Consider the following 72,089-nt stretch of genomic DNA (forward strand, 5'->3'; position numbering starts at 1 on the left):
TGATCCATGAGCACTTGAAAAAAAGGTGTATCCTGCTGTTGTGGGATGTAATGTCCTATAGATGTCTGTTAAGTCAAGTTCATTTATAGTAATATTCAGGTTCTCTATTTCTTTATTGATCCTCTGTGTAGATGTTCTGTCCATTGATGAGAGTGGTGAATTGAAGTCTCCAACTATTATGGTATATGTGTCTATTTCCCTTTTCAATGTTTGCAGTGTATTCCTCACGTATTTTGGGGCATTCTGGTTCGGTGCGTAAATATTTATGATTGTTATGTCTTCTTGTTTAATTGTTCCTTTTATTAGTATATAGTGTCCTTCTTTGTCTCTTTTAACTGTTTTACATTTGAAGTCTAATTTGTTGGATATTAGTATAGCCACTCCTGCTCTTTTCTGGTTGTTGTTTGCATGAAATATCTTTTCCCAACCTTTCACTTTCAACCTATATTTATCTTTGGGTCTAAGATGTGTTTCCTGTAGACAGCATATAGAAGGATCCTGTTTTTTAATCCATTCTGCCAGTCTATGTCTTTTAATTGGGGAATTCAGTCCATTGACATTTAGAGTTATTACTGTTTGGATAATATTTTCCTCTACCATTTTGCCTTTTGTATTATATATATCATATCTGTCTTTCCTTCTTTCTACACTTTTCTCCATGTCTCTCTCTTCTGTCTTTTTGTATCTGACTCTAGTGCTTCCTTTAGTATTTCTTGCAAAGCTGGTCTCTTGGTCACAAATTCTCTTAGTGACTTTTTGTCTGAGAATGTTTTAAATTCTCCCTCATTTTTGAAGGACAATTTTGCTGGATATAGGAGTCTTGGCTGGCAGTTTTTCTCTTTTAGTAACTTAAATATATCATCCCACTGTCTTCTAGCTTCCATGGTTTCTGCTGAGAAATCTACACATAGTCTTATTGGGTTTCCCTTGTATGTGACGGATTGTTTTTCTCTCGCTGCCTTCAAGATCCTCTCTTTCTCTTTGACCTCTGACATTCTAACTAGTAAGTGTCTTCGGGAACACCTATTTGTGTCTAATCTCTTTGGGGTGCGCTGCACTTCTTGGATCTGTAATTTTAGGTCTTTCATAAGAGTTGGGAAATTTTCAGTGATAATTTCTTCCATTAGTTTTTCTCCTCCTTTTCCCTTCTCTTCTCCTTCTGGGATACCCACTACACGTATATTTGTACGGTTCACATTGTCCTTGAGTTCCCTGATACCTTGTTCAAATTTTTCCATTCTTTTCCGGATAGTTTCTGTTTCTTTTTGGAGTTCAGATGTTTCATCCTCCAAATCACTAATTCTATCTTCTGTTTCTTTAAATCTGTCTTTGTAGGTATCCATTGTTTTTTCCATCTTTTCTACTTTATCTTTCACTTCCATAAGTTCTGTGATTTGTTTTTTCAGTTTTTCTATTTCTTCTTTATGTTCAGCCCATGTCTTCTTCATGTCCTCCCTCAATTTATCGATTTCGTTTTTGAAGAGGTTTTCCATTTCTGTTCGTATATTCAGCATTAGTTGTTTCAGCTCCTGTATCTCATTTGAACTATTGGTTTCTTCGTTTGACTGGGCCATATGTTCAATTTTCTGAGCGTGATCCGTTATCTTCTGCTGGCGTCTGGGCATTTAGTCAGATTTCCCCGGGTGTTCGACCCCACAGGTTGAAAGATTTTTCTGCGCAGTCTCTGGGTTCTGTTCTTCCTATCCTGCCCAGTAGGTGGCGCACGTGGCACACGCCTGTCTGTGGGTTCCACCAGCGAAAGTTGCTGTGGGTCCCTCAACTCTGGAAAACTCTCGCCGTAGGGGAGGTTCGGCAACCGAAGCGTCTTGGAAGAATGCCAGCCGGCCCGGGGTTCCAAACGCGGGGAGGGTCGCCAGCTGTCGCAGCACAGGAGAGCGTCCGGCCAAATTAGCTAGTCGACCCGGGGCACCAAGCGTGGCGGGAGGGCGCCAGCTGTCGCAGCCCGGGAGAGTGCACTGCTCCCAGCCGACGGGGGAGTCACGTGTTTGGAAGGGATCCCCCGGTCACTGTTCTCCGCAGTCTGGGGATTTCCGACCCAACTATCTCAGTTGTTCCGGGGGGCCTCGTGTGGTGGGGGCACCAGCCGCCGCGGCCTAAGGGGACCGCCTGTCCAATTCTACCAGCTGGCCTGGGAAGGTGGAAGGGAGGGACTCCGGTCGCTTGCTGTCCCACCCAGGAAAGCCCGTGCCCCTTGGTGATCTCACCGGAGCTGGTTCTCCCAGATAGTCAGCCGTTCCAGGATGGGGTACGCTGTCCCTTTGATCTCCCTCGTGGCTCCGGGAGCTGCTCTGTATTATCTCCACTCCCCCAGTAGTTGTTCTGGAGGAGGAAAGGTGAGGGCGGCAAGGCTGTCGAGGCTGGTGGCGGAGGAGCACGGTGAAGGCGGGGAAAGAGGGCACCGTGTTGGTTGGAGAGCAGCCGGAGCAGGAGGGGGAGGAGGGGGAGAGAGGGGGGGGGAGAAAGAGAGGGGGTAGGGAGGTCGGGCGGCTCGGCTGCCGCGGGGCGCGTGCGCCGCGCGGCGGTCCGGGGGAGAAAGAGAGGGGGTAGGGAGGTCGGGCGGCTCGGCTGCCGCGGGGCGCGTGCGCCGCGCGGCGGTCCGGGGGAGAAAGAGAGGGGGTAGGGAGGTCGGGCGGCTCGGCTGCTGCGGGGCGCGTGCGCCGCGCGGCGGTCCGGGGGAGAAAGAGAGGGGGTAGGGAGGTCGGGCGGCTCGGCTGCCGCGGGGCGCGTGCGCCGCGCGGCGGTCCGGGGGAGAAAGAGAGGGGGTAGGGAGGTCGGGCGGCTCGGCTGCCGCGGGGCGCGTGCGCCGCGCGGCGGTCCGGGGGAGAAAGAGAGGGGGTAGGGAGGTCGGGCGGCTCGGCTGCCGCGGGGCGCGTGCCAAATCCTGATTTCTTGGTTACAGTATATACAGTTTGTAGTGGGTGCTGGGGATGGGGTAGGCATTGGGAGGGGCAAGCCAAGAACTGATTTTCAAGGTGGTTTAGGTGAGGTCAGAGATTTGTTCAGGGTAGAGGCAATGACGGAGCTGGTTCCTAAAGATAAGACACCATCTAGATAAGGGTTTCTCAACTTCTACACTATTGGCATGTTGGCCTGAGTTGTTGTGGTGGGCATGTCCTGAGCATTGTAGGATATTTAGTGACATTCTTGTCCTCTAGCTACTAGATTTCAGTAGCACTGCTTGACTGATGACAAATAAAATGGCTCCAGACCTTTCCAAATGGCTTTGAGGTGCAAAATTACCCCCAGTTGAGAACCAGTGCTTGCTGTCTGTGCTACTCAAATTGTAGTACAGGTCTAAGCAGCCTCGCCATCAGCCTGGGAGCCTGTTTTTAGTACATAATTTTGGGTCTCACCCCCGGAACTAGAGAATCAGAATCTACATTATAACAAGATTCTCTACTAATTTCAATTCACGTTGATTTGAGGAGCATTCCTTTAGACAGTTGAAGCATCCTGGAAATAAGAATAGCATACACATTTGTAAGAAGGCATGGCATAAATAACTTCAAAATGGTCAGAAGGGTAAAGCAAGTAGAGGACACAAGACTAAAGAATCACTCAAGAGCCAGAAGACAACTCACCTTGGTAAGATCAGAAAAACATCAAGATTTCATTCTATGACTAAAGGAAATCAGTGAAGGAATTAAATCAGAGAAAGAACCTGATCAGACTAGCTTTAAAAAAAAAAACACATAATTTTCTGTTTTGCAATTCTGTTGTCACTTTAATTGAATGCTTAAAATAAGGGATGGGTGATTTGTATTTGTGAATCTATTTTGTATCACACCAGAAATTAACTACTAAAAATATGGGTCTCCCTCAAATAAAAAAAGGCACAATACTGTACAAGGAATTGTCAGGGAAAATAGTAGAGTAACATTCAATATTTCTTTAAGAAGGAAGTCATGTGTAATAGCTGGAGAGGCATTAGGTTAAGAAGAAATCTTTATATCATATTTAGATGGGTTTCCTGCTGTCCTAGAAATTAATTTGAGTTAATCGTGATCTTTCTACTCTTGGTTATCCTTTGCTCTGTAGCCGAATTAGTCCGTAGCACAGCAGCTTTACAGACTGGGAGGCCTGGTTTTTTGAGTTTGGCCTGGGGATAGGAAGTCAAAAACTGGCAGAAGATGGATGCTCTGTAGAAATGACAAATTTAGTTTCCTGGAGAAAGTTGCTGACTGCGGTGTTCCAATTGGAGCAGCTTATCTGTTCCTCCAGATGTTGAAATAATGACAGATGCTTCAAGAACGCTTGGCAAGAGGAAGAAAAGAACCCACTGAAAAGTCAAACTATTTGTTTGCAGGGAAATAAAAGTGACACTTACTGAGATCTTTATTCTAAGGGGTGAGTATATAAACCTCTATAGCCGAAAATATGATGCAAATCTATTGTAGGAAATTAGAGGATTCTGTGCTGTGGGAGATATAGTCAGCACATAATTATGAATTTTTTCTTCACAGTATTAATAAATCATTATATCACTATATTAAATATGAAATGACCTCTAGATAACCGTATAACAAGACACTACTTATAATGACTGGTTGTGTGAAAGCTTTTGCCACAGCTGTGGCAGATGGATGAATTTCCTATTATGTATAAAATTTCTAGCCTTTCATATTAAAAATAGGTTTTAAACCATCATTAACTTATTACTGTATATCTGACAGAGGATACAATTTAGGAAATAAGTACAAGAGGATATCTTTGTTTAGCAACTTGAAATTACATGCAGTCACGTACAATCTTGGTGATAAAGAGTGACTAAAGTGTTAAGACACTGCAAGTTGCTTGATTTATTTAAATTGCACATGATGACTTAGTTAATGTTTGAAATATGGATGGTAACTATTCCTGATGTGGGTATGTATTTCCATGTGTGTAGGAAAAGAATGGATTGTAGTGCTTTGGATATGTGTATCTTTTTCTTTGTTCCCCTCTCTGATTTTCTTTAAAAGAGGTCACTCAACCTCCTGTGAGAGAAACTTGTTCTTAGAAGAAGAAAACTACCCAATTGTAAAATGTGATTTGCAAGATGAGAAAAACATTTCTCCAAACATTTCCCCTGTCCTAAGAGATTTTTTTTGCATTTTACTTGGACTGTTGAAAGAATATTTCCACAGTATCCTTTGCAGTAACTTCATTCATAGTTGAAAAGGACTTATTATGAAATTTGTTCTATATTGTATTGGAATCTAATTTTTGACTATGCACTTTGAACCACACTTTTCTAGAAAATCACCAGATGACTGCTCCTGGAAGTTGTATGCCAGCTAGATTAATGAGTATAGCAAAGAGGGACATAGGGATTCAGAAAGAGAGAAATGTAATAGAGTGCTAAGGGTATAGGCTTTATATAACCAGGCCTGGTTTCGAACTATTCTTCTAATAGTTTCCTAATGCTGCTTTGGAATGTGCTACTGCTAAGATTAGTCTAACATCTAAACAAGGCACAGAGGAGAAAGCATGTCTACATTACATTTAATGTTTGAATGATTAATCAAAACAAGCCAGAACCCCAGAACTTTTATGACAGTGTAGCTAGAGCTAATTGACACAATTATATTCTTTCACAAAACCTTAATTTGGCACTTAAGAAATATACTACGATCTGAATTGTCTTAAGACCCACATATAGTAAGTAATAGAAGTGGAAAAGTAATTCAGCCCTTCAGTGAGTCTTTTTTGTTGATTTTCTTCCTGAGGAATAAACCATATAATGTGCTCATTCATTCTCTTTGCTGTCCATAGAAATCAACTTTCGATTATCTGCATCATTGGAGAGAATATAAGATATGGGTATACAAACTGATGCAATTAAAAATCATTGCTCCCTCAGGAATACGTTTTTGAAAGCTCTATATTCCCAAATGCTTTGATCATTTAATAAATCACATTTCCAACCCATGATGTGTATAACATTGTATCTGTCTTAATATAATTAGATATACCTTGCCCTGTTTCATATTTTATACTTTATTAGTAAATGAATATTAAAATCCATTTAAACAATAATTGTGATTTAATTTTAACTTTATTTTATTGTTTATGAAGCTTGACAAATTTTATTCTTAGCTTTTATATGTTGCTTCAAAAACTATAAGCTAGTATCACTCGATTGTAATGGTGTGGCATGAGATTAAATGCAAATAATCCCTTTATTCCCATCACACCACTTCTACCTAATTCCATAGATACACATTTTCTTTCTCCCTCTTTCTTTTTTTTCCTGCTCACCTTTTCACATGTGCTCTTACAAGTCTTTCCTAATCAAATTTGTAATTGGAAATTTGACATTTCCACCTTTCATGGCATTGAAATTTATAAGACACATGGTGATGTTAATGAAAATATATAACAACTGTATTTAGGGAATATTATGACACTACCCAATTTCATTTTCAGCAATTAGAAACACCATGGAGCATAATGTAGGAGTTTTGAAGCCTCACATTGCATAATAAGACCAGATTCCTTATATATTTATCAAATTATTTGATCTAAAAACCTGGATAAACAGATGGAAAAGGAATATTTGTGCTTCATGAAGCAATAGCAAATCTGAGGCTAAAATTTTGGAACATTTCTTGCATAAAAATCAGGGACAGAAAGGTTGAAATGAGTACTCAAAAGTTCTAGGCTCTATAAAATTATCTAAAATAATAACAGAAAACAAATGCAAAGGCCTATCTCAATTCAATACTAGTTATAATGATGCGTTGACTCTCCATTTACTGGGTCAGTCACTATAAAAGGTGCTTCATTTACAATTTATCATTTAATTTGTACGGCAACCCAATATGATTGATACTATCCTTACTCTCATTTTGCAGATTAGGTGTTAAGAACTAATTAAACTTGCCCATGGCTACAAATTTGGCAGGAGGAAGTGCTCATATCTGAACAGGACATTCAAATTACAGTCTATATACTATGTAACTCCATAATGCCAACTCTTTCTTTGCTTACCTGCTTTAACAGGCTGGACATATTATTTCTTAGATCAATATACAAATAATAACTACTAGCTGTCAAAAATCTGGGGTTAAATATTTAAATAATCAATGTGTCCTTTGAATTTGATGATTTAAGTCTATCTAGAAAATATGTAATACCTAGGAGCAGGTAAAGACTTTGGGCTAGAAAAAAAAGGCTTGATTTTCATTAGAAATTGGTCGTGGGGATAATTTGTCTCCTTTCATAATGAAGTGAATGGCAAGCTTTGCCAAACTGTGTTTCATGAGACATAATTAAAATCAGTTGAGAGTGCAAGCATGCATCACCAAGGTGTTCTTAACAAAATGGAAATCAAATGGGACTAATTATTGAGAGTGATGGACTTTGTCAATTCCTTGGAGATTGCAAAATGCTGTGGTAAATTTTCCTGGATATTTAAGGAAAACAGAACTTGGAGTTCATTTTTAGTCACCAAAGTCTCTCAAACATAGGAGTAAAAAAAATCTGAATTCTTTACTTATCTCTGTTACCACATGTGGGACCTCAGAAGCGTTGCATTCTATGAATTTCTCTATTTACCAAAAGAAGGATTTGGGTGGAGATACGTTTTGTGCCAATAAGTTCCGTGCGACACTTGTGGCCCCAGACCTTAGATAGCCACCTCCTATCAAAGTGCTCATGAGCTAATTTGAGAAGAATGATAAATAATTAGGTAAATAATTATAGAATCATCACCCAAGAAAATGTGCATGCATTTCTAAATAAATTGATATTCTGTAACTGTGATTCTCAGTTGGTGACATTTTACAGTAGAGGCATGGAAGACAGCAAGGAACAACTTGGCTTAGCAAAATGACTATTGCCCTACAACTGGCATGAGAAGTCCCCAACTCTGATGCCTATGTGTTGCATATTGAGGTCTCTGTCCCCATACACAGAACCGCTAAGATAAGATCAGGATATTAATCATCCAGGGGTAGAATCTGATTTCAAATTCTGAGATGCCAAATTCAAGAGCCACAAAATTGCTGCAGGAATTTGAGCTAGCTGTGCTGCCTTTCTTTATCAGATTCCTCATCTTTAAATTCAAAGTGTTGATACAATGGAATGTCATTCATCAACAAAAGGGAACAGATTACTGCTGCATGCCACAGCATGAATGAACTTCAAAATCATTAAACCAAATAGCAGAAGTCAATCACAAAAGCTCACATACTATATAACTCCATTTACTTGAAATGTCCAGAACAGGCAAATCTATAGAGACAGACAGTAGATGAGACAGAGAGAGAGACAAAGACAGAGAGAAGAAGAAAAAAAGAAGGGAAGGAAGGAAGGAAGGGAGGGAGGGAGGGAGGGAGGGAGGGAGGAAGGAAGGAAGGAAGGAAGGAAGGAAGGAAGGAAGGAAGGAAGGAAGGAAGGAAGAAGGGAGAAAGAAAAAAATTAAATCACTGGAAAAGATAGATTGTCCCAGGTCTCAAATCTTCTGATTTTATGATTATCTGGGGCTGAGAGTCTGAACAACTTTTGTCAGCAGATCGGTATAAGGGGTCTCTGGCGTGACTGAATGGTTCTAAAAGTGGATTATGGTGATGGTTGCACAACTACTTAAATTTACTAATAGTCATTGAGTTGTACACTTAAAATGGGTGGATTTTATGTTATGTAAATTGAGGTTCAATAAAGCTTTTACAAAAAAAAGAATGAAGGAAGAGAGAGAAGGTGGGAGACACAGAGAGAGACAGAGAGAGAGGAAGAAAGAAAGAAGGAAAGAAAGAAGGAAGAAAGAAAGAAAGAGAAAGAAAGAAAGAAAGAAAGAAAGAAAGAAAGAAAGAAAGAAAGAAAAAGAAAGAAAGAAAGAAAGAAAGAAAGAAAGAAAGACAGAAAGAAAGAAAGAAAGACAGAAAGAAAGAAAGAAAGAAAGAAAGAAAGAAAGAAAGAAAGAAAGAAAGAAAGAAAGAAAGAAAGACAGAAAGAAAGAAAGAAAAAGAAAGAAAATCACTGGAAAAGATAGACTGTCCCAGGTCTCAGATCTTCTGATTTTACACTTCCAAATATAATTTTCTTTAAATTCATTTTATGTATTGATTTTTTTTTTAATTTTCTTAAATTACATTGAGGTATTTTTTAAGGATCTGGTCTTCATGATGTTTATATCGCTGCTTTGTTGCCTGATGTATCAACTCTATTTGTGGCAGTTTTTGTTGTTCCTATAGCCCGGCATAAGAAAACTCATTGTAATCATCTCATGATATGCTGCACACGTCACTCTATTTAGCCATGGAAACTTCCTCCTAATGAAATCATTAGAAGATGCACAGTCCAATCCTACTCAATCCACACCCATCCCTGAGTGACTTAATCCTTGAGATTTTTGTGAGGTATAAACTTTCTAAAATGGCCTGTGGGGGATCTGCATCTTTCAAGAAGACTATGATATTTAAGTATTATTATGTGAGCCAGATAAGTCTTAAAAAAAAAATAGACAGCGAGTAGATAGCTTTTGCAGTAATACACACCCCCCCCCCACACACAATCGCACTCACATACCCTCCTCAAATTGCCCCTTGTATGTTTCTTTTATTTATTCAGTAATACTTGAAATCCCATGCATCTATGATTCGATAAGACATAAGGATCAACATAACCTTAGGAGAGAAGATGGTGATTTTAAGTTTCTTCTTTGTTCGCTTTCTCCCTCCCTTTCCTCTTCCCTCACATCCATCCTGCTTTCTACAAAGACAGTGAACTGCAGGGGGTAAAGGGTAGGGTAGAGTTTTGTTTTCCCTCCTTTTCGTGGGACTTCTCAGAGCATCTACCTCTATACGTATTGGGGAGGGAGTGAGAGACTGAACAGTTTATGTTGAGTGTTCACTGTGCACCTGCCACCGAAATGAATCCTGAGACATGCCAAAGTGAAAGACACAAAACTGGTCCCTGTTACCATGTGGAACAATGTGGGAGACAACTATTTAATAAATATATACAGGTGAAGGTCATAGCAGCGAGTCACTGAAGCATTTATCCATTCAATTCAGTAACCACGTACAGCAATGGTTCTTGTCCCTAGAACCCATACAAGGACAACAAAGTAGGAACCACTGGGAATGGGTTCAGGTGAGACACCAGTATTTTTTTTTCTTCACATCATTCTAATGTACAGCAGGGTTTGAGACCTTCTGATCGACAAGCTGATGATAATCCCTTGTGCTATGCGTGCAGGCTTCTCTGCCGGCCTATAAACTGATGGTCTCCTAGCTTCTGGCTTTCTCTACTCAGATGGGACTCTGGCTTTTTGTACCCTAAACTACATCTCACCCCTGCTGACCTTTCACATGGTCCTCAATATAAAGTTTTAATAAAGCGTATGCCAGTGGAATTGACAGGCTTGTTGAATAATACACTGTAGACAGGGAAAAGTCAGAGACATTCCTTTCTATTTTGAAGAATTTCTCTTTCTATAGTGATTTGCTCAACAAGTCTGTCAATCCCATGGTGTGTGTCTTTTCAACATCAGTTTTCCCCATCGCAACAGCTACAGTGAGACTTCATGGTCTATGCTCTGGCAATGTGTCATTTGCTCCTAAATATTTTCCCTCTGACCTCTCAGATCTATATCATATGGTGCTCCCAGAGCACAGTCATCTCCCCATAACACGTATCCTGTTATCTTCTACTCTATAAAAATAGTGAGAAAATAAACAAATAATAAAACAAAACAAAATTGCCTTCTGAATAGCCTATCATAAAAAATGTAGGCTTCTTAGTGTGGCATAAAGGATTCCTTACATAATTTGGACCTAGCACTTCTTTCCAATCTCTTCTCTCTACCTCCTCCTCTGTCAGTTCTATCCTGCAAGTCATGTGCCTTCATCGTTTCTGATATTTAAACCTTTCTATTCTATACATGCCATATTTCTGACCTCACATATCCCTGAGACTCTTCAACACCCAGCTCCGAGCCTGCCTATTTTTCTTCAGAGTTCAGTTCAAATGCAAATTCCTTTGTGCACCTGTAACTCTGCTTCTTAGTGCTTTGAAGGATGCCATTGGTATTCAGCATAAGATATAGGTGCTAGTCCCAGACCCAATCCTGATTACAGGACCAAAAACAAACTTTAAATTAAGCACTGGATTCCACGTAAAGCACAGGATTTCATTGTTCCCCTCCCTCCCAAGACTCCAGGGGTTTGTTTGATTCATTGATTACTTACAAGTGAATCTGTTGTGGGTGTGGAGGCTGGCTGCTTTTTGAAAACCAAAATTCTGGAACCCAGATTGAACAGTGAAAGCCTGTATTTGTAATTCAGTATCATAAAAACAGCACACAAATGGTTTGTTATGCTGCAGAATATAAGAAAATATTTTTAAAAATGTATGTACAGTATGATTTGTGGAAAGAAAGCTCTACGGTGTATATTTTGCAGTGGAACTGTTCTGATGAAAGATTATCACTCCCAAATATATATCATTTTGTCTTTTTAACAACTTTTCAAAACTTTTCCAATGTATGTGACTGAAAAATACATACTATATAATTAATATAGACAATTTAATACTGTAGTTAGAATTGAGGTGTTTTTTTTTTTTTTTGGCATCTGATTTATAATGTAGAGTCAATGAAACTTTTAACCACCAACAAGCCCACACATTCTAAGTAACTGTAACCATGAAAGTCTAGGGGATACGTGATGGGATGCTGTATCCTCATATAATAAATCTGGTTATTAGGTTTCCTAAAATAAGTAATCCCTGAGATAATGGTTATATATTGCTAAATTCATGAGCCACCCTAAAGAACCACTTCCTATTTACAATGTGAATCTCTTGGATTAGAAGATTTGCATTTAAATGATCTTTCTCCCCTTGCAGCTACAGGTTTCTTCATAGGATAAAACTCTTCTTTCTTTGTGCAGCACATGCATGAAGGTTCTTAATAAATCCCACCATTGTGATGAACTGAAATTTTGTCAAAGGAACTTTAAGCTTTTCTAACAAAGCTGTTTGAAATAAGTTTCCTTATATCTCCTTTCACAAGTTTTAAAGTATATTTAGGATAATTAGTTATTTCCCTAAAGGCCGTCTTTATAAATGTGAGAAAAACCCTTCTGTGTTCTTAGTGAATTAAACAAATACGACATATTTGAAACCTAAGCACTAATTTCAATAGCAAAATAGGCAATAGTTCAATGCTTATAAAAATTACATTCCTAACACTGCATACCTTCAGTCCACAGTCTTTGAGAAATTGAGTAAATGAAGAATGAAGAACTAAGTAGAATACAGACCAGAGCCCTGGTGTTCAAAAAATTCTCATTTAGAACGTAGGACACATAAACTATTGGAACTGGAAATTGTCCCATTATCTGGTAAAAAATCCTAATTTTACAAATGATTATGCTAATGTCAAAAAGGGAGGATCATGGCTAGGATAATTTAAAGAACAGAGTAAATTGTGTGACATATAAGCATTTTATCAATATCAAGTGTCAAAACCCTTCTGAGACCTAGTCAAGTGCTCTGTTCATAAGAGAGGCCCGTGCCGTAGAAATGTCTGCATGTGGTGCTGAGAGAGAGACAAGGAAGGAGAGCTTTGTCCGCATTTCCCTTCTCCATCGTGTGTGTGTGTGTGTGTGTGTGTGTATGTGTGTGTGTGTAGTGTAGAATAAAATACTCCCCAAAGTTTCAAAGGTAGATTTGAGCAATTGGAAAGGTAATTCCTGCTTTAATTTAAAGCATCATGATTTCTGTTCTCCCTAAGTTAATTTGATTTATAGATTTATTGTAATTCCAATAAAAGTATAAGCAAGATTTTATTTTGTCCTCAGAGCTATGCAAGTTGATACTAAACATCATTTAGAAAAAATAAACATGGAAGAATTACTAAGAAAACCCTGCTTATGCAAGCAATAAAGTGGGATCTCTTTCTATGTATTAAATATGCTCATAAATTCTTTAAAAATGTGGTACTGTCACATAAGTAGGCAAAGGGGAGATTAGAGCAGAGAGTTGAGAAATAGATATAACTATATATGGAATATAGTGTAGGTTAAATCTTTCAAAGCACTGAATCTTTTAAAAATAGGCAGTGCTGGGGATACTGGTTAGTAATTTGGAAAAATATTACATTTTATCTCTTCCTCACATCAAGCTCTTTAGCTTGCTTCATTTATGAAACAGAAATCTAAATGAAGAAAGGGAAGGAGAAAAGGAAGAAGCAGAAGGGGAAAAGAGTGTATTCTCATACTGGAAAAAGAAGTTAATTCTTTATTTAAACTAGGAAAAATAAAGAAAATGACAAGGTCAAAATAGCCCTGAGGTCCAAAGAACATCTAAAAATTAAGGAAACAATGACTGACAAATCATATAGAAAAGTAGGCAAAGATGTGAACAATATTCAAAGAAAGATATAAAAATGAGCATTAAATATATAAATAGATGATAAATAGATTTCATCTAGAATAAGAGAGATGTTAAGCAAGACAATGAAATATTACATTTCACCCATCACACTGGCCAAACTCAAAAAAAATGGCAATATGCTATCTTGTCAAAGCTGTGAAAAAAAATCTGCATTCTTATACAATGTCGGCTGCATGCAAAATGATAAAACTTTGTGGGCAGAACTTGCTGACAACTAACAAAACTATAATATGCGTTTATCCTTAGACAGAGCAAGAAGTTAGACAATGCTTAAGGATTTATCCTGAAGATACACCTCCAGCAATAAAAGAAATCAAACACACAAGGTCATTCCCTGCAGCATTATTTATAACTGCAACATATTGGAAACTTCTTAAATGCCCAAACATAATAGATTTTGTTAAATAAACGATTGTGTATACGCACAAAAGAAGTACAATGCAACTGTGAAGATATTAAAGGTGACATTACACTGATATGGAAAGATTTCCAAAACATGTTGTTAAATTAAGAAAGCAACGTGCAGAAAAATATACATTTTACATATCTTTTGTTCACGAAAGAAGGGAGAAAAAATAAAGTGGAAAAGGAAAATAAAAACTAAGCGCTGAGTCTATAAAAAAGAAAGAGTTGATAAGAAACAAACTTTAAAAAGTATGTTTGGTTTTGGTAGTCATGTGGGCCTAAAACTTCTGAAAATCATTCGTGGATAGGGTGCACATGAGCAAATGCGTAAATGTGTTGCTATCGTGGGAGACAGGGTTCTTACGGTTATAGCAGGTAGATGCTGAAATAACAGATCATGATTATGTGAGTGCGTTTGCATCAGGTAAGTATACGTGATATACGCATATATTCAGGTGTGCACTTGCCTTTTTAGCGCTGTTCACTGAAAGGGCCTAGAGCGATGTGAATTACAGCAGAAAAGAGCATAACTAGCATCCATCTTGGCTTCTTAAGATCCCTCACCATTGAAAGGAACCAGGAATCTTGGAGAAATGACCAATTCCAGGTCTAGGGCAAATACAGTTCAAAATGAGTGTGGAACATCTAGTTGTGCCAGAGGGAAGAAATTAAACCCAGGAATGATGGGTCTTGGTGAAAAGATGTGGGAGTCAGCTTAAAGGGGTTTCCAAGCTGATAATGGACAATTGCATCATCAAAATAAGTATAGTCCCTCATACTTATATCACCTTTTAAATAATAAAAGTGGGAGTCTATTAGTTCATTTTGTTGATGGCTAGAGATAAATATGAATAAATATGTACATAAACACAGAAACAAAGGGGAAAAGAAAACACTTCCTCACAGTAATATGCCAACTCTTAAAGGTTTAAGTGGATTGCGGAGTTGGAAAGTCATCATTTTGTAATTTTCATGGTAAATACTGTTCAAGGCAACACTCATTCATTGTTGCTGGGACTGTAAAACGGTGTAGCAGCTGTGGAAGACAGTTTGAATATTTATCTGAAAAATAAGTAGAATTTTCGTATAACCCAGCAATCCCCCTCCTAGGTATATACCCATAAGTGCTGAAAGCAGGAACACGAACAGATATTTGCACACTGATGTGCATAGAGGCATTATTCACAGTTGCCAAAAGAATGAAACAACCCAAGTGTCCATCAACAGATGCACGGATAAATAAAATGTACTAAGTATGTGCAATAGAATATTATTCAGTCGGAGAAAAGAATAAAGTCCTTATATGTGCAACAACATGGATGAATCTTGAAGATATTGTGTTGAGTGAAATAAGCCAGATGCAAAAAGACATATTTTTTTGTACAATCTCACTGATATGAAATCATTAGAATAAGCAAATTCATAGAAGCAGAAACTAGAATATAGTTTACCTGGGGGTTGGGGTGGGTTAAGGTAAAGGGGAAGTTAGTGCTTAAATTGTACAGAGTTTCTATCTGGGTTGATGGGAATAGTTTTGGTAATGGATGGTGAAGATGGCAGTCCACCGTCTGGAACATAATGAGCAGCAAGGAATCACACATCTGAATGTGGTTGAAAAGGGAAATTTTTAGGTTGTATATATGGTACTAGATTAAAAATAAGATAAAAAGGACAGTACAATACAAAAGTGAAACTGATTGTAAATGTTGGGCTACAGTTAATAGTACAATTATGAAAATGTTCTTTCAGGAATTGCAACAAAAGTACCATACTAATGCAAAGTGTGAACAATAAGAGGTTATATGGGAACTCTGCATTTTATACATGATTTTTCTATGAATCTGATACTTTTCTAATTAAAAAAAATGTTCCATGCAAATTACATGGGGGGTGACAGTGAATGTTAATGACTAGTAGGGCAGTATTATCTCAAAGAGTCTCCTGACAGATTGTTTATTATGTGCAGAGAGGAATATGGTAAGTAGACAGTCGAGACAGCATCTTGACTAGTTGATCACAATCAACATTACCGACAAAAGACAATCAGATACCACATACCTCTGGATCCTGCGTTACTTAGTTAGGGCTACACACCCCAGAGGTTAAACAATGTCAAATTGAGAAACGTCCTATAAGATACTGAACTGAATTGTTCAAAATGCCAGTGTCATGAAAGACGTTGCAATCCTGAAAGTCGGCTCCGAATTAAACGAAGGCTAAAGAGATTAGGCAGTAAAATGCAATGCACGGGGCTAAACTGTATCCTGTATTAAAGAGGAAAATGTTGGGCAGGCCACAGTGGCTCAGCAGGCAAGAATGCTCCCCTGCCATGCCAGAGGACCCGGGTTTGATTCCTGGTGCCTGCCCATGTAAAAAAAAAAGGAAGATGTTATAAAAAGACACCACGGAAAAAATTGCAACATGGACTGCAAATTAAAGTATCATATCATTGTTAAAATTTCTGAATTTGATAAATATACAGGTCCTCTGGTTATATTCAATAATATTTTCATTTTTAAGAAGTAAATACAGATTTAGGGAGTGAAGAGACTTGATGTGTAACTTACTTTCAAAGTTCAAAAATAAGTGATAATATATATACATTTAAGCACATGTTTTATGAGTGAGGACAACAAAAGCAAAAAATATTAAATATTGATGATTTAGGTAAAGGGTATAGGAAATGGCCTGCAATATTATTGCCAAATTTTTGTGAATTGGAAACAAAAATAATAATGAATCACAAAAGTATCTAAAAAGACTGTGGTAGCAATAATAAGTATCTTCCATCACTGCCTTAATTACCAAACTTACTAAATTATTAGCTGGGATTTCGTATTAATATTCTTGTGTGGTATAAGAAATAAGGGAATAATTATAATTCAATTCGCTACACTTTTCCAAAAAGCAGCCATGTGGTAGGTACAGGAGAATATATAAACAATATATAAAACCCGCCCTACTGGATTGCACAGTCTATATGTGTTGACAATGCATACCTAACAAATGGGCAGTGTTCAAAATGAGGTAAAAATGAAGCATTGGGACTTTAAAACCTGATGCAATATATGAAGTCTGCCTAATCAGTAAGGCTCATACTAAGGAGTAAAATGGGAATGTGACTCCTGTTAATTCAATGCTTGCTGGGAACCATGATATATGCTTTATATCTGTTATTCCAGGTAATCTTTATGATTAATATATATATATATATAATGATAATATACCTATAACATATGTTAGGGGCAAACCGATGCTCAGAAAAGAAAAATAACTTATCCAAACACCCAAAGCTCTATCAAAAGCATGCTTTAGGGTGGGCCACCGTGGCCCAGCAGGCAGCCTTCTTGCCTGCCATGCCGGAGACTTGGGTTTGATTCCCAGTGCCTGCCCATGCAAAAAAAAAAAAAAAAATGCTTTAGATATTTAAAGTTTTTGCGTTATGTTTTGTTTTTTGGCTGCCAGGCATAAACTGACTTCTCTTTTCCTAATAACTAAAATGTTAAAACCTGGTGCTTTCAATTGGCGTCAATCTATGTTAGAATATTGGGCAACAGCTTTATATTTGGCTCACTTTTAACTACTTTTGGTATGGTACGTATTCTTGCAGAATTTTATGTCCCTGCACAGAGGAGGAAGAAAATGTTCTAAAGTATTAATGCATACTTACACAGAGATTTTTCTCATATAAGAAATCTAATAAGTCAATAGTTGGGTAAAACAAACAAAGATGTTTTTGTAAATATATCTCCAAACACAGATAAACTCAACTTTTGACTATTCACAGTAGATCTAGATGATATGTTTTAAATATGAAGAAAATATAAAATCTATTTATTTTAATGGAAAATTAAATCCCCTACCGTCTTTTGAAATTCAAATGTATCATATTGGTGTATACGTACAGCTAGATTTCAAAACATAAGCTTAATCCAAAAAACTAATTCCGTTTTACACAATTTAACTGAATAATTTTGATAGCTATGAACTCACTTCTTTCGACTTTGCTGTCAGCCTCTAGGTGAAATGTTTCAAAAGTTTGCATAGTGATTTTTCCCATTAAAATGCAAATCAATTTTCCTTAGTGACAAAAATTAAATTAAAACCCTATTATAAAGTGGAGACATGCCTTAATAGACAAAGTTCAATCCAATCCTGTTACGATCTGAGTTATGGAGTTCTATCAAGAGTAGACTGAAGTTTGAAGAAGTAGTTTCTTATGTTATTCCGTGCTTGATAATGTGCTCTTGTTAAGTGGTAACAGTAACAGTTGTTGATTTCAAAAAAAGATCTGATATTTATAAATAATGTTTGATTTTGTTTTTTTAATTTTTGGAATTTTCTTACATGTTGATAAATAAAATAATTAGACTCAGAGATTTCACATTTCTGTAATTTAAGGGAATCTGAGCTCTTGCGTGTGGGAGAAGTTTAATAGTAATAATTTGACTGTGAGAGCTTAGCCCTGTATGGTACTGGCATTGTTTATGGTGTTCTTTAAAAGTTTAATAAATAAAATGTAGCACTCTGAATTGGATCAGAAAAGGACCCCAGTGGAAAAGCTGGGGATATCCAAATACAGTCTGAAGTTTTGTTAATAATAACATACCAATGTTGTCAAGACTTTTGTGATTGTAAGTATCTGAGACTTGGTCCAGTTTGGAACTTAGTTCCCTGTTGTGAAGAAAATAGATCAATTATGAATTTATACTCATGGAAAAGCCAAATATGGTTTAGCAAAACTTCTGTCTCTTCCACCTCTTCCTTCCTCCCTCCCTTTTTCCTTCCCCCTCTCCCACTCTCTTTCTCCCCCTTCATCTCTTTCTCTTTCCTCTTCCTACCTCTGTTTACTCTAATTTTCAAACCTTGCAAAAGAAATCCTCTCTGCTTCACAAAGGTGGCATTGACAGCCCTGATTATCTGCTTAACACTCCAATGGGATGGATATTTCTTCCTCTTCCAATGTCTATGTAATCATTACACATATATTAAAAGTGTTTAAGTTGTGGGTACAAGGGTGGTTCGGTGGTCGAATGCTCACCTGCCCACCCCACACGGGAGACCAGGGTTCAATTTCCAGTCTATGCACCCCCCCAAAAAAATGTGTTTTAATTAAACCAACTGTTTTTATTACTTATTTTGTTATTTATTTTTGTTACTCAACCTTGAAGTGACTGCTAAGAGTGTTCATTGGGAAAATCAAATCTATGCTCTCTCGTCATTAACACATCTGAACTCAGACACGATGGGCTTTCGTTGCTCCATTATCCCATAGAATCCTGCATATTTCTGTTCCAAACTATTCTAACTCAAAAACCTGCCTTCCTCAAAATATCTTTAGTGGCTGGAGTTTGAGATAATGCTTTATTTATTTCCTTATCCCAAGGTTTTCAAGACATAAGGAACTACCGAATACCTGGTGAACAAAGATAGAATGAAAAGGAAACCAGTTTGAGACAAAGAAAGAAAATGAATTAGTATGGCGATGGAGTAACATTAATATATACCATTGTTGATGCTCATTTTGAACTCACTTCCTAGATGCTAGGTTTTTCCCATCTTTTTTTTTTAATGATTTCATAGATTCTCTGAAAAATACATAAAGCCTAGACTAATAGCATTCTTTGGTGGTTTACTAGAGATAGCACCAGAGGAAAAATGTATTTTTAACCCTTTTTGTGTCTCCTTCTTAGCAAATGTCTTATGCGCATGCACACACACGCACATAGGGGCACATGCGCAAAGCCCTTGTTTCTCTCACACGAATAAACACTCTGATCTGGTATCAGAACAGACATTGATTGATGGGTTGACTCAGCTTTTTAGAGAAAGGCCACCTTTTGGACTTTAGCCCTGTCTATGATGTATATTGAAATGAACTAATCTTTATCTTTGTTAGTATCACCTCCTCACACACCATTAATTTATCTTATGGCTCCCTTTGCAAAGCCCGTCGAGTTATGACCCAAAGTTCTTTTTTTTTTTTTTTTTAACATAGATTACTTTAAGTTAGGTTTGTCAAAACGCTGGGAGAGGACCGTGTAACTTTGCTTCATTACTCTGTTCAGTGTGTTGAACATCTGCCATGGTTAGATTTGTTATCAAACAGGACTGATGATTGCACTGGAAAGGCATCTGTGAAATTCTAGCTTATGGACGAATTATTTCTGAAGGAAGGAACAAGAGGCAACACCTTGTGCACAAGGTACAGTGATTTCTGACATGTGGCTCCACAGTCATAGCTTCAATTCAGTGGACCATGCTTTATAGTATAACCAAGACAGTAAATTATACATCAGACACATAGATTGATAGTCTATGGGGTGGCCTGTGCACAAAATCTGTCTAGTGGGAATACTCTATATGGAATGTGATAAACTCAGCCAAAAGTATTTTTCCTGAACAATTCTGTATGCGTAACTCATAGAGAAGACATAAAATAGAACAGAAAAAGAAGACAAAAATATAAACAAAAGCAAATATAAATATAAACTGATTCATAACAACAATAAATGTTAACATTTATTCAGTGCATATTATGTTTCATCAATCATCTCCACTAATCATTTTACATGTACAATCTTATTTAATACTCAAAACAAACGTATGTTATTATTATTATCCCAATTAAATAGATGAGGACATTAAAGATCAGAGACATTAAGTAACTCAATTTTACAAAGACAGTAGTAGAGACAAGATTTAATCTGCTGGTCTAACCTGGAATTTATATTCATAATGTCCCAAGTTTTGGAGCAATATGCACTGGTTCTTAGGTCTCCAAAAACTCCTTGGATTCCCTGGATTATTACTAAAATGCATCAAGTCCCAGGTATCCATAGCTCACTCTGCTTTCTTACACTTCTTCCCTTACTTTTACAATGGTCTTACAATCAAGTTTACCACACCTGGGCAAACCAATGGGGGTTGAAAAAAACTAATGAACACAGCAAATTTTAGTCACATTACTTTATTGTAAATATTGTAGGTCATTTTTGTCAATTCAATTCTATAAAGTAAAGGTGAGAAGGACAGTTTTTATGTTTTGTTTTGTTTGTTTGTTTTCTTTTTAAATCCAGGCTCTTTTCCTCTTAAGCAGTTGTGCTGTAAAAACCTTTCATCATCTTGCAGGATAAGTCCTGCGCAATGTTGGATCCTGTTTGGGATAATAATAGACGAATAAAAGAAACAATGGCAGGCATGATAGTACTCATGGGTTATGCATATAATGAGAGCTGCTACTTCTTGGGTTAGCAACCACACATGAATGTGCTAATCATGGAATAAACCAATTGCTTTGTCTTAGTATCACCATATCTGAAATCTAAAAGCAGAAGAAAGCAAGACTCACAGTCAGAGGAAATATGAGAGAAGAATGCGTGGTGACAGAGACCACAGAGATCCTATAGAAGATGGTCAATGGGATGTATCTGATTTCCAAAAATAATGTGTACCAGTTTATTGAATCTATATATAGATAATTTTCAGTCTCTGTGCTAATGACCAGTGATGGAGACAGTAGGTCAGCACGCAACAATATGAAAATTCAGATGATGCTTGTAATTATAACTTCTATTGTCATTTGGGAGACCTAAATGTTCCATTTACACACTAGTGAAAACTGAAATGTGAAAAATAAACATCAGTGGTTGCTACCAGTAATGATTTTTAAATCAGGATCATTAACCAAACATATTTCTGAAAGAACTGGGGATAAATGCTGTTGCAATAGCACACTAGTGAAAAGGGTGTTTAGATTGAAGAAGAAGAAAAAAATGGACTGGCAGATTGAAGAGTTCAAGTTCAAAAATATTGATTTCAAACTTTTAAGTAGATGAACTCTACTGGGAAGACATATGGAAAGAAACATTGACCAGAGTCCAAATTCTCAACACATTCTTTCTCTTAGGCAAGTGGAACTGAACTTTGAGCTCATATTGAATTCACAGAAGCTTCAAGGGAGTTCAGATTAGCACAACAGGGGGTAAAGCAAGATCAGATTGTGGCCTTTTAGTGCTGTCTGTGTCAGTGCCTCAAAAAGTCACTGGGAATGTTCAGTGTGGAGAAACTCAATAGGAGCCATGAATGAGGAGAGTGCATCTGTCTGTATCTTTTTCTGCACTGTGTGGCAAACAATGCACCCATATAATGAATGAGCTAATTTATCTTTTGGTGCTCGTCATGATAAGCTGTTGTATAAGAAGATTATTAACAATCTAAAGTTTGTAACTTTTAGATAACTCCAAAATGTGCTCATTTTTTTAAAACAGTGTTTTGAAATAGATGAACCAAGGCGTAAAACTAATTGAAGCATTATGTAATTTACTTACCATCTATGACCTCAGTGCTATTTGTCCTTTCTGAAACAAACTAATAATATTTATTTCATAATATAGTTAATTAAACATGATAACATATTTATAGTAAACACATTGGTATGTAGTGAAAGGAGAGCTCAATAAATGCTAGCTGCTGTCCTCATTGGATTCAATTGGACATTTCCATTAATGGCAAAACAAAAATATGCCTATTCCTTTGCAAGAGGAAAAATAAAGTAATTCAAAACTTGATCTATTTGATTATTTTGCTAATGCACTAATTTTAAACCAAAAGCCATATGGAGATTATATTGCTAAAATTTTCAAAAACTACTTAAAAAAAAAAAACAAGTATCTTGAACATAATCAGTTTGAAGACTCTGAGATTTATCATTGTGTCCATGAGAATGTGTATGTTTTAGGAAGGATTCCAGGTCTGGTAAGATTGCATTTCTAAACATGCGAACTCCTTTTCTGATCCTAATGTTATTTTTTGTGTTTATTTTCCTCTGTATGCTATATGGCTGGTGTCATATTTCATTCTTTTTCCATGTGAATACCCTGTTATTGCAGCACCATTTGTTGAATTTCTGTTTGTTTTCCTTCTTTTGTTTGTTTGTTTGTTTCTTCTTTTTGGGGAGGTGCATGGGTCGCGAACCTAACATGGGTCTCCCGCATGGCAGGTGAGAATTCTACCACTGAACTACCCTTGCACCACATCCCTGTATCTAATATTTTAAAGGGCCTAGAGTCCAATAATTATCAATTCATTCATTTGATGAAATAGCTCTTTTGTTGGTTGATAGGCAATGATACAGTCTTAGCCTGGATCATCTAGAAAGAGAAGTATTAGTCAGGATCCTCTAGAGAAATAGAATCTACAGGAGAGATCTGTAAATATGAGATGTATAAAGTCTCCCAAAACATGGGAATGGAAGAGTCCAAAACCATAGGGCAGGCTCTGCAACTATTGGCTCTCAGGAAGGTTCTAGACGAACTCCACAAGAAAGGCTGAAGAAGTGAAAAAGTTTCTCTTCTTCCTTAGACGTCCACAACTGATTGGATTATCTCCTTTGTTGGGACCACTCCTTAATTGATTGTAGATATGATCAATCACACATGCAATCAACTGACTGATGAGTTAATACACCAGACAACCGATTTATCAACCAGCCACAAAATATCCTTACCAGCAACGATCAGGCCAGTGCTTGTCTGATCAGACAACTGGGCATCATCGCTTGGCCAAGTTGACACCGGAATTTAAACATCACACCGGGGAAAATATTACTGTACTGAGTCTGTATTGGTAAGATGCAAAACAAGAACAGTGACGATGATGTGAAAGAAAACTGAGTAAAGGAACTATATGAAGTCTTATAATGCCCTGCCTTCACATTCTCGTTACTTCTTCACAGAGAACAAAGAGGCAAAAAAATTTGCTTTGTGGGCATGCCCTTGTGGCTTGTACAACCTCTCTAGAATGACTGCGATAAAAATACACCTCAGAGTGGTGCAAGAAAGAGAGAAAGGAGCAGACATTTAACTGCATGGTCCAACTTCACCTGCCATTCACCACTGGCAAAGTCTGTCCTGCAAGAGACTGCCTCTACTGCATTTGTGGATGGTGTCATCAACCCCTTGATGGTGATTCAGGAAGATCTGTGACCATGAAACTAAGTCTAAAAGTAAAGGGGGCAACTCAATGTGAGTAGAACTTGAACTGTAGAGCCCAGGGTTTCCTTAGGGAACTCAGAACTCATTCAGAGGTTCCCAAAATTTCCTGGTTTCAGTGCCCTTAATTTTCTCTGAAATCTTTTCATGGTGTCCTTATGTCAAAAGAAATAGTGAATGTATTGATTCACTATTTCTTGATTTATACACATTCAGCACACATAAATTCAGGTATACATGACTGGCAATCCAAAAAAAAAAAAAAGGCAGAGAGAGAATTAAAACTTTAAAAAAATATTTCCATGGTTAATTTTGTTTAATAATTGTTACTGGACTGTTTGTTTGCCTTATTTATAAAAGATGTGTGATGGGTACATTTGTTTAAGAAATAATTATTAAATAATGGGTTTGCTATTTACACCTGATTTTCAACTTACAAAGGGTCTTAGAATGTACTGATCACATAAAATGATGTTCTACTTTAGTTTACATTACTGCATGACTAGATATAAACAATTTAATAAGAATGTCCTAAGAATTTCGTGGTCATTTAAAACATACATACTTTAAAAGAAAATATAATATTTTTAATTAATTTATAATAACTATAACTTCTTACTAATTGGATATGTACATCACCTGGTGTTGCATAATTTTTCAAACCTTGGAATGAGAATGGATATCACCATCCTTATTTGCTATTCCACATTGATTTTGGTGGCACTTTTGCAGTTATGACATCATCAAAAGGAATATGGAGTAATCTGATGTTTAAACCATGAATTGCTTTGAATTAATGGTTTGGGTGACGTTTAACAGATGCCAATTATTGCCTAGAAATTTGAAATGCTCCTCAGAACCCCTTTGATTTTATGCAGTACTCCATGACACTTTAGCACATAGTTTGGAAAGCAGAGGCATCAGCAAATGCAAAGGTGACAGGTGGTACCTTTGAAGAAAGGGGGTAGATGATGGAAATTGGAGTCAGTTCAAAAGCTTGTATTCTACCAGAATCTTTTCCACATATTTGTATCTAAAACTTCAGAAATGCCAAGTAACCAAATACTCAATTCCAACCTTGCAGAATATAAAAACTGGTCTGGATCCTGACTCAATGCAATCTTAATTGACTCATGTCTCAGAGTCTGAATTTCTTCATGTATGAAATGAGACTAGTAGTAAAATTCCCATCTTGAATTTTCTGGGACTATTAAATGAGCTATTTTTAAAAGGAATTTGCACAGTTCTTGTCTTATAGTGATTGCTCAAACTATTGTGCTGTTATTGTTGATGATGGTATCCTGAAAAGCTGAGAAACCCAATTGTTTGATGCTTCAACGACTAGTGTTACCATTTGCTAGACTAATATGATTATGAATTAGTGCTACCGTCACCTGAGAATAGTGGTAAAATTTTTCAAAGTAAGAAGATAAGAACAAATTCTCGGGGTTTTCAAGACGTTGTCTCCCACACATCTGAAGCAACTTGGCCATGGTGTTGGTGAAAACCATTTGAAGGTTGCTTGAGAAACCCGTTTCACTTAACGACTTGTCTGTTACCCAGAGCAGACAAAATGCAGCAAAGAATAGACATAGGTCAGTCAACTTCAGCTGCTATTTCTCATGCTGCAGACAATTCAGTTTCCTTCTGGTACTTGAGAGCCCATGGGCTTGAAACTGCACTAGAACATTTTTGATGTCTGTATCTCCGTAGAAGTGCCCACCTCTTCCTAATGTTGTCCTTTACAGGACTGTGCACTGCTTACCTACTTTGATCACCTACATTAGGTTTCTTATCTCTAGATTTTGTAAAAGGAGATCATGAAGAGCAGTGTAATTCACATGCAATAAAAGGACTCTACTAGTGGTGGATGAGACAAAACAACTTTCATTTTAAGCTATTTGTAGTGGTTCCATTTCGTGTCCTGGCATTTAAAGATGGAGCTCATACAGACATTAGGAACCCTAACTCCAGGCTTTAAAGGGCAGGTAGTAAGTAAGTTTAGGAGATGGATAGCAACGTTACCCAAATTCAAAATATTTTTTAAAAGGTTATTGTATATAAGATCTTTGAAATTTATTTCCTCCTATTTCTTAAATGAACACCCTAGGATTTTTTTTTTTCTTTAAAGAAATCATTAATGGACTAGGAATACTTTCTCTCAGTATGGCAACACTTCACATTATATTGACTCTTGCAGATTCGATCGGTTTTCAAGGACAGAGACATAAACGATACATAATGCTATATAAAATAGTATAATCTACCACCTCAAAAAGCATTGTTTATGGAGTTTCGGGTCTGGAGATTCAAATATTGATTGCAGATTTATTTTTAAAAGAATGCTACAAACTATGGTAGTTTTCCTTCTCAAGTTTATTTTAAAAGAAAAACTAAAACGCTATTTTATTTTTTAAAAGCATCAAGTCATATATTTGAGTTCCAGAAATTGATTTTGTTCTTGACGTATATGTTATATTGGCAGTTATCCTTGGAATTTTTCTGTTGTCTTCATTTCTTTCCTCTTTGTGTGGCCTCAGGTTTCACAGGTAGAGTATAAAATAGGGCACCATTTTTCTTGTCTAGTGTCTCATTCATAGATTATCCCTCCTCCAATCAGAATTGTTCATTGGAAGGATATAACAATATGCCATGCTGCCAGTGAATATACAGCGATAGACTAAAGGTGACAGTATCACTGTATAATCTCATTTGGAAGATACCTCATGGGTCACTTGTCCAAAATTCAAGTCAATTCAACAAAACCTGTCAAGTACACTCAGATATTCCCAGTAAAGGGAGAGGGAATGGGGTATTAATAAATTTAAATAAATGCCTTGCAGTTATTGTTTAGCTAAAAGATGTGGCATTCAGTATCTGTTGCATTAGGAAGTTGCTTTAAACCCAACAATAAGTCAATAATCATCTCATCTCTTTTCTAAAATAAACTTTAGACCTGAAAATAGGATTGCTATATGTATGTGTGTACATGTGCATACAAACATGCAACAGAAACGGGAAATGGGGGAGAGAGAGAAGAGAGAATGGGAGGGATAGAAAGAGAGGGAGAGAGAGAAAGAATCTGAGATATCTGAGAATCTGACATATCCCTTCTTCTCAGTGGAGCTCATTGCAAATGCTTTAGAGTTGACCAGAGAAGTTCATAAAGGAGTTGACACAAACTGAAAACAGTCAGGTAAGAGCTTTCTGCTAATGACATATGATAATCCAGCTTACAAACATAATTCCTCAGGAAATATTGGGGATATTAAAATACTATTTTTCCTTTTATTCTGGGTTCGAATGTTAACTCCATGCATTTTTTCTTGATTCCTACTGCTATTTTTTCACTTCCTCTAGTCCTGATCTAATCTTAGTGGTCTTATTACAAAGAAGACCACTCACAGAAGCAAAATGAACCAAAGTTAGGGTTGTCATGTTTACGGAGTTGCTTTCATATATGACATATTCCATTTTACTTGATACAGAGAGGGTAACATATTGTAGGGTCATTCATTTTTTGCTTTTTGCCTTTTAAGACTTTATAACCTCAGAAAAATTTGATTATATATTTGTTTGATGTGTAACAGAATAGAGAGTGTTTCCATGTACATTAAGTCATTTTCTATCTTATTTTAGGGCCAACAGAATATGTGCTATTGTTCCCATTTTACAGATTGCATAGCTGTGATTCATAGAAGCCTTTCATAAATTTAATAAAGGGGTTATGATTCGAACTCAATTTGTCAGAATCCAAGTTTAGGGCACATATTATTGCACCACATTTATCCCGACACTTATCAACCCAGCAGGTCACATACTATGTGCCCATAATTATATGTAAATGTACGCAATGGAAATTTAAAAGATCCTTACAGTGTTCTTCTAAGAAAAAAATAATAAGTAACGATTTTGAAAGAGAAGCCGTGTCTTCAGACATGAATCCTCAATAATGACAAAGAAGACACTGGCAGAGGAAGAAATTGCCCTAGCTTCTTTGGAGTTCACTTTTCCTGGGCTTAATTATACATGAAATATGCAAATCACAACTTTCTGAATATACACAGATTCCACAAACAAACACAAGTGCATTTTCAAGAGCGACTTTAATTTTCCTTCTTTTCATCCTAATTGACAACATTCATGGAAGGAGCACAGTTTGAGCAGTAAAAAAGTCAGGAAAATTAAATACAGAGACAGTCTGAACTGTATAATATGTCTCCTCTTTCATTAAAAGAATGAAATATTGTCAGTGCCCTTTATAGTTTTAATTAAGTATGTCAGTATAATACTTAATTGAGAGAAATATGCAAATGACGGTTTCTTTATAAGGCCAAAACTAAATAGACACAACATTCTGCAAGTACCCATCTCATTATATGTATGTAGAAGTCTTCTGAAGATTAAGCTATTATCGGTGGTGCTTTTACACCCAGAAAGTTATTGCCTATATTTTCATGCTTAGAGTTGTCTATCTCTATCAAAAATACTAGCAAGCTTGCAGGGTTTTTTTTCTTCCTTAAGTTTATCATTTGGCTATCTTCATGGAGTAAATGAATATGACAAATTCCAGTGGCCAGCATATTTCATGTCTCTGATCTGGCTTCTCTAGTAGGTGACATAGCTATGAGGGTGAAGTCAGCTTCATAACCATCCCAGCATAAGCATGATTGATTTTAACTTGTAAAAATGAATTCATCATATCATTTTTAGACATTAAGAACAAATAAACAGTCATAGGAGACACTGAAAGATTCTGAGAGTAGGAGAATCTTACTAACCCTTCTACTTCTAGGGATTATTCTGCCCACATCATCACATGCAAATGCATGTCACAAATTCTAGTGTCTGTTTTCTACCACTTACTCTCAAACACCCAATAGTCCACCCATACTATTATTTGCTCTTCCCACATAAGAATATTTCTCTGCCTTTATCATATGCGTGTGCAAACATTCCTTATTAAGATGACCTTTCACTTCTCTCCCTTTGAAAGTTGAGTCATTGTTTCCATCAAATTTAAATACCCTTTCTTCTGTGAAGTCTTCCCTGATTCTCTCACAGAGAATTTATAGTTCACTCTTTATGCCTTTTTTAGCCCTTATTACTTACAGGCTGTGTAACAGTTATTTTAATACATTGCAATTAATTTGCTTTGTAATTCTATCATCAACCCCTCTGCTTCCACCTCCAAATCATGATTCGTTTATCAGCCTGAACCTAATGTTATTCATCCTTTTATGACTCGTTTCCCCAACCCAATTCAAAATTAATAGGTATTTAATAAAGAATGGCAGTTTAAAGTTCCTTTGTTCAACATCTTTATTGCTAAGTACCTAAGACATAGCATTGAAAAAAATCAAATTAGGTATTATTTTGGGAAAATACTCAAATATTCCTTGGGCAATATATTCAACAGGATTAAATGATTAGTAAAAGACTAAAGAAATGTGCTTTTGACCTTGGATTTTTAAAATAGTGTATGCTAATTTAAAAATTCCCATCCATTCTGCCCATGTGGGCACAATCCTCTTTTCATCCATGCAGAACGTCCTGAAATGCTATGTCCTGTGTGAATTTGACCATGGTTCACTAAAAGAAAATTTGAAATTATTTAACCTCTCTTCATAAAATATCGTGAATGTCATTTATAACTTCATATTAAGATGAATCTCTCTGTCAATGGTGACTGTAAGCCATAATTTATGAAATTTTATTTCTTTTTTCTGATTATCTTTAATAGGAATATCTACTTCTTTATTTTTAGGCTAATTTCTGTAATTGTCCGGATTTCTCAACTCAACAGAGACCATCTCACAGGTGTGTCTTGGCACATGCTAGTCTCTCAGCACTGGTTGCTTTCTCCATCCTTCTTCACCTGTGTAAATCATTATCTTTCAAAACACCATAATCATCATCCTTCTTTTACAAGGCTTCTTTGACTGTCACAAATATTGAAATAAATGCCTCTCCTTATGCCCTAATATTACGCTCTTCACTCATTGTTTTCCCTAATTTATTAACTTATTCAACAGATATTAATTGAGCACCTCCTTTACGATTGGAAGTGAGAATACAATGGTGAACAATAGTAGCTGAGACTTCTTTCCCCCTGGAGCTGAGTGTGGTTTGGGAATTTCTCTCATTTCAGAGTATTCATTGTATACATGTCTGTTTCCTATATTAGACTCTGGGCTGTCCACTGGGACAGAGGCTGCATATTTTATTGTACCCTGAGAACCCAAGGTTGGAGAAATGGGTGATATTCAATCTGATTTTGACTGAATGGGCACCCCCAAAACTGAATTTGTTTAATCTCATTCTCAATCAATTGATTAGTAAATACTTAGTAAATTTATACGTTCTCAGAGGTCCTGGCAGAGTTGAAAATATTTATACATCTTCTGGCAATGCAGTATTCTGCACAAATTGGAGCTCACTAAATATCTGTTGATTATTGGAGTCTGTTTTAGTTTCCTTGGCTGCTAAAGCAAAATACCATGCAATGGGCTGGCTTAAACAAAGGGAATTTAATGGCTCATGATTTTGATGTTAGAAAAATGTTCAAAGAAGAGCAAAAGTATCAAGGTGGTACTTTCTCCCCAAAGACTGTAGTGGTCTTGGGTGGCCGGAGATCCTTCATCCTGGGCTCCTCTGACACATGGCAATGTACAGGGGAGCCTCTCCTGGACTCCCCCTTCTCTTCTGGATTCTCTTGATGTTCTGGCTGCTCCCTCTTTGTTTCTCTATCTGTCTGATTTTCATGCTACTTATTAAAATGAGTCCAGTAATAGGATTAAGACCCATCCTGATTGGGCCACATGTTAACTGAAGTAACCTCATCAAAATGTCCTAATTCTATACATTCACAAGAATGGATTAGGTTCAAGAATATGTTTGTCTGAGGTCCATACAGTTCCAACCACCACAGAGACCTACTGTGAATTTGTCTCTAGGCCAAAATACATATGAATGTGTGTAATAGCTGGCGATATGCTATGTATCACTGTTTCTGTGTTTTGAGTATCTCCCACTGACAATTCAATCACAACTCAGTTTTAATGATGGCAGCTGGATGAAAGCGGTGCCTCTGTTCCAGCTTAGGCCATAAACATTAAAACTCAACTTAGACATTTTGTCAAATAGGGCCACTTCCCTGTGGATCAAGGAGTACCATATGTAACTGCAGCTTCCAATAATTTGTTACATTTGGATAACACACCTCCCTAAAACTCCTCACTCCACTCCAATAATTAATGAGAGGATCAAAATACATTCATTCAATGTTTGGCAGTTACAGAAGGTGCCTCAAAATAGTTCCTTATTGGAAAGAGGTGATATTATAGTTATTTTGGAAGCCAAAGGGACATCCACTTTAATAGTTATAGTGCAAGCTCATCAAGCAAGTGGTTAGAATGCCATAAGCAGAGAAAATGAAAGCCTATGGCAGGGAGAAACAGCCTTTATGGTTGACTCATTTAGTTTCTTCTAAATAGACACCAGAATGTTTAACACTAGAGAGAAGAGGCATAAAGGGAAAAATCAAAAGGAGACCTAACAAACTATTCTTATTAAACTTAATTTTAAAACTTCTGATGCAACTTCAAGTGCATATCTTTTAATTTGTAAAGAACATATTAAGGAATTTTAATGATCTCTCACCATGTGTAGTATATCTTCTATCAAAATGGCACTTCAGAATAATTTATATCTATGGTTATAATTTTTAAAAAGTGCTTGCAACTCCTATTTAACTTAAAAAATACACTATTTACTTACCTAAAATAAGTAAAGGTTGTGTTTTTCTACCATTTTGCACATGAAGAAACCTAACGTTACACTGATTTTGTACCTTTTTCAGAGATACACTACTGGCAGTAGGCTTCCAAAGAAAATGTTGGCAGACACAACTCCCATTTTCTAATAGTGTCCCTTGCCGATCATTACTAAAAAGTTTGAAAAATCTTAAATACATATGGGCACGTCCTCTCTGCAGGCAATTGTTTGGGGACATATTTCTTTAGTGTTATGGTTAATGGTATGTTTGCTGAAAGCAGAGTTTTAGGGTCAAATCCTGTGTCTGCCATTCACTAGCTGTGTGACTTTGGTTATGGGACTTAACCTCTGTGCATCTCATTCCTTTTTCTGTTGAATAAAGATGTCCAGAGCACCAACTCCATATGGTTACAGTGAAGTACATAGTAATTGAGTTGTTACATGTAAATTGCTTAGACTCGTGACTTGCATTGAGTAAGTGAGACAGGTTAGAGGTAGAAAAAACATCTTGCAGACCCTTAGGCACCTTCAGACCCTGAGCCCATTTGAATCTATCGTGTACCCCAGAAAAGCCATGTCCTTTGATCCTCATTCAATATTGCTGGGTAAGATCTTTTTGTTGTTTCCATGGAGATGTGACCAACTCAATTGTGGGTAGTAACCTTTGATTAGATGGTTTCCATGGGAATGTGTGTCTACCCATTCAAGGCGGGTTTGCTTGCTGGAGCTTTCTAAGAAAGAACCATTTTGGAAAAAGCTTTAGAGCCACCAGAGCCAACAGGGCCCAGATAGTCACAGACCGTTGGAGAGGAAGAAAAAAATTCCCCTGGGGAAGCCATTGAAGAAGCCTAGAGAGAAAGCTAGCAGATGTCACCATGTACGTGCCTTCCCAGCTGAGAGAGAAACCCCATATATCATCAGCCTTGTTGAACCAAGGAATCTTTCCCTGGATACCTCAATTTGGACATTTTATAGCCTAGCCCTAATTTGGACATTTTCATGGACTTAGAACTGTAAACCTGTAACCTTATTAAATTTCCCTTTTTAAAAACCTGTTCCAGTTCTTGTATATTGCATTCCAGAAGCTTTTGAAAACCAAAACAGACCCAGTGCTGGGGCATCTGGTGAGAATAGTCAGGTTCCTGAAACATGAGCAGTTGAGCAAAACAGGATATATTTTTCAGCCACAGAGCATGGACCAACTGCAATAACCAGTTTACAGTCCTTAATTTGAATGTTTATTCAGCCTATCATAATAGCCTATTTACTACCTTTAATTTACATGTTTACAACTAATCACAAGACCAGAGAGCCAATCTTGGTAGCCCATTTGCAATATGTAATTTGAATGTTTACTAACCAATAACACTGTACTAACATCTCAAACTCTACCTCCTTTTGTTTAATCTGATAAAAACCTTAGTGCCAAACAGTCTGCACATATCTCTTCTGTGAGCACTCTGGTGCTCAACCCTTGAGCATGTATTTATTTTACCTTCAATAAACTTCCCTCACTTGCTTATACCTACCTGTCTCATCCTCAAATTCCTTCTTGTGAAAAGAAAGTGACCTTGAACCAGATCTGACCCATCATTTTTACTCTTGCAAAGGCTGTTTTTAATGTTGTCAGAGAAGATAGGATTAGAAGTCTGCTATGGCGTTATGAAAGCTTTCCTTTTCTAATAAAATTAACCATTGTTATTTGAAAACTTAAAAGTTTCAAAAATCTTACTCTGCCCCTCTAATATCTGAAGTGTATCTAAATACGATATCTGAAGTTGGAGAAACATGATGGACATCTCATAAACATGCAAGAATTAGGGAAAAATCCAAGAAAATGGAAAAAAGCAGAATTTGACATTAAGATGCTGCTGAACCAAACTCATCAGTCACCTACCTCCCTACTTCTATGCTTTTAATTTTTATTGTAAAATATAGCATATATACAAAAAAAGCAATAAATATCAAAGTATATTGAAACAAGCAGTTATAGAACAGATGTCAAAATTTGGTGTGGGTCACATTTCCACAATGTCAGATTTTTCCTTCTAACTTCTCCAAGACACTGGAAACTAAAAAGAAATATCAGCATAATGATTCAGCAGTCATCCTCATTTGTTAAATCCTAACTTCTCTGTTATAATTCCTCCTTTGATCCTTCTCCCAATATTCAGGGATATTTGGGTTTTGCCCATTCTAACTTTTTTCATATTGAAAAGGGGAGTCAACAATATGGGATGGGGTATGGAACTGGTTGTTGTTCTTAAAGATACTGGCAACTCTGGGTTTCAGGACATATCTGGCCTAGGAACTATCTGTAAATTATAGGTTTCTGAAAAATAAGCTTAGTACATGTAACTCTCACAGGATCTCAGATAGAGCCCTGGGTGTTCTTTCGGTTAACAGGAATGATGTTGGTTGGGGTTTGGCAAACAATGCCAATCAGCAATATCTGGCTGAAGCTTGCATAAGATTAGCCTCCAGAATAGCTTCTTGACTCTATTTGAATTGTCTTAGCCACTTAATATCTTATTTTGTTACATCTCTTTCTCCCTTTTTGGTCAGGTTGGCATGGTCGATCTCACAGTGCCAGGGCCAGGGTCACCCCTGGGAGTCATGTCCCATGTCTCCAGGGTCTACTTCTATGTTTTAAGCCACTGTAATCAAATTTTCTGTTAATTGAAATGTAAAGCATTATTGGCTCTTGCAATGGTGGAGCTAGGACAACAGTTAAGTTTATTACTACCGTCCTTGTGTAAAATGTGTCCTGCTTATCAAAACGACTAAGAGATGGACCATATTTTATGAACAGGTTCAAATATAGCCTCTTGGATACTTAGATCTTTCCTAATCAAATTCTTTGACCCACAGTTCATATTAAATATTATAACACATTTTCAGTATGATAATAATACTCTAAATGTTAACTTTTGAAAGAAAAACTTTATTTCCAAACCCCTGAATTCCTTGACATTTTTGGAGATGAACTTTCTTCACATGAACTATTAGCTATTAGCAACCACATTTTGGTTTTGCTGTGGAAAATTACAAAACTACTTGTGGTGGCCAGCTTCCCAGAAGACCCACAACAATCCCTAACTCCTGATAGCGGCACCTTTGTAGAGTTCCCCCCATGCTGTGCCAAATATGTTCCGTGCAACTAATCACGTAAAACATACTCTCGCTTCTGAGAGGAGACCATAAAAGACTGCGGATTTTATTTTGGATTATTTTCTTGCTATTTGTTTTTCTCTGAAATTATTCATTCTGTGCAAAGCAAGGTGCCAAGTTGTGCAGACACCTAGGTCACAAGGCCAGGAGCAGAGGTCAACAGCAACAACCAGCACAGAACTGAGGCCATTCAAGAACCATGTGAGTGAGCATGGGTGTGAGTTCTGAGTCAATCAAGTCCTTAGATGACTGCAGTCCCCGCCAACAGCTTGACTGTCACCACGTGAGAGACCTCGGAACGGTGCCACTCAGCTAAGTCATTCCTAGATCTTAACCACCAGAAACTGTGAGATAGTCAATGCTGGATGACTTAAGCTACAAAGAGCTTTAGAATATTTTCATTTTAGCAAAAGATAACTGATAGAGTACTAGAGGAAAATTTTTAGACTTCACTCGAGAGATGAATCACAAGAATGCATCAAGTTGTGTAATTCCCCACAAATGTGCTGTGAAACCTAAGTCATGTTATTCTCTTCTAAAATACTAAGTATGTGAATGTGTGTATGTGTGTGGGATATGTGTGTGTATTATGCATGGACATTAAGAGACAATAGTTTATATGAGAAAAGCAAGGCCATAAACTAGAGACACATAGATGTCATGGCAAGTCTCCAACCACATTACAAAAAGAATGCAAACTTTCTAAAATTCAGGTTCCTTTTCTTCAAGAAGAGAGCATAAATTTTACTTCATACAGATGTTAAAAGGGACAATAACATAATATAAAAGTACCCAGGACATAAGCCAGTATATATTCAATACCCTATAAATATTTGCCTCCTTTCACTTAAAGAACAGAAAAATATTAAGGCAAACAAAACTCATGAAACCTCTTAATAAAAGTAGAAAACTACTGTGCTCATATTTCTACCAATTGTATGTCATGTTTATCCATTTTTAAAATTATTCTATTAAAAAGGTCCTTTTGCAATATGTACTGTATATACTATATAGCCATCACTTTAAGGGCTATTTACTTTCATTCATGTATATTGAATGTTAGGGGCCTACTCAAGGAAAACATAGTTGTGGTTTAATCTAACAGTGATGAATTACTGGAGTGAATTCATGCAAACAGGGAAATTGAAATTAAATTCATCACACCAAGGAAAACACTTCCTACCCATGTAAATTAGCAGCTTTTCTGCTAAAATCAATTTGTTTTGGTAAATTATGCAAAAATCCTCAAAGGGCTTAGGTAAGTAATTTATTATACTCTTGGCTGTTTCATAATGTTAGGAAATAAAATGTATTCACACAATATTAGATGGCGCAAGCTGAGAGCTTTAGTGACAATTTTTGTTTATTACAATTAATCTAACTTGGCTGCATTGTAAGAACACCCACATTATGTGGGACATACAATTTTTGTGCCAGTGCTTAGAAGATGCTGAATAAAAACCGTTTCCTCTATTCGGAGAACTGATTATTTCCTGGAACAGTTTATGGCAAAGGCCAATAATTTCAATGAAAAATGCTTTCAATTCTGTAGTTCTAAGAGAGGGAAATCACCTTCCTAAGGCATCATGAGAATATAGCCTTGCAAAAGGCTATTATGGAATATTTGGTATAATTCAAAGAAAATGTGTGGGTTTAGTAGAATATTTTCTACTGGAACGTCACCAAATTTAACATGCAACCTGTAGTTATATGGAACCTCTAAGAAATCTCTTTTAGAAGAGGAGTATGTATGTTACCTTTAATACTTTATGTCTCTTACCCTACATATAATGGTCTAAGTTATCTGAATCATTCTTTCACGATCATCTGCTGCCCTCTACTCCACTGTATGATACGAATTTTAGAAGCATCGTTTCTTATCCAAGGTACTGAAATCATTTCCGATGGTCTCATGCTTCTGCTCTTACTTAGCCCGAATCTGATCCCAACCTGGTACTTGGTCATAGCGCTCCACTGCATGAGATTGTTAAGAGTTGAGAGTTTCCAATGACCAATATCCAAGTTGAATATTACATAGAATACCACATATATTAGATTCCCAACTGTTAAAACAAACACCATACAATGCGTTGGCTTAAACAATGGGACATTATTGCATAGTGATTTTGCAACTAGGAAAAGTCCAAAATAGAGGCATCAGCAAGATGACACTTTCTCTCTGCAGGCTGTGGAATTCTAGGGATGGCTGCCAGTGGTCCTTGCAGCTTGGCTTTCAGTTACATGTCAATGCATGTGGTGGCATCCTCTTTCTTTCTGGGTTCCATTGATTTCTAGGTTCTTGTTCCTCATGGCTTTTTCTCTTTTATGTCCAATTGCCTGTGCTCATGAGCTTATTTTCAATAAACTGTGTTAGATTAAGGCCCGTCTTCATTGAATTTGGGCACACCTTACTAATAACATCATCAAGGGTTCTATTTACAAATAGGTTCATCTCCACAGGATCAGGAGATGGGACCCGAACATGCCTTTATTGGGGGACATGATTCATTCCCCAACACCACACAAGACCTTTGGTGTCATTACTTTAAGCAGCTTATCCAATTTTTTAATGCAATTTTATTATGATGTATTCACATATCATATAATCAGGCAAAGTATACAGTCAATGGTTCATAGATTCATCATATAGTTGTATATTCATCACCATGATAAATTTTTTAACATTTTCATTATTCTAAAAAAAAAATAAGAACAAAAATAAAAAAGAACACCCAAAATATCCCATATCCTTTATCTCCCCCTATTATAAAAAATATGGAAAACTTCACAAATTTGCATGTCATCCTTGCACAAGGGCCATGCTAATCTTCTCTATATCTTTCCAATTTTATTATACGTGCTGCCAAATTCAGTGCCTATTCACTCTTCCGCTTGTCCAATCTTAGTCCTCCCTTCAGGCCATTCATTTCTGCATATCAATTTCTTGTATTTTCTTAAGTATATAATTTTTGCCACCCCATCCACTGATACACATTATTTCCTTTGCATGGCATCTATCTTTTAGGATCACTAAAAGTTAGAACACTTTCCCCTTTTCTTCTTAACATTTTTTTCAGAGCATCAATGACTTGTTAAGTTTTCCTGCTCTTTGCTTCTAGTATGCAAGCTCCACAACAGTCAACACCTTGCCTTTTGATTACCATCTGTTATATATTCAGTCATTCTGTATGTATGCACACATTTATTTCAAATAGTAAACTCCCCTCCATTCACTGTTTTTCTTCTTTTCTTGCCTTCTAACCTGCCTTGTTTTCTCCTCCCTCACCATGCTTTCCACACTCTATTGTATCTAAATACTTGTGGCTTGCTTAAAACACTGTAATCATTTGAAAAATGGAAACTCACCTTATTACTTAATTTATCTCTGTCCCTATTATGTGCATATAAATAACAGAATCATGATTCAGAATTTAATAAATATCTTGAATATTACCACTCAGCTTATTTACAAGTCAGAATAATCTGATCTATTGATCCATGTTATCCTATATGTTTGATAAATGATAAGGACTAATCAATTTCCATGCATATTTGAGGAAACAAATGATTTTAGAAATAGTCACCCATGAATGCTCTAATCATTTCCAGTTGAATTAGCATCCATTCATTTTTGATACCTAGGAAAATAAAGGGATTGTGTTATGCCAAAATTTCTTCTCCTTTACTCTGACTCTGAACATTAGGGAACTGAGACTAAGTACAGATGACTTAAAGGTTCAAACCTATGTCTCCAAGCATCAGATCCTATGTCCTTTCCATCCTTTAGGAAGCCACAACACGTTAAATTAATTCTACATATTAATCTAACTTTAATCCAGATAAATGTTTTAAAAGTCAATGGAATTTTGACAAATAGAATGGAATCATGCTGCCATAAGGGATGATTTTATTTCAAGAAATGATGTGGTACATCCTTACACAATACAAATAATTTTTTTGATGATTGGAATAATCAAAACATATATAAATTTGTTTATGTATATATAACTATACATGTAGCTTGCTTAACAAGAATGAAATGTTAAAATGACAATGTTTAAAACTCAAGAAGCTTGGATTCAAAGTCTATCACCCAAAGGTTTTTGTTTTTCCTTGTTATTTTTTATTGTTGCTTATTTTTTTGTTGTGTTTGGTTTGTTGCTTTTGTTTTCACATTGAATTTGCTAGGAAGTCTTTATTTTTTTTCTTTGCCATGCCATTTTTCATTCATTGTCATTTAAGGAAATACTGAAAATATTCTCTATTTCTTAATAGCTATACCTAATATACCTAATATAATTGATTATATTAAATATAATAAATCATATAGTCAACAACATTTATATAAGCACATGTGTATGTATTGAATTTGACTACTTTATACAATATTACATTTCAAAATATTAAGGAAACTTTTATTAGTTTCGGTTTTGAGGTTTTTTTCATTTTTTCTTAAACAATATTGACAACTGATTTCAAGCTTTACCATAAGTAAGTTGTCCAAAGTGTGTCATGAAAAAAAAGCCACATTTTTAAAATCCCAAACACTCCATATTAAGAGTTAAGTAGCTTCTCTATTTAAGTGGTTCAGGAAGTTTGCTAAAGCCCAAACCTATGGTTTTATTTTACACTTCTGGCTTTCTCAGCTTCTTTCATTAATCTTGTAGTAAATGATGCTAATACAGGAGTTGCAGGGTGCATCAGAGTCTGCTTATTCTCTGTTTGTGGTTCCCAGTGGGTGAGAGGTTGTAGCAATTAAGGTGGTGTGTGCTGTTTCGAGGCACCACAAAGATAGATTAATTAGGTTGCAAATGGTCTGGTGACATTGCCAACTGAGCCTTTGATGGGCCAGGCCCAAGGTGATTGAGTCCAAGGATAGTGATGGATAGGCAATCTGAAAAGAAGGAAGCTGACTATGAGAAGTGATGGGAAAACAGCTGGTACCTGTAACTACGAGCACACCATGGCCATAGATGCCAGAGACTAAACCTTCTTCTCTCAATGAAATCAGTGTTATGGAGAATTCCTAAAGATTCATCATTGGTTGATAACAGTTTGGATCTGACAAGCTAATTTAAAAGGATAACCAAGAAAATTAATATAATTTTATGACTAATTGCATTGTGACTGAATTAGCATTCACAGGTAAGCTTACATATCCAGCAAATATTGCCCCACTTGAAGTGGGCCCTTTAGAAGACTAAGCATTTATCTCAAAGGTACAGACATCACTTAAACCTGGTCACAAATCAGTTTTGAAACTTTTAGCTCATTATAAACCTGCAAGTGTAGAAAGTTTCTGGAGGTTAATTTAAAGAATACTTTCATTAGTGAGTGTTATTAATGGGATGAGGAAGGAGTATAGTATTACATGCTCCCCCACCCCAACCTAAAGAGATAGACTTGGTTTTGAAGACACAACTATCTGATTTCTAACACAGGCCTGAGAAATCTAAATGCAGGCTAAAGAAACCTATATTTAGAACGTATCAGGCTGAAATGCACGAAAATTGTATGCCTAATGACATACCATCAATTAATTTATGGTGCCAGTTCTTTGGTAGAGAGAGAGAACTGGGGAAATATTAAAGAAATAGCCGGTAAAAGGCTGCCTTGAAAAGACCCTGAGGCATTAGGAGAACCAAAGGCCAGAAATTGATTCTAAGTTGCTATCTAGAGTGTGTCACTCATCTTTGATTCTTTAATGTGAGATATTTACAGTAGTGGTAGTTTTCCAAAGACTCTCTGAAGAAGTCCACAAGCTAAAGAACAGGTATTAAGTTCCTATTAAGCCAGATTGTGGTGGCAGTAGTTCAAAATGTCAATCAAGTAAAGACATTTCCTTGGCCCTAATGTTCCCCCCGTACCCGGACATATATATTTAGATCCTGGTGGGATTAAAAAGAAATCCACACATAGCTAGAAACTTGATAATTAGGTCATGGGAAAGAGAACAAGGAAATAGAAAGACCAAACCCAACCAGTGGTCACACTAAGGCTTTCTACTGGGGGATAGAGATGACATCACTGAGAACGAAGTCCAGACTTCTGAAGACACACTTGAATTGCCATTTTAATTTTTGAACTATTGCTAGGTTGGCTCTAAAGTTATAAGATTTTCACTTTTTTTATCTAAAAGTGAAAAGATTAGTGGCAAGACTTACCTGAGACTTCCTATTCCTATAGAAAGAGAAAAGAAGCAGTTGCAAATAAAGGGTTTATGAGAGAAGTAAAGGAGAAAGAAAATCATAGCTAGTATGACTGCAGAAGATGGACAACTAAAGGGAAAGCTCTAGACTGAAGGGGTGTGATACCAGATGGAAATGCAGATTTACTGGAAGAAAAGAAAAGCGCAATAAACGAAAAATGCGTGGGTAAACATACGATGATATTTTGGTGTCTTCTAAAAATTTTTTTCAAATGTAATTGACAGCTCTAAGCAAAACTAATAATGCATATAGATCACAAGACTGCACTCAATGGAAAAATTATACTGTAAGTGTCTTAAATTATACCTGAAGAAGTACGATATTCAAGTAATGTAAACTGGAATAAATGCATCTTGTGTGCAGATGTGTCATAGGAGTTGCTGTGGTTTAGGGGAATTTAATATATAGCCATTATTCATTCTAGTCAACCTTGAGTTGGCATGAGGGTTTGTGGGTGGGTCTGTATAAATAATTGATATAAGATAACAATAAATAATTATAATATACAAATAATATGTAATTATATGCATAGTATATATCATGCATATTATAATGCATATATCTTATATGCATATGTACACATTATTAAACACATATATATTGATGAGTTAATATATATTTGTATATGCATGCATATGTACCTATACAAAATATATATATTATGTGTTAAAATGTATTATATATAAACCAATAGAAGGGGTAGAATGGAATATTAATTAATAAACTATAAATCAATAAAATTTCGAAACTCAAAACAACCTAAATATTTGTGGAAAATTAAAATATATTTTAAACTGAATAATAATAAAAATATAGTATGTTTAATATTGTGTAATGCAGCTACTTAGATAGGAATTTATAGCTATAGATTTGTATATTAAAAAAGAAGAAAAATTCAAATTAAATAATCTAAGTTCCCATATGCAGAAGCTAGTAAAGGATAATATGACTGTACCAAAATAAGAATAAGAAAGTAAATAAATTGGATAAGTGTAAACATAATGTAATACAAAACAAACAATAGAGAAAATTAACAAGGCCAAACATGAATTCTTTGAATTTAAAGTTATAAACAATTATCTAGGCTCATTAAGAAATAAACAAAGAAAAAGATAAAACACAAATTATCAATATGAGGAACAAAGAAAGGATATCACTACATATCCTACATATAAGAAAAGGATAAATGTTATGTAAAGGATAATGTTATGTAAAACTTTATATAATAATTTAGATATATGAAATGGATAAATTCTCAAAAAAGAGAACATAACAAAACTAATACAAGATAAAAGGGATTATATTAGTATTAAATTGCTTTGCATTTTCATTTAAAACTTTGCAATGAAATCCCCAGGCCCAGTTTGGTTTCACTTGAAAATATGTCACATATTTAAGGGAGAAATAATACTAAACTTACTCACTTTCCTAATATCTATAGTGATACCAAGCAGAAGGGTACAAATCCATATTCATTGTTTGACATCTTACTGTTGAATTCTAACAAACATTTATGCAGATAAAAGTAGATTTAAAAAAAGGAGGAAAGGCAATAAATTTAGAAAATGCTTTTGCAAAATTCAATACCCATTCTACAGCAAAATCTTTCAGGAAACAAAGAGTAGGCTTTAAAATAGGAAACTTTTCCAAAACCAATAAAGGGAAATTTTAAGTGTAGTCAACATTATAATTAACAGTAAATTTTTATCATTTTTTCTCTATTACAAGGCATTTGACAAGAAGATTTTTAACCTCAATTCTTTTCAAGATTGCATTGGAAGTCTTAGCCAGTTCAAGAAAGCAAGAAACAAAAAAACAACAAAAATAGCATAAAAACTGGAAATAAAGAAGTAAAGCGGTATTAACTTGCAAAGTACCAGGTGATTTACATGGAAGTCTATAATGTATAAAATTAAAATTGCAAAATAAATTTAAATGTATTTATAATCATATTCAAAACCTAAAATAATGAGCAATAGTTTTTAGCAAAATGTGCTATAGAACTAAGGGAATTAAAGAAATTGTTACAGAGAGAAATTAAATAAGCCCTAAATAAATTGAGGCATATACCATGTACAAAGTCTCAAAGACTTAAAATTAATAAAAAAAACAATTCTTCTGAAAATTAATTGATAGATTGAATACCATCCCAATAAAAATCCCCGAAGTTTGTTTTGTAGATATTTTCTTCTCGATTTTAAAAATGATATGGAAATTCAAAGGATACAGATTAACCAAAACAGTTTTTTTTTTAATGATCTAAGTGGGATGTCTTACTAACTTATAGTAGGACTAAAATAAAGGCCCTCTAATCAAGACAATGCAGTTTTGGCACAAGGAAAGACAGATAGGTCAGTATTACTGAAAAGTGTCCAGAACAGACCAATACATACACAATTAATTGCTATTCAATAAAAGCACCAAATAATAGAATAGAGAAAATAAAAATCCTTTTCAACAAATAGTACAGGAACAAGTGGATAAATATATGGAAAAAATAAATATTGACCATTCCCTCACATTGTACACAACTTAATTGAGAGATCAAACATTTAAATATATATGTTGTAGAATAGCAAGTAAGATAATGTGTCCATGCTCTTGGGGTACGAAATGCTTTCCTACATTGGACACAAAAGCTCTAAAACATAAAATTCTTAAAATAATAAATTGTATGTCCAAATAACTAAAATTTCAAGTCATAATGTAGAAAATGAAAATATAAAGCTAAAATTTTAAAAATATATTTTTAAAATGGAATTGCATCCAGAATTTGTAAAGTATTGTTACAGCTGATTAAATAGACAAACATCCCTGTAAAAAATTTTTCTAAAGATATGATGTATTAATGATGGAAAGACTGACAGACAGATGTGTAGTACAAAGCAAGTGTAGTACAATTTTAATAGTAGAATAGGGGTAGTGGGTATATAAAATTCTTTCAACTTTGTCACATATTTGAAAATTGTCATGATAAAAGTAATCAAATAATATAACAAGAATACAAAGCCACGGCCCTACCCCCATTTAAATCAGGCATTTCTATTTTCAAATCTTCCCAGTTAATTCAAATGTGCCATAAGATTTTGGAATCCCTGGGCTTGTGTTTCTCAAACTTTTGTGTTTATATAATTTGGCTGGTCATCCTGTTAAAATGCAATGCTGACTTAGTAAATTTCAGTTTTCACCTGAAATTCTGCCTTTCCAATAATCTCCTAGGTACTGCTGCTTTTGATGGTCCAGGGCCATATTCACACAGTGTGATGATTAGGGTCTGGTGTCAGTTTGGACAGTGATGATACCATTGTCTGGTCAGGCAAGCACTGGCCTCACTGTTGCTGCAAGATATTTCATGGCTGGTTGATAAACCAGAAGGCTGGTGTATTAAATCATCAGTCAGTTGATTGCAGCTGTGGCTGATTACATCTGCAATCAACTAAGGGTGTGCCTCCAGCAATGAGATAGATAATCCAGTCAGTTGGATTTGATCCGATTGGTTGAAGACTTTAAGAAGAAAAGCTCATTGCTTCTTCAGCCAGAGAGCCTCTGGAGATCATCAAGACCTCTCATCAGAGTTGCCGCTTTCACAGCCTGTCCTACTGATTTTGGACCCTTGCATTCCAGAGTTGCATGAGACACCTTTATAAATTTCATATTTACAGCTATCTCCTGTTGGTTCTGCTTCTCTAGAGAACCCTAACTAATAGATATAGCAGGGCTCACAGTAGTGTGTCTCAATCTTTATTGTGCTTCAGTACCTCCCCAAGAAAGGTTGTTCAAAGGGAAATTGCTGGGTCTCCTTCCCCCCACCCAAACCACTTCTTATTCAGTAGTTTTTGTGTTAGGACCTATTCTAACCAGCTCCCAGATGATACTGGTGCTGTGGGTCTTGGACCCACACTTTAAGAATCATTGCTCTAGATCTGCATTGGTCAATATAGTAGTCAATAGCCACATGTGAAGCCACTTGCAAAGTGCCTATTTCAAATTGAGATGTTCTGTTAGCATAAAACACACACTGGATTTTGCTAACCAGGTTTGGAAAAAAATATGCAAAATATCTCATTAATAATTCATGTTGTTTCAAGATAGAAAAAATATTTTAGATATACCCTATTGAATAAATTATTAAATTAGTTTCACTTCTTTACTTTTTTAACATGGCTACTATTAAATATTAAAATTACATATGTAACTCCCATTATTGACTCACATTATATTTCTATTGGACAAACTGTCCTAAGATTTTACTCTAGAATTTACTCTAGAGCACTACCCTGAGTTTTACTTGCCTGCTTAATTTGTAGCAGCTCTGAAAAGAGATGGAAATTAAAGTAACTCCATCGACCAATCTTTAACAGTATTATAAAATTTTCCTCAAAGTTATTTTAAATCCAAACACTCTCTCTAGGTCTACCTTTTATGAAATAATCTTTTAGCATTCTGTATCCTCAAAGAATGGCTCTCCTTTTCCCTAAACTTCATTTGTACCTCTCTCCTTTTGTGCCGTTGATTCCCTTTACCTGCCTTAACATTTTTCCCCTTTTGCCTATGAAAACTCTGGTAATCATTCCAATAGCACTAGCTTGACCCATCTGTTAGAACTGATCACGCAGACTGTTAACCCACCCTGCCTTATCCCCAAATCTAAACTTGCTTCCTTCTTGCTTCCATTGGGTGGAGAGATGTCCTGTATTTGATCCTGAATTGATGAGCTCTGTGTCCACTAAACCTGGAAGATATCCTGCTTGCCTCATTCTTAGCACCTAACCCAGTTTGCACATCATAGCTGTTCAGGACCTGTTTGATGAATCCATTTTCACTTTTTGCATGCATGTGTATGAATTTACTAATTTATAAGAACCATTTTGGAGATGTGATATATTCTTAGGTTTTATTTAAAGTGCCTGCTTGGAGCTGGAGTTGCCTCATTAGCAATTCACCAGAGTAATAATTGCCTGTGACAACACAGATACATTGTGTTCTATTTTCTAAATCCCTGGGCAGAAATAGAGACAAGGGCTGCATCTAAAACAAAACAGAACATATAGACATTTTCTTCCTGTGTTATAACTCATACTCTGAGCAAGCAGAGCAGGATTTTCACACTCAAAAAAAACTTTTCCCATGCATTCTGATTATCCAGTCAAAGTGCTTTTCTCTGCAGCTTAAAGATTTAGCCTTAATTTGACTTAAGAAATCTCCCTTTAAGCTAGCATTAGTGACTTCTACTTTAATATTATTAGCTAAACATACCTTTTTGAGAGCAAGTTTCTAGAGCAATTTTCTTAAGAAATAGAGATTGAACATCCAAATGGAAAAAAGGGAGAGACTGAAGACAGAATTAGTGGCTTTCTAAGATTGCCTGATCATCCTCCGCCCAGTCCTTAATTACTCCAGCATCTTCAAGCACTGTACCACTTCTGACTCTATCAACAGCCTCTTTCTCAAATATCTGCTCACAATAACGCTTTATTTACTTTAAGCAATTATTTCCTGAAAGCACTGAATATATCCATGCAGTATTTCATGAAGGCTGTAAACACAACCAAGATAAAGTAAAGAATTGCGTGGATAATTAAACCATCCCAGTATCAGATAATATATTCAAACAATGCAAAAGCTCAAAAATGTCTTGAGAATTCATCATTCTAATTTCTTCATGTCATAGATGAGGAAATTGTTTGAGAAAAGTAAAGTGCTTTCCCAATATGACCTCATACTCAGTCAGAATTTTAATTAAAAGCAAGTGCCCATCCCAGACTATGACCTAGACATTTCTTCTTACTCATGCAGTGACCAAAAGTCGGGTATCTCAACACTTTCACATCCCCTCCTTCTCTTTTTCCCTTCCAACTCTGACTCTGGGATCCACTTGTACACTGCAGTCTTAGTTCAAAACTAGACAATCACTGTAAGTGATCACACCAATGGAGCTGCTTCCATTGATCTCACCCAACAGAAATTAATATGAGGCCATATGAAAAGACTCTAGCGCATTTCAAAAGCCAAAAGGAGAAATAGTGCATTGAAACACTCTTTTGACAAGACACACCTTATTTATACATTGATGTGATCAAATATACTTGATGGAAAATGTATTAAACAGTCATTTTAGTTGCAGGACATCCAGAATCTTTGCTATGCTAATGAGCTCTCTAAAAACCCACGTTGAGGATATGGTTTGCTACTTCTCCAGTTTTATTTGACTCTAAAATCTACACACACATACATGCACATCACTTACAAATATCTAATGCCTATTGCTGTGCTCCTTGGAACATGTTTTGGAAAATGCTGCCTGAGAGAGATAAACAAAGAGAACAAATGTTGTTTCTGCTCTTAGGAAAGTATTCTGAGAGGAAAGACGTAAATATTCCAAGAATGTATAATCAAATATTAAGTATTGTATAAAAACTATGGGCATTTATGGAACTTGAAGAATTTGAAATATGTCTGCATCGAAGATGAGAAAAAAAGATGTGAGCAAAAAGGCAAGAGGAAGTTTGGAAGACAAGGAAGAGAACAGGGTATATTAAGAAAATAGCAATGAGTTCGTTTATTCATCCACCAAGATGATTTGCCTCTGCCCCACCCTTGTCCACCCTCCACAGTAGCTAACATCCCCCACCCAGAGACATATGGCAAAGCCTGTTGACATGTTTTGGTGTCATATTGTGAAGGAGCCAACCTCCGCCCCCACCAAAGACATTTGCCTAGACTTGTAACCTGTTTTGGTAGACACACTGTGGGGACGGATGCGTGATATTGGACTTGAGCATGCAGAGGGCCTGAGATGTTGATAAGCATGCTATAGTGTGCGGGGCACCGGCCTTAACACATGCACATCACAAGGAGGGTTTATCTGGTCCAAAATCTCAATAATGCCATCATTGAGAAAACTTGGTTTAGAATATAATGGATATAATATTTGTGATGGGCATGTCTGCCTTAAGAATATTGTTATGGTCATATGGATTATTTTGAACTCTAGAATAAGAAATGTATGCTTAAAGTTGGCAAAAGGGAAACATGAATGTTTTTTTTGGCAAGACAGTGGCAGTTAAGTCCAATTTACATAGTTTATACATAGGTTGAAGCAGGATAGGGTGTAAGGGAAAAGAGATGAGTTGGAGATATCTTAGAAGACAGTGGTAATGGCAAAGTGAGAGATGGTGAAGGACAATATTCACCTATGAAATCTTATTACTCCAACCAAACTCAGCGTAAATAACAAAAGTTTAAAAAATAATATGTCATGGTTAATTCCCATGTGTCAGTTTGGTTAGGTTATAGTATCCAGTTGTTTAGTCAAGCAAGAACTGGGCTGGTTATTACTGGGAGAGCATTTCACAGGTAGGTTTGAGACTATAATCATGTGGATGGCATCTATAGCTGACTGCATCTACATTCAACAGAGGAGATTATTCTCAGAAATCACCTCAAATTCAGTCAGTCAGCTTTTCCTGCTGAATTTGTACTACCTTCATCAGAGCTTCCTGCTTGTGGCCTACCCCATAGAATTAGAACTTGCCAGCCCCTAGATTCACATGAGCTGATTTCTTATAGCTCATTTTTTATAATAAATCTAAGTGATATCTATTCCTGTCGATTTTGTTTCTCTGAAGAGCCCTAATCATACAAAACATCTCACCCTACATTATCATATGATGGTAAATATAATGCATTTAATGTATATGGGGATCCTGTGATAGGTGCTATTTTATAATTTGCAATACATAATTGTCAAATTAGTTTTGCAAATCACGGTTACATTTTTTTTCTTTAAGACTCGTATGATGTCATTCAGTAGAAGACCAACATTAAGAGGCCTCCATCGTTCCATTTGAGTAACTCTTGGTCTGCAGTTTCTAGCTCTGATTTGTCGGTGATCCCAGCTTAGAGTGGCCTTGATTTTGACCAAAGTCAAACTGCATGGTAGCATCCTGTCCACTAGATGGCAGTGGCAAGACGGTGTTTGATGACAGCGGGTCTTGGTACCTAGAGTTTTTTTTTTTATTTTTTTAAATCTTGTTTGGTAATTCAATTTGTGTCTGTCTATCAGTGGAGGATAAGGGGATTTCAGAGGCAGACGGCAAGGGGAAAGAGCATTAGTAGCACAATTTCTTTATAAGAAACAAACAAAAAAATAGACCTTCTTTTCTCTATGCCACAAACCTGTTCACCCTTTCTCCAAGTGGGAATATTTTCACAAGTTCAGGGCTGTACTTAAGAGCTGTGCATCTCTTAGCAGAACTAAGTTCTTAGGAGGACAATCCCCATTGCTCTCCCTTTTCATATATAAATATTTGGACGTGGAGTCTCTGTTTGTGTTTCATTTTTTCACTTTTCTGCTTCAGAATTTCTCGATTTTAGCTAATAATTTTACATACTACAGATGTTGCTCTGCTGCAAACCAATAAGTATTTTTCGCTCACCTACAGGAACATGTCAGTGCTGATGACTATTTGGTTAGCGTGAGAAGTATCAACATTAAAATTCTCTTCTTTATTCAAGCCATACAATATATCACATTTTCAATAAACAGGCTGCCTTTGCTTGTGTATTAGCCAACTATACTACCAGTGTTCATTTTGCCTAAAAGGAATCCTAACACTTCTGCTGTCTGTCTTTATTCTCCCCAAATTCGTTAACACATTGTGCTACTATTAGGAAAGTTCAAAATACCTGTTAAACATGAGTGGCACGGATTAAGGTGTAAATTTTTATATAATAGGATCAATGACTGAATGAATGAAAAGAGAAACAACAGATAGGGTGAATTGGCCACCAGAACAAGGGATCAAATCAATATAAAAGCGTTTGGATACCATTTAATACTATTTTTTGAAGTCTGTAATGTGTATAAATAAGACCTTATGCCTCTATTATTGAAATGCATGAAAGGGTGATGATAAATGTAGATATAGTGCTATCTTCCCAAAGTTAATATCCTTCCTGTTCTCAGAAAAAGATGCATTTGTGGGAATAAAGCATTATCTTTTGTCATTATTTTAAGAAAATATCGGATTCCTGTTGGGCATAGGGCTGCTTCATTTCACTAATACATAAATTTTATTTCTTCCTCATGTTCTTCCTTCCTCCATCCCTCCTCTCCTGTTTCTTCCTCCCTCTTTTCCTCCCTCACTCCCTCCTTTCTCAACTCTTTCTTTCTCATTCTTTCTTTTTTTCATAACATCTATAAAATCCATATTTCTGTGTTGATGCTTATGGTATTGAACTGTGATATTGTGAGAGATAGATGAGTGTTGGTCATGTTGAGCTTGTGTTCTAATTTTGTAGCAGAACAAATAGAGTTGTGGTCCTTTGACTAAGCAATATCTAAGTAGAGGCTTGGAGAATTACTATTTGGCTATTCAACGTGTGTGTGTGTTGCTGCTGTTAGGGAGCAGAAACTGTGTGAGTCTTCATGTTTATGTATGAACATAGGTTCTGAAACTAGACAGAGCATTGTTTCTTTCAGGAACTGAAATCTGATTACGAGTTTGGAGCCCAAGAAGGAGGGAGTGATTAGAGTATGACCTGAGTTTGAAGATTACCTAAAATAACTGGCTTTTAACAGCAAAGAAGACTGTTTAATCTTAAAACATGTGTATGTGCATATATATATGTATGTATAAATGGTTATTATATAATATCTCAAGTCCTCCCTTGGGAAAGTAAACATTAAAGGTCAATAAACATTGCCTTCAAGTACCAAAATGGAAACAAAGCAAATCAAAATCTTCTTTAGATATTAATGGAGATATTCTGATCCTAAAGCACAGTAAATGTACAACGTGCTACATGTTTAAAGCAAGCGATGGCCTATCAGTACATTATGCCAATCTCTGTTCTTAATATGCAGATTTAGTAAATCTGTAGTGGGTCTACTAGTACTGCTTCTTCAGGTGATTATTATGGACAATGAAGTGGGCAGGTACCTTGCTAGTTGTGAGCCCATCTCCTTTCTTAAAATGGATCTGGTCTGGAGTGGGCCACAGTGCCTCAGCAGACAGAGTTCTTGCCTGCCATGCCTGAGACCTGGACTGGTTCCCAGTGCCTGCCCATGCACAAAAATAATGGATTTGGTCTGTACTTATGACCGAGGGCTTAATTAAGCTCAGTTCACATAACTAAGCTCAGGAGTTAGAGGAACCCGGCACATCTGCAGCTCAGCCTGGAGGGGAGTTCAGGAATTAAATGTAACTGGGAGGTCACATACCTGCCCCCAAAAGACCTTCTTCATTACCATGCCTCCTGTCACCTGGGAGAACGTCAACCCTAGGTTTCCCAGCTGAAGTCTGGGAAGCAGACCTGCTCAGAAGTGGGTCAAGGGGAAATGTTCAGGGTTTCTCATCTCTTTTTCTATGGAGGTGCCATAAAGGGGAGGCTTTTAGTGTGAGGGTGTGCAAATCTCTAGTCAAAGGATAACAACAGATATTTAATATGCTGTTAATATGTGTTTGAAGAAGATAGCATTGGATTCTTGCCAGCTGACAAAAGCAAAGATGCAAGAGGAACAGAAAGTTGACAAAATAAATAAATAAATAAACCAAACAGAAAAGACAAAAGGAAAAGAAAACACAACCTGCAGACACTTGGCGTGATTACTCTTGTGGCATGATTAGCTGCAGCCACACAAGAAGGCGAGTCTATCCAGTCTGCTTGGAGAAGACTGGCCTAGATCTCCAAGTGCACAACTTCCATTATTTCTGCATCCTCCAGAAAGCTTTGTGAGTGTCATCACGAAGTATACGTGATGCCCAGCCTCTGTTTAGTGGCTGATGCTACCCTTCCCTGAGGACTTCCACATTGCTTGAGCCAGGTCTGCACCATTTCCCACTTCAGATTTTCTGGCTGAATTAGAATGAGAACCTTTTCTAGGTTGGAAGTAACTTCAGGGCACCTGCTTCTCCTTGAAGGCCTGTTTCATTAAAGTCTTCAAGTAGGAGATTGTGGAAAATAACTAATTTAGCAAGAAACTGGACTTTCTATATCCTATATTTAAATCCCCTCTGGAATTCTCTAAGCCTAGCTGCATTGCAATTTGCACACACCCGACTAGTCTGGTGGGCTACATCTGGGAACCCTGGAGAAGGGAAGTGAAGGGAGGGGGGATGCTATTCCCCATTTTGTCATGGGCTCCTCAAGAGAAAGGAATTAGCCCCCCAGGTAGTAAAAGGTGGCATAGATGTCACTAATCTCAGGCGCTCTGGGTAGCTCACAGTTCAGTGGAATCCAACAGGAAAGACCAAAACACCAGGTGGGTGCCAGAGTATGGCTGCAGATGCAGGAAATGAAGTAAAACTAAATCCCCTTTCTGTAGGATAAGGCTCTGTTTTTCAGGTATGGGCCCCTCACCACTGGTGTTAACTGAGGTGAATTTGGATAGTAAAAGGCCAGGCATTTGTGGGAAAAGTGTTCCCTTTTCAATCTATCCATTTTGACCACAAGTCTTGGTCTTCTCCACAGTCTAACATTTTCCTAATATTTGTTAATCTGTGAATTTAACAAAGAAGTACCAAGTTCAGGTTCAGAATCTCAGACAAGCAATAGTATCTAGATAATATTTAAAAATATAATTTTGGTTATATTGCATTTACTTTGTTTTGGTCGTAGGTGATATTCACTTACCATTCATCATAGTGACAAAACTTATTTTAAAAATAAATTCTCTTTTGATTCCCAGTGCCTGCTCATGCAGAAAAATAATAATAATAATAATAATAAATTCTCTTAGGTTAAAATTATTCAGAGTAAATAAAAATATTAAATAACTAACAGTATAGATATCACAAAAATATCAAGAGGTTTGTGAATAACTAGTCTGATTATGAGGTTGGGTCAGGGTAGTTGCTTTCCATCCTGACTAGGCATTAGAATCACCTGGGGAACTTTATATAGATGCAAGAATCTCATCCTAGACTAATTAAATTAGAATCTCTGGGGAGTAGAACCTGGACATTGTGGTGTTTTTTGTTTGCTTGTTTGTTTGTTTTTAAATAAAGCTCCCCAGGTAATCTTAATGTACAGCCACTGTTGCAAAGCCCTGGGTTGGGGGATACTGATTTTAAAGAATGAAGAGAACAACCCATCAACACATGCACACACAAGCACGAGATAGCCACAAATCAGAAGATAAATGATACAGCTGTAGCAAAGCTTTCATTTTAAAAAAAATTTGTAATTCAAAATAAACTACCCTCCTCTGCTCTGCAGACAAAAATGCCTGGGCTTCTGACCACATTCAATTGGGATGGAATCCAGGTTCTGGCATTAGCTCAATTTGTCGCCTTGGGCCAGCCACTTGACTTCTTTGTGCTCCAATTTCCATTTTTATAAAATAAAGTGAGAGAGGATGTTTGACATGGATTATCCCTAAAGACCCCTCCAGATGCAAAGCTTTGTTGTTCTTTATTTTAAGTGTAAATGGACCAGCGATCAGTGTTTCCAGCCTGGGTTTGTATTAATGACTAATTAAAAATAGAATCATAATTGTAGCATATGAGATTTTGCTTTCCTTTTTTATTGTATATGGATTTTGAAGATTATTTTTTCTTTCCCTAAACTCAGCCAGCAAGCAACCTTTTAAAAGCCTCACTCAGAGCAAGGAACCCAGCTTGAGTATGCACAGAGAAGACAGGATTGACCTAGTAATGAGGACTGTGTAAAATTGCATTGATTTTCTTTTTTGACCTCCCTTTCCATTTAACCATTTGTCAATACTGGAGTAAGAAAGCTGTAGAATGTAATTTTTCAGCAACTGCAAAAAGACAACTTGTCCAGGAGAAGGAAGTTGGAATATAATTTGACATGAAATCTGAGATTTAGGTAGTGCAGACTTTTTCTCAAGTTTTATCCTGAATTTAAATCTGTCGGCTCAAACAAGTATCTGTATTAGGGTTATCCTGGTGGCTTGACTGTCCATTTCCTTCCTTTTGCCTCTGGGGACAGTCTATATTCCCTTCTCCCAGTTCCTGTCTGGCCTCTAAGACTTTTTTTTTTTTTTTTTTATTAATTAAAAAAAGAATTAACAAAACAATTAGAAATCATTCCAATCTACATGTACAATCAGTAATTCTTAATAACATCACATAGTTGCATATTCATCATTTCTTAGTACATTTGCATCGATTTAGAAAAAGAAATAAAAAGACAACAGAATAAGAATTAAAACAATAATAGAAAGAAAAAAACAAAAAAAAACAAAAACAAAAAACCTATACCTCACATGCAGCTTCATTCAGTGTTTTAACATAATTGCATTACAATTGGGTAGTATTGTGCTGTTCATTTCTGAGTTTTTATATCCAGTCCCGTTGTACAGTCTGTATCCCTTCATCTCCAATTATCCCTTCTCTCTTTTTTTTTTTTTTAATTAAGGGAAAAAAAGAAATTAACCCAACATTTAGAGATCATACCATTCTACATATGCAATCATTAATTCTTAACATCATCACATAGATGCATGATCATCATTTCTTAGTACATTTGCATTGGTTTAGAAGAACTAGCAACATAACCGAAAAAGATATAGAATGTTAATATAGAGAAAAAAATAAAAGTAATAATAGTAAAATCAAAACAAAACAAAACAAAACAAAACAAAACAAAAACCTATAGCTCAGATGCAGCTTCATTCAGTGTTTTAACATGATTACTTTACAATTAGGTATTATTGTGCTGTCCATTTTTGAGTTTTTGTATCTAGTCCTGTTACACAGTCTGTATCCCTTCAGCTTGAATTACCCATTGTCTTACCCTGTTTCTAACTCCTGCTGAACTCTGTTACCAATGACATATTTCAAGTTTATTCTCGAATGTCCGTTCACATCAGTGGGACCATACAGTATTTGTCCTTTAGTTTTTGGCTGGATTCACTCAGCATAATATTCTCTAGGTCCATCCATGTTATTACATGGTTCATAAGTTTATCTTGTCTTAAAGCTGCATAATATTCCATCGTATGTATATACCACAGTTTGTTTAGCCACTCTTCTGTTGATGGAGATTTTGGCTGTTTCCATCTCTTTGCAATTGTAAATAATGCTGCTATAAACATTGGTGTGCAAATGTCCGTTTGTGTCTTTGCCCTTAAGTCCTTTGAGTAGATACCTAGCAATGGTATTGCTGGGTCGTATGGCAATTCTATATTCAGCTTTTTGAGGAACCGCCAAACTGCCTTCCACAGTGGTTGCACCCTTTGACATTCCCACCAACAGTGGATAAGTGTGCCTCTTTCTCCGCATCCTCTCCAGCACTTGTCATTTTCTGTTTTGTTGATAATGGCCATTCTGGTGGGTGTGAGATGATATCTCATTGTGGTTTTGATTTGCATTTCTCTAATGGCCAGGGACATTGAGCATCTCTTCATGTGCCTCTTGGCCATCCGTATTTCCTCTTCTGAGAGGTGTCTGTTCAAGTCTTTTTCCCATTTTGTAATTGGGTTGGCTGTCTTTTTGTTGTTGAGATGAACAATCTCTTTATAAATTCTGGATACTAGACCTTTATCTGATATATCATTTCCAAATATTGTCTCCCATTGTGAAGGCTGTCTTTCTACTTTCTTGATGAAGTTCTTTGATGCACAAAAGTGTTTAATTTTGAGGAGTTCCCATTTATTTATTTCCTTCTTCAGTGCTCTTGCTTTAGGTTTAAGGTCCATAAAACCGCCTCCAGTTGTAAGATCCATAAGATATCTCCCAACATTTTCCTCTAACTGTTTTATGGTCTTAGACCTAATGTTCAGATCTTTGATCCATTTTGAGTTAACTTTTGTATAGGGTGTGAGAGATGGGTCTTCTTTCATTCTTTTGCATATGGATATCCAGTTCTCTAGGCACCATTTATTGAAGAGACTGCTCTGTCCCAGGTGAGTTGGCTTGACTGCCTTATCAAAGATCAAATGTCCATAGATGAGAGGGTCTATATCTGAGCACTCTATTCGATTCCATTGGTCGATATATCTATCTTTATGCCAATACCATGCTGTTTTGACCACTGTGGCTTCATAATATGCCTTAAAGTCAGGCAGCGCGAGACCTCCAGCTTCATTTTTTTTCCTCAAGATGTTTTTAGCAATTCGGGGCACCCTGCCCTTCCAGATAAATTTGCTTATTGGTTTTTCTATTTCTGAAAAATAAGTTGTTGGGATTTTGATTGGTATTGCATTGAATCTGTAAATCAATTTAGGTAGAATTGACATCTTAACTATATTTAGTCTTCCAATCCATGAACACGGTATGCCCTTCCATCTATTTAGGTCTTCTGTGATTTCTTTTAACAGTTTTTTGTAGTTTTCTTTATATAGGTTTTTTGTCTCTTTAGTTAAATTTATTCCTAGGTATTTTATTCTTTTAGTTGCAATTGTAAATGGGATTCGTTTCTTGATTTCCCCCTCAGCTTGTTCATTACTAGTGTATAGAAATGCTACAGATTTTTGAATGTTGATCTTGTAACCTGCTACTTTGCTGTACTCATTTATTAGCTCTAGTAGTTTTGTTGTGGATTTTTCCGGGTTTTTGATGTATAGTATCATATCGTCTGCAAACAGTGATAGTTTTACTTCTTCCTTTCCAATTTTGATGCTTTGTATTTCTTTTTCTTGTCTAATTGCTCTGGCTAGAACCTCCAACACAATGTTGAATAATAGTGGTGATAGTGGACATCCTTGTCTTGTTCCTGATCTTAGGGGGAAAGTTTTCAATTTTTCCCCATTGAGGATGATATTAGCTGTGGGTTTTTCATATATTCCCTCTATCATTTTAAGGAAGTTCCCTTGTATTCCTATCTTTTGAAGTGTTTTCAGCAGGAAGGATGTTGAATCTTGTTGAATGCCTTCTCTGCATCAATTGAGATGATCATGTGATTTTTCTGCTTTGATTTGTTGATATGGTGTATTACATTAATTGATTTTCTTATGTTGAACCATCCTTGCATACCTGGGATGAATCCTACTTGGTCATGATGTATAATTCTTTTAATGTGTTGTTGGATACGATTTGCTAGAATTTTATTGAGAATTTTTGCATCTGTATTCATTAGAGAGATTGGTCTGTAGTTTTCTTTTTTTGTAATATCTTTGCCTGGTTTTGGTATGAGGGTGATGTTGGCTTCATAGAATGAATTAGGTAGTTTTCCCTCCACTTCGATTTTTTTGAAGAGTTTGAAGAGAATTGGTACTAATTCTTTCTGGAACGTTTGGTAGAATTCACATGTGAAGCCATCTGGTCCTGGACTTTTCTTTTTAGGAAGCTTTTGAATGACTAATTCAATTTCTTTACTTGTGATTGGTTTGTTGAGGTCATCTATGTCTTCTTGAGTCAAAGTTGGTTGTTCATGTCTTTCCAGGAACCCGTCCATTTCCTCTAAATTGTTGTATTTATTAGTGTAAAGTTGTTCATAGTATCCTGTTATTACCTCCTTTATTTCTGTGAGGTCAGTAGTTATGTCTCCTCTTCCATTTCTGATCTTATTTATTTGCATCCTCTCTCTTCTTCTTTTTGTCAATCTTGATAGGGGCCCATCAATCTTATTGATTTTCTCATAGAACCAACTTCTGGTCTTATTGATTTTCTCTACTGTTTTCATATTTTCAATTTCATTTATTTCTGCTCTGATCTTTGTTATTTCTTTCCTTTTGCTTGCTTTGGGATTAGTTTGCTGTTCTTTCTCCAGTTCTTCCAAGTGGACAGTTAATTCCTGCATTTTTGCCTTTTCTTCTTTTCTGATATAGGCATTTAGGGCAATAAATTTCCCTCTTAGCACTGCCTTTGCTGCATCCCATAAGTTTTGATATGTTGTGTTTTCATTTTCATTTGCCTCAAGGTATTTACTAATTTCTCTTGCAATTTCTTCTTTGACCCACTCGTTGTTTAAGAGTGTGTTGTTGAGCCTCCAGGTATTTGTGAATTTTCTGGCATTCTGCCTATTATTGATTTCCAACTTCATTCCTTTATGATCCGAGAAAGTGTTGTGTATGATTTCAATCTTTTTAAATTTGTTAAGAATTGCTTTGTGACCCAGAATATGGTCTATCTTTGAGAATGATCCATGAGCACTTGAGAAAAAGGTGTATCCTGCTGTTGTGGGATGTAATGTCCTATAAATGTCTGTTAAGTCTAGCTCATTTATGGTAATATTCAGATTCTCTATTTCTTTATTGATCCTCTGTCTAGATGTTCTGTCCATTGATGAGAGTGGGGAATTGAAGTCTCCAACTATTATGGTATTTGTGTCTATTTCCCTTTTCAGTGTTTGCAGTGTATTCCTCACGTATTTTGGGGCATTCTGGTTCGGTGCATAAATATTTATGATTGTTATGTCTTCTTGTTTAATTGTTCCTTTTATTAGTATATAGTGTCCTTCTTTGTCTCTTTTAACTGTTTTACATTTGAAGTCTAACTTGTTGGATATTAGTATAGCCACTCCTGCTATTTTCTGGTTGTTATTTGCATGAAATATCTTTTCCCAACCTTTCACTTTCAACCTATGTTTATCTTTGGGTCTAAGATGTGTTTCCTGTAGACAGCATATAGAAGGATCCTGTTTTTTAATCCATTCTGCCAATCTATGTCTTTTGATTGGGGAATTCAGTCCATTAACATTTAGTGTTATTACTGTTTGGATAATATTTTCCTCTAACATTTTGCCTTTTGTATTATATATATCATATCTGACTTTCCTTCTTTCTACACTCTTCTCCATACCTCTCTCTTCTGTCTTTTTGGTTCTGACTCTAGTGCTCCCTTTAGTATTTCTTGCAGAGCTGGTCTCTTGGTCACAAATTCTCTCAGTGACTTTTTGTCTGAGATTGTTTTAATTTCTCCCTCATTTTTGAAGGACAATTTTGCTGGATATAGGAGTCTTGGTTGGCAGTTTTTCTCTTTTAGTAATTTAAATATATCATCCCACTGTCTTCTTGCTTCCATGGTTTCTGCTGAGATTCTACACATAGTCTTATTGGGTTTCCCTTGTATGTGATGGATTGTTTTTCTCTTGCTGCTTTCAAGATCCTCTCTTTCTCTTTGACCTCTGACATTCTAACTAGTAAGTGTCTTGGAGAACGCCTATTTGGGTCTATTCTCTTTGGGGTGCGCTGCACTTCTTGGATCTGTAATTTTAGGTCTTTCATAAGAGTTGGGAAATTTTCAGTGAAAATTTCTTCCATTAGTTTTTCTCCTCCTTTTCCCTTCTCTTCTCCTTCTGGGACACCCACAACACGTATATTTGTGCGGTTCATATTGTCCTTGAGTTCCCTGATACCCTGTTCAAATTTTTCCATTCTTTTCCCGATAGTTTCTGTTTCTTTTTGGAATTCAGATGTTCCATCCTCCAAATCACTAATTCTATCTTCTGTCTCTTTGAATCTATCATTGTAGGTATCCATTGTTTTTTCTATCTTTTCTACTTTGTCCTTCACTTCCATAAGTTCTGTGATTTGCTTTTTCAGTTTTTCTATTTCTTCTTTATGTTCAACCCATGTCTTCTTCATGTCCTCCCTCAATTTATCGATTTCGTTTTTGAAGAGGTTTTCCATTTCTGTTCGTATATTTAGCATTAGTTGTCTCAGCTCCTGTATCTCATTTGAACTATTGGTTTGTTCCTTTGACTAGGCCATATTTTCAATTATTTGAGCGTGATCCGTTATCTTCTGTTGGCGTCTGCGCATTTAGACAGATTTCCCTGGGTATTGGATCCAAAAGTTTGGAAGATTTTTCTGTGAGATCTCTGGGTTCTGTTTTTCTTATCCTGCCCAGTAGGTGGCGCTCGTGGCACACGTTTGTCTGCGGGTCCCACCAGTAAAAGGTGCTGTGGGACCTTAAACTTTGGAAAACTCTTGCCGTCCTGGGGGTTCGCTAGCCGAAGCGGCTTGAGCCGGCCCGGGGTCCGAACGCAGGGAGGGTTGCTGGTCGCCGCAGCCAGGGAAAGAGCCCGTCCGAATTTCCTAGTCGGCCCTGGGCAACAAGCGTGGCGGGAGGGCGCCAGCGGCAGCGGCCCGCCCGAGAGAGTGCACGTTCCCCGGGAGTCACGGGTTTGGAAGGGGCCTCCCGCACCCGTCACCGTTCTCCGTGGCCTGGGGGTTTCCGATCCAATTCTCTCAGTTGGTCCGGGGGCTGCGCGTGGTGTGGGCGCCAGCCGCCTTGGTTTCAGGGGACCCCCTCTCCAATTCTCCCAGCCGGCCCGGGAAGGGGGAAGGGAGTAACTCCGGCCGCTTGCCACCCCGCCCGGTAAGGCCCGCGCGCCTCGGCGATCTCACCCGAGCTGCTTCTCTCAGCCAGCCAGCCGTTCCAGGATGGGGTACGCTGTCTTTTTTATCTCTGTTGTGGCTTTGGGCGCTTTCTGTATCGTTTCTACTCCCCTAGTAGGTGTCCTGGAGAAGGCCTCTAAGACTTTTAAGACACTTCCCTAAGGGGCCACTTCCCTAAAGCATCCTATAATAATTCCAACAAAATTTTCATTAGTGTTCCCATAATACCACATACCTGCTGATACCCTAGTAGTGATAACTCTGTGACAATTATTTGTTTTTATGTCTCATTCTTGACACTGTGAAGTCTTCAGAGGCATTTATCTCCATCTCCCCAGGAGCTGGCCCAGTGCTTGACACACAGAGGAGGCGTGGAAAATGGCAAAGGACATCATAGTAAGTGTTTGCAGAATGCATGCCCCTACGATAAAAAAATGTCCCCCAAAATTCTAGACTCAAAAATGTTTTATTTCTACCATGGGAAAAATATGCCTATTTTACAATCCACTTATAATTTATTCTCAAGTCCATGCTCAACTCTTGAAGTTGGCCTTTGCATTCCCTTATCCAGGATTTTGAAGCAACAGTCCAAAGGTGCAATACTATGGGCCAAAACTGATCAATTTGTTGTACATGACTAAAATATTGAGTTAAGAAGGATTTTGCAAGCGTGTTTGGTCTAACCAAGAGTTTTCTGGTCATTAGCTGAATTCACTCTGGGTATTGGTAAGAAGATTGCTGGTAGACAGACTTTGTCCTTTCAAATAAGATCAAATATTGTATTATAAGTAGGACTTGGATAACTAAGATACATGAATAGGAGCTTAGGCAAGAATATTAGTAGTGGAAAAGTTAGAGGTAAAATATTTTAGTATCCTTAATTACCATTTATGTCTACTATTAGCTGCATAAATCAATTGTTTTGATATTTGAACCAATTTTTGCCAAATCCGTTTTCACCATGGGGTACGTGCATGTGCATGTGTGTCTGTCCAGCAGGGAGGGTTGGCAGACAAGGCAAAGTGCTTATGTCCTGGAGAGATGATGGGCTCACAGTATGGCATGATCTCTTAGAAAGCTAATATGATAGTTTGATGTAAATGCAGGTGTCAGCTGTAGTCCCTTTTCCACTCAAGGGTCAGTACACATCAGATTAAGATACTCTGTGGTATGATAATTATCTCTTTACCTACCTATCAGTCATTCCCATTGGAATAAGAGCAGTTCAAGGGCAGAAACTAAATCTTTTTCATCTTTGATTCTCCAGTATTTACAGGCCGTATAAATGTATATGTCTGTAAAATCACTCGCATATATTATGATTTCCTGAATCAATGAAAACAGAGCTGAAATCTTATTTTCTTCCCTCAAACATACCAAATTATCTCTTTAACAGATTTAATCCTTAACAGAACTTTAATGATGAATGTGTTTCAGAGTTTTGGAGATTTTCTTTCTAGTCTGTCCCAGCACTTCCTCTAGTTCATGTAGTTTTTCTCAGTTGTGATAGTGACCTACTTTAGACTCTAATACTATGCTGAGTAGAAAACCCTGGTTTGGCTGCAACTAAGAATGGAAAATGCAGAAAGTGCAGAAAGCATTGCAAGTATTAAAGTAAAAAATAAATGTGTCACTGAAAAATAGAATTGAAAGAAATTTCCCACCCCAATACACACATTACAGATTGATGATAGCTGAATTGATTAATCGAGAGATTAAAAAGGGCAGACTTTCCTGCCACACAGTTGAAATTAGCCCCACCTTCACCTCAGTAGATATACACCAGAACAGTTACTAAAACTGTGTAGTAATATTCATATACTGACTGAACATGTGAGCAGATCCGGATCATGAAAGGGGATATGAAAAGTCATTCCTTCCATTCACTGGCTTCCAAAAGTATCCACTCTCCCGAATTCTAATGCTATACAATAACTTTGCCTGTTTATTTCTTTCATATAAACGAAATTATATAATGTTCTTTTTTCCTTTGTTCCTTAGGCCTTTCACTCAACATTATATTTGTGAGATCCCTTCAACCTGTTACATAAATATTGTGGACATTATGATGTATCACTTAGAATGCACTTCGGGAGAACAGACCCCCCACTGATGGGAATGTGCTCAGCAGATAGCCCTCAGCTGTTTGCTTCTTTCTGAACATGACTTAGGTGGGAAAGCTACTTCACCTAAGGTCTTGGCCACTCTCCAAGGTGGGCTACATCCAATGGCTGGTACACATAGGAGTACAGAAACCTGGCCCTCTCGTCTCAGTTCCAAGAGCCTCTGAAGTGCCATCCCTTTATCAAAACTCTTTGTAGTGTTGATGGAAAACCCTGCTGGGACTGGCACACAGTTTGGTTTCCTTTCTGCTTAATCCTGCTTTTTCCCCATGCAGCGCTGATCTAAAAAGCACTTCTAATACCAATCTGTGACTGTGTAGTTGTTTGTTTTCACTGCTGTATAGTGTTTTAAGGCATAAACACAATATGACATATGTGTCCATTTTATTGTTTATGGGCAAATGGGTAGTTTCCAGCTTTTGGCGATTATGAATGATGCTACTGTAAACCTCCTGGTATATGTGTTTTTGTGAATTTATTTATGAGTTTTCTTTGAATGAGTACTTGGGAGTGGGATTATTTAGGACTAAGATTGCTGAGCTTTTCAGTTCGTGTTGGTACGTTTTCAGCTCTTCAGTACGTTTATGGTTACTACAGACTCTATGTTCTAAAATAACAAACGTTTCCCTACTCAAAAGATTGAAAAAGACAATTTTTAAATTGCTTACAGGTTGTGTCAGGTTGAAATAAATATAGATATGATTGTGAATGTGTAAGTGGATATGGTTGTAGATATACAAAAGAGCACAGAAAATACTGAAGGTAGAAGAGAGGGGTTATGCCTTTTACCTGGGAGATGAAAATAAGTGCAAGCTAGGGAGGGTGGGAATCCTGTATTTCATGCATGATTGTTCTGTAACCCACAACTTCTCTAATAAAAAATTAAATAAGTAAAAATAAAATGCACAATGAGGATTCTAGATATTGTGATGAAATTCTACAGAGTATCCTGAAAGGATCTATAGCTTATAAACTATTAGGGAAAAATAAAACAAAACAAATAAACAAACAAAAAAACATACAGGAGAAAATGTTGAGTTCACAATAACTCCTGGGGTCTTAGGATACCTTAACTGATCATGATACACAAGACACTCGGGGGGATAGGGTGTTACGGAGGATGAGCATTGCATTATTTATTTATTTTTTAAGTTTTCAAAGCACTCCTCAACAAGTTATTATTTTTAATTTATAATGAATATCTTAAAATAGTGGATTGATGGGAATACATCCCTGTTACCTCAGTAAATAGTACTAGGGCAATTAAAGAAATGAAACCAAATATTATTCCCGCAAAAATGAAATATTCAGGGTCAAGTTCTGAGTTATGGTCCTAATTTTTTAAAGTACATTTATATAGTTGAGAAAACCTAAATTTTGTATTTAAAATTAAACTACATTATACTTTGTTTTACCATGGACTTTCTTCAGAAATGTAAGAAAACATGGAAATTGCTTATACAATGAAAGTATCGATATCTGACACATTTTTTCCAAAATTCAATGAAGAAAGACTAATTTACACAATTACTTATAATAAAAGTGCTCCCCATTTAGATTAATTTGTTCTACCAAAGATATGTCTTATTTCTTATGGAGAGTTTAAGTTGTTTGATAGAATAATTGTCATGTTCACTTTGGTTATATTTTTCTGTGATTACCTTTATATTCTCTTTGGATAATCATTGCTTCAAAAATGTTTTCAAACTAAAATTAGTTTTAAAAATTAATTCTTGATGAAAAGAAAATAGACATTTTATTCTCTAAAATGATAATAGAGCCCAAATGGACAAATGGTTATGAAAGAATTTACTGACAATTCCAGGGTTGCAAACAAGAGGTAGGATGTGTTTTTGAGATCAAATGATTCTAGATTCTTCCTTGTGCTGATTTAAAACTGTTATGTACCCCAGAAAAGCCATGTTCTTCTAATCAGATCTCTTGGGGGCAGACCTATTGTTGGGTGGGATATTTGATTAGGTGGTTTCCATGGATATGTGACCTCACCCATTCAATCAGGTCTTAATCTGGTTACAGGAGTCCTTAAAAGGGAGATATTTTGGAGAAAACAGAGATGCTTGGAGACAGGAAACTCCCTGGGAGAGGTTAAGAGATGAAATCTAGAGTTTGCCCCAGAGAAGTTATGAGAAGGCTTACAGATGCTTAGAGAATGAAATTCCCTGGACAGGCTAAGAGAAGACCCACAGGACACAGACAGAAAGGCAATGGAATTGAAAACTGAAGATAGTGAACTGGGAACAAGGACCAGCAGACACCAGCCATGTGGCTTCCCAGCTAGCAGAGGTGTTCCAGATGCTGGAGACCTTTCTTTGGAGTCCAGGTATCACCTCGTTGATGCCTTAATTTGGATATTTTCATAACCTTAGAACTGTTTATGTTCGTAATCTAATAAATCCCTTTTGTAAAAGCCAATCCATTTCTGATGTGTTGCATTCTGGCTGCTTTAACAAACTGAAACACTCCTTTCTGAGTTCCCACTGCAAGGTGACAGCACTCGATAGCTAGGACCCCTGAGTTAGGCAGCCAGTGCCTGGAGGACTTGAACAGGCTGGATAAGAGACCACATTTCACATACTCATCTCCTTTAAAAAGTCTTGATTTATTTTAATGGACAACAAAAAAGTTTTAAAAATCTTTGCACCTATATAGTATGTACCTTTGTGGAATAAAACAATGTTAAAACGTGAGTGTTTATAAATGTGTATTATTGGATCTCCCAATGGAGTGTGAGTTCTTAGTTTTGTCCTATTCAAAATTTGAATCCCTGAGCTATGGAAAGTAAGCAATCACTTAAAAGTGTTCATTGAATGACTAAGTAAATAGACATGAGCAAATGAATGAATAAGTTCACTAAATTTAAAAAATAGAGAAGTATCATGAAGTTGATTTGCATAAGGGAAACTGGCCAGATTTGAAATGTAAGCAACCCTTTATTTGTAGAATTAAAAAAAAAAAATAGCACCTGATATTTTTCTGAGTTTAATATACTTTATATGAAAGGTCACAGGAGGTAATAAAATTTGCTGAATTTAGAATTTGTTCTATATGATATTGTAGGTCCTCTAAATATATTTTCTCAATTAATTTGAGCACTGATTTTTCAAAGAAGGTATTATTATTATTACCCTTTTTACAGAAAATACAACAAAGGTTTTAGGTAATTTGAAGATGAAAAAGAAAAGAAACGAGTTTTCAGATAGTCCCCAATCTATTTTTTTTTCTCTCTCTATTTCCAAATTTCTTGATGTAGGAAAATCAATAGTAACGATAGGGGCAGTTATGGTGATCATCGGAATTTAAAAATGGAAACAACAGTAGAAATGCCATAGAAAACTTCTAATAGAAAATCATGAAGGTGAAATTCCCTTCCCCATGAAAGGCAGATAAAAGAGAGGAAATGAGTGGATGGTGAGTGAGCATCATATGATTCTTTCCCAATTCTGTTGATTTCTATTTGTTCTTGAAATTTCAACAGAATGCTAAATGGCATTCTCATTTTTTCATGACTCCTCCAATAAAGTATTTGGATTTTTTAAATATCTACTAAGGAAAAGCTTGTATCTTAGTCATAATAGTATCCTGCTGGGTTTTGGAGGACAAGTGTTCATATTCTAACATTTAATACCATTTTGCCCCTAAGCATTTGCTTGACTCTTATGAAATTCTGTTTCTTCTTCCAAATAGATGGAAGAACTCACCTGTCTAGAAAACAGTAATGATTCAATGTCAAAATAATGGAAAATGCAGTCAATTTTTAAAACACTCTATGATAATGTGAGAAATTAAGCTTGTTGAAAACCAAGGATACCCAAACACTCTTAATGCCTGATACATAAAGAGAACATTGTTCACTCCCCAGTTATTTTCCTGAAGAGCCTATGAAACATTTTAGTTGCATAGCTATGAGATTAGGGAAATAGGTAAGAATGCATTTTCAGCAATTTATGAAAATAATCTGGACCTTGGATATAATGGATTAAGAAGGAAGCTCCAGATATTGAGATACCTTGTAGAGGAAAAAATGTTTAGAGAACAATACTACGTAGTCTATTAGCATCATAAACTAAGACATCCGTTTATATAGAAGAGAAAAACCTGCAAACCCATTGTTTTTACAAGTATTTGATAATACTGATAAAAACTGAAATAAAATATAAAGAACTCCGTTCTGAAATTTTTAAATCTTTTACCATGTTATGGGATCACTCTAAAGAGTTCAAACTGGACACAGTTACACTTGAATAGTATTATGGAGATATCATGAAACAAACAAAACACTGTGGAAGTTCTCTTTCATCATACTTAAAAATATGTAAGGGTGGTCATAAATCATGCCTTCATTCATCTGTATAACCTGATATAATTTATTCATCTATTAATTTGGAAAAAAAACAGAAAGTAAATAAACCATCATCAACTTTCGTACTCTTATCTTCTAGGCAGTATTACTAACAAAAATCTAACCTGGAGTATTCAATTATTAAGTTTACTTAGTCTTTTTTTTTTCCTTCCTAGACTCCTTCTTTTGCCCTGGGGAGTTACTTTCTTTTGTGATTTGCATGTTTTAATGGAAACAAATAAATAAACAGCACTGTACACATCAAAGGAGTGAGGTACGTGTGGCCCCTTCTAGATTTCTGGACAATGCTAGCAGATGTGAAACTTTGGAGCATTCAAGTGTTTTGTTCATTTGTTTGATTTTAAATGCTATCATTATTATTTCACTATTATTATATTTTGGTGGTGGTGGGAAGGAAGCTCTCTTTTTCTTTGTTAAAGATGTCTGAAGGAATATATCCAATTTCTTCGTTTGTCATTTGAAGAGCCCACAGCCCAAAGAAGAAGATTTAAATGTACCTTATGATGGATAGAAGCAGAGTAGAGTGGTCTTTTATATTCTTTCCCTTCAGTGGAGATTATACATAGATCCATCACAATTCTCAATGATGATTACTAGTGGTCAAGTGATATACTATTATGGGAAGGATCTCTTAATATATTTGGGTGAGGCAGGGAATGTCATAATTTATTAGCAACAGGTCATATTTGTAAGGGAAGGCAGTAAGAGGTATATTTACACTATCCTTCCATCCTGAATGATAGATAATTTTGCACCTCTATCCAGGGACAATTGCAGGTACCTAAAGATTTCTAACTGTTTGGTTAAGTTATCACTTAAATGTTACATTTGCTCTTTCTGATGTGTACAGGCTGATAAGGCATTTGTTAAATATCAAGCTATATTGAGGTAAGATAAAATTCAGAGTTTTGCACAGAGATAAAGCTCATTATAAGATTTGGTAGTTATTTGCTCTATGGATTACAGATATAGTAACATACAAGAACTCTCAACCTTTCAGAGATTGGATTTCATTTGTTACTAGGATGTAGAACAAAATATAATATTTGTCTAACAATTGTTCTTATTAAATAATCGGGCAACCCATCACTAGAAGAGCTCAGGCAGGGAGACGTTTATTTATAACATAGACATAGTACAGAAATATAAAGCATTGTCTGGGGAATTGGATTCAATATCTCTAATGCAACTTTCAGCTATGAGGTTCTGTGATTAAATATATTAATTTGGAAAAGAGGATGTGATTTGTTTGTTATTGAGTTTCTAGGCAGTGATTTTTCTCTGGATCAGTCATCTTATAAGACTTTTATAAAATTTAATACTTGATTTCCTACAATTTTCTGTTTTCATAAACTTCCCATACCAAGGCTATATCTGATCTCTTCTTTTTATTAGTAATCTTGGGGGCCTATTACCATGATAAGTGGTATGTGCAGGGAATGCAATGACAAATAACAACAGATATTGTCCTTCCTTTCATTGAGCTTGTAGTCTTCGTAGATTTTGAAAGATAGTCATGCCCCAATGAAAGGCCAAATATACATACAGTGAATGCTATTGTGCCCTGCCTAGAGTGCCTTTGCCAGCTGGTGCAACTGTTCCCCTGTGCCAATAACTACACATTGCAGAAATCCCCTGTGCCAATAACTACACATTGTCCCTGGACTGGACAAACTGGAGCAAATGAGCTCAGGAGTTCATAACAGAATCTCTCAGGCATCCTTCAGCCAACAGTTAAATGTAACTCTGAGCCTGTAACAAAGGGCTGCCCCTTTTCCAGAAGATAGGCTATCACTGTGGTGGAATTTCTACTTCAGAGCTTCAGAACAGTCTGTAGTTCAATCTAGCTCAATCTGTAGTTTTACTTAGTTTTTTTTTTCTCCTCCCTTCCCTATCCTGTCTCCCTCACTTTCATTGCCTCCAAAACATTACTTGAATAAGAATCAATATCCACTTCAAGCTCTATTTCTCAGGACCCCAACTTAAAACAATATAATTGTCACTTAAGTGTAAGTGTTCCTATGAAAACATATGCGAAGTAGGATTTGACCTGTACAAAGTTCCAGGAAGACTTCCTTCAGGAATTGAAAATGTAACTGAAATCTATAGATGCTTGGAATCATGCAGGTAATGAGGTGAGAAGAGTCCGGCAGCCAGAAAACCTGTGCCATAACCCTGAGGAAAGATGGATTATAGCACTGTTGAGGAAAAGAGAGAAGGGCAATGTGGTTGAATCACAGGGATTGACCAAAGCTATGGCAAAAGGCAAATGACGATGAATGAGCACACGTTTTGGGCCATAGCAAAGAGGTTGGTTTTTAATTTAAGTGTAATGAAAAGGCATTGAAATTTTGAAGAAGTATAACATTATTACATGGAATTAAAGATATCTAAACAAGATAGATTGAAATTTATTAAATGTTTATGTATTTGAGCCAGTTTGAAAGTATTATGTACCACAGAAAAGGCTGTTTTAATCCTTATCCAATCTTGTGGGCACAGCCATTTTTTTTTTTATTTCTACTTCAATACTGTAGGGCAGAAACTTTTTATTAGATTATCTCCACAGAGAGTTGGCATACCCATTTGTGGGTGTAATATTTTTATTAGATGGGTCTTGATTAGTTTACTGTAATCCTGTAAAAGAGGAAATATTTTTGAGAAACCTCAAAAATGAAAGAGCTGACAGAAACTTCAGAGCCCAGAGCTGATACAGCTGCCAGCACTTGGAGAACAGAGACACAGATGTTTGGAGATGCTTGGAGCCCAGAAGGCATCACTATCAGTTGTTAAGCAAGCTAGAACCTGGAGAGAGCGAAGAGAAGCCAAGAGATGGAAGCCAGCCCTGGAGAGGCAAAGTGAGAAACCCCCACAGGAACAGAGGCTGGAAGTGATGGAGCCCAGGAGCAAGGGACCAGCAGATGCCAGCCATGTGACTACCCAGCCAATGAAGGTGCTCCTGATCCGTCAACCTTCCTTGAATTAAGGTATCTTTCTTTGGATGCCTTAGTTTGGACATTTTTATAGGCTTAGAACTGTAAGCTTATAATGTATTAAATTCCCCTCTTTAAAATCCATTCCAGATCTCGTATATTGCATCTGGCAGCTGGCAAACTAATACAGTATTCCTATATGGCAACTTTTTTATTCATCCCCTTACATCAGGAATTCAGATGATCTGCCATCCAACAGACCATAAATCTCTCTTCAGGCCTATTTATCCACCCAGGCTTTAGGCCTGAACTACCTTTCTCTGCCTGTTTTATCCTGGAGCTATGTTGTATTTTTTTTTTCTCCCAGTAATTCCACATATGGTGCCTACTATCATTTTTCTATTTTCCCTTTCCAACAAAGAGATTAAATGTGCACATTCTTTAAATCATTGTGCATTCCACCCTTTGGTTCCAGGAATCAGATATTCCAAGGAGCTCAAGCTGCTTGTAAAATTTTGAATAAATATCTGGAAGTGAGATGGGGGTGGGAGGGAGACTAATATAAGGAAAATGTTTCATTAAGATATGGGAATTTCACCAGCTCTTTTACCATCTTCAGACCCAAATGGAATCTTGATGACTGTTCTAGTTTGCTAGCTGCCGGAATGCAATATATCAGAAACAGAATGGCTTTTAAAAAGGGGAATTTAATAAGTTTCTAGTTTACAGTTCTAAGGCAGAGAAAATGTCCCAGTTGCAACAAGCCTGTAGAAATGACCTATCTAAGGCATCCAGGGAAAGATACTTTGGTTCAAGAAGGCCAATGAAGTTCAAGGTTTCTGTCTCAAGTGAGAAGGCACATGGTGAACATAGTCAGGGCTTCTCTCTCAGCTGGAAGGGCACGTGGTGAATGTGGCATCATCTGCTAGTTTCTTCTCTTGGCTTCTTGTTTCATGAAGCTCCCGAGGAGGCATTTTCCTTCTTCATCTCCAAAGGTTGCTGGCTGGTGGACTTTGCTTCTCATGGCTATGTCATTCTGCTCTGTTCTCTCTGAATCTCCTCATTCTCCAAAATGTTTCCTCTTTTATAGGACTCCAGTAAACCAATCAAGACCCACCCAAATAGGTGGAGACATGTCGTCACCTAATCCAGCTTAACAACCACTCTTGATTAAATCACATCTCTAAGGAGATGATCTGATTATAAATTAAAACATTCAGTATTAAATAGGGATTATTCTGTTTTTAGGAAATGCGATTTAGATTAAAACATGGCTTTTCTAGGGGACATACATCCTTTCAAACCAGCACGATGACTTATACAAAAGGCACTGACATCGTTTTTGTGTGTGTGAAAAATAACATATACAAAAAAGCAATATATTTCGAAGCACACTGCAACGGTTAGTTGTAGAACAGACTTCAGAGTTTGGTAAAGGTTACATTTCACAATTTTAGGTTTTACTTTTAGCTGCTCCAAGACACTGGAGACTAAAAGAAATATCACTTTAATGATTCAGCAATCATACTCATTTGTTAAATCCTGTCATCTCTGTTATAACTCCACCTTCTCCTTTGATTTTTCTCCCACATTTTAGAGGTATTTGGGCTATGCCCATTCAAATTTTTTCATATTGGAAAGGTCTACTGATAATATAGGATGGAAGATAGAACTAGTTGATGTTCTGGAGAGGCTGGCCTCTCTGCATTTCAGGATTTATCTGGCCTAGGAACCCATCTGAAGGTTCTAGGTTTCTGGAAAGTATTAATGCTTTCCAGAACCTTTGTAGAAAATCAGATAAAGTTGTAGATGTTCTTTAGAGTTGGCAGGAATGGTTTTGTTTAGGGTTTGGCAAACCATGAAAAGTAGCAATGTCTACCTGAAGCATGCATAAGCTTAACCTACACAGTAGCCTCTCGACTCTATTTGAACCCTCTCAACCACTAATACCTTATTTATTACAATTCTTTTCCCACTTTTGGTCAGTAAGGTACTGTCAATCCCATGGTGCCAGGGCCATGCTTATCCCTAGGAGTCTATAGGTCATACTGGATCTTCATTTGGAGAAGGATGACTCCTCTCATTTGAAGAAGAGACATATCCCAAGTTGCCAGGGAGATTTTCACCCCTGGAGGGTAATGATTTCACTTGCAGAGTTGGGCTTAGAGAGAGAGAGGCCATATCTGAGCAACAAAAGGAATCCTCTGGAAGTAACTCTTAGGTTTAACTACAGGAAGTCTTAGTTTCTCCGCTATATAAATCAGCTTCACCAGAGCAAGACTCAAGCTCAAAGGCTTGGCCTGTTGACTTGGGAGTCCCTAATGTTTGTTACAATATCAGGGGTTTCCCTTGTGGTAAAGTTTAATAGTTCCATATTTTTTCTCCCATCCCATAATGGACTTTGCCAATACTTTTTAATTATCTCCTCAACATACTCTGGGAT

General features: G+C 36.5%; 1 non-coding gene across 1 annotated transcript; it reads right to left on the reverse strand.

Moving 5' to 3' along the window:
• Window positions 1-37,517: 37,517 nt before the first annotated feature.
• On the reverse strand, window positions 37,518-37,624 carry LOC143660522 (U6 spliceosomal RNA). The gene has a single exon (XR_013164117.1). It is a non-coding gene; the product is annotated as a U6 spliceosomal RNA (small nuclear RNA).
• Between the last annotated feature and the right edge of the window lie 34,465 nt (window positions 37,625-72,089).

The sequence above is a fragment of the Tamandua tetradactyla genome, chromosome 16 (assembly GCF_023851605.1).
Source record: "Tamandua tetradactyla isolate mTamTet1 chromosome 16, mTamTet1.pri, whole genome shotgun sequence".
Classification (NCBI taxonomy): Eukaryota; Metazoa; Chordata; class Mammalia; order Pilosa; family Myrmecophagidae; genus Tamandua; species Tamandua tetradactyla.